This window comes from Triticum urartu, chromosome 3A (genome assembly GCF_056163025.1).
Source record: "Triticum urartu cultivar PI428250 chromosome 3A, HENAU_Tu73, whole genome shotgun sequence".
In the NCBI taxonomy this organism is placed as follows: domain Eukaryota; kingdom Viridiplantae; phylum Streptophyta; class Magnoliopsida; order Poales; family Poaceae; genus Triticum; species Triticum urartu.
The window spans coordinates 40,458,157-40,519,104 of NC_141875.1; the positions used below are offsets into that span (position 1 = coordinate 40,458,157).

At 45.3% G+C, this 60,948-nt stretch overlaps 2 protein-coding genes and 1 pseudogene across 2 annotated transcripts; all 3 read left to right on the top strand.

Annotated features, from left to right (window-relative positions):
- The first annotated feature begins 39,772 nt into the window (after window positions 1–39,772).
- LOC147978312 (uncharacterized) lies at window positions 39,773–43,981 on the top strand. The gene is made up of 5 exons (XM_087514705.1): window positions 39,773–40,949; window positions 42,250–42,833; window positions 42,885–42,934; window positions 43,036–43,107; window positions 43,495–43,981. Exons 1-5 carry the CDS (start codon window positions 39,773–39,775, stop codon window positions 43,979–43,981), a joined length of 2,370 nt encoding a protein of 789 aa, XP_087370831.1.
- Window positions 40,253–40,391, top strand: LOC125549699 (small nucleolar RNA Z247; annotated as a pseudogene).
- A 930-nt stretch (window positions 43,982–44,911) lies between the features above and the next one.
- On the top strand, window positions 44,912–45,825 carry LOC125542599 (uncharacterized). Its single transcript, XM_048705686.2, has 2 exons — window positions 44,912–45,219; window positions 45,288–45,825. Exons 1-2 carry the CDS (start codon window positions 45,115–45,117, stop codon window positions 45,450–45,452), a joined length of 270 nt encoding a protein of 89 aa, XP_048561643.2. The 5' UTR covers window positions 44,912–45,114; the 3' UTR covers window positions 45,453–45,825.
- Window positions 45,826–60,948: the final 15,123 nt, after the last annotated feature.

The following is a 60,948-nucleotide window of genomic DNA, read 5'->3' on the forward strand; positions in this document are numbered from 1 at the left end:
ATGTAAGAAAACAATATCCCACATCTTATTAACTTATAAAAATAACTTCTTAACAAATAAAATCCTGGATTGTTTTGGCACGAAAATCCTAGTGATTGTGTACAAAAGCTTGGTAAGATTTAAGGACGAATGTAATAATATCACTTATTATTTAAATATATTTATAACAAAATGCTCAGCCCCTTTTTATTTTTTGATAACATTGCTGGCCTAACCCAACATTATAATTAGAATCAGCCCAGCAAAATCGTGTATTTCGAGAAAGTGCAAATGGCCTGTAATTTTTTAGGAAATAAATAAATGGGCCGCATGGACGCTACATTATTGGTTCACCCAGCCCAGCTAATGGTTGTAATTCAAAAAAAAGATCAAATTGACTGTAAATTCTACTGTGCAAAAAAAAAGACTGTAAATTCTGAAAAATGGGTTGAATACGTGCCACATTTTTGGAGGCTGAAATGTGGGCCAATAGGTCGAAGCCAACGCAAGTCGTCAATTTAGTCAACAAATGATTCTGACATGTTAGCTGTTGGATTTACATCCAACGACCGGCATCCATCTTCAATCTCTCGTCTTCTTCCTCCAGCGCCGCTGGGACCACCTCCCGCCTCTTGCTACTAGCAGCTCTGCTTAGCACGCTTCGCTATGAAGCGGTACTCCACTGTTGGCCAGGCCATCCCTCCACCCCTCCTGTTCTTCTCCACCGACTGCCGAACGACACCGCACTAGAACCAGTTAACCCTCGTACACCTCTCCGTCTACGACTCTACTCCCGCGTCTTCCCATCTCCGGCTCGTTGCCGTCCGGGGCCTCGCCATCGTCCACCACCTTGGATGCGCTCGGCGCGGTGTGGTCAACGTGGTCAATGAACGACACCATCGGAAGTAGACTGTGCGTGGAGAGGCTGACAGCTAGGTCCACGGCCGTGATACGTCTCCAACGTATCTATAATTTTTTATTGCTCCATGCTATATTATCTACTATTTTGGATGTTTATGGGCTTCATCTCTTTTATATCATTTTTGGGACTAACCTATGAACCCAGAGCCCAGTGCCAGTTTCTGTTTTACCTTGTTTTAGAATAACGCAGAAAAGGAAAACCAAACGGAGTTCAATTGACCTGAAACTTCATGGAACTTATTTTTGGATCAGAAGAAGCCCAAAAGACTTGGAGTGCATGTCAGGGGATCTACAAGGAGGCCACAAGGGAGGGGAGCGCGCCCACCCCGCAGGGCGCGCCCTCCACCCTCGTGCCCCCCTAGCGTACTTCTTCCACCTATATATCTCCATATACCCTAAAACAATCGGGGAGCACAATAGATCGGGAGTTCCGCCGCCAGAAGCCTCTGTAGCCAACAAAAACCAATCTAGACCCATTCCGGCACCCTGGCGGAGGGGGGAATCCCTCTCCGGTGGCCATCTTCATCATCCCGGTGCTCTCCATGACGAGGAGGGAGTAGTTCTCCCTCGGGGCTGAGGGTATGTACCAGTAGCTATGCGTTTGATCTCTCTCTCTCTCTCGTGTTCTTCAGGTGTTACGATCTTGATGTATCACGAGATTTGCTATTACATTTGGATCCTATGATGTTTCTCCCCCTCTACTCTCTTGTAAAGAATTGAGTTTTCCCTTTGAAGTTGTCTTATCGGATTGAGTCTTTAAAGATTTGAGAACACTTGATGTATGTCTTGTCGTGCGTATCTGCGGTGACAATGGGATATCACATGATTCACTTGATGTATGTTTTGGTGACCAACTTGCGGGTTCCGCCCATGAACCTACGCATAGGAGTTGGCACACGTTTTCGTCATGATTCTCCGGTAGAAACTTTGGGGCACTCTTTGAGGTTCTATGTGTTGGTTGAATATATGAATCTGAGATTGTGTGCTGCATATCGTATAATCATACCCACGGATACTTGAGGTGACATTGGAGTATCTAGGTGACATTAGGGTTTTGGTTGATTTGTGTCTTAAGGTGTTATTCTAGTACGAACTCTAGGGCTGTTTGTGACACTTATAGGAATAGCCCAACGGATTGATTGGAAAGAATAACTTTGAGGTGGTTTCGTACCCTACCATAATCTCTTCATTTTCTCTCCGCTATTAGTGACTTTGGAGTGACTCTTTGTAGCATGTTGAGGGATAGTTATGTGATCCAATTATGTTATTATTGTTGAGAGGACTTGCACTAGTGAAAGTATGAACCCTAGGCCTTGTTTCAATGCATTGCAATACCGTTTGTGCTCACTTTTACCATTAGTTGCCTTGTTGTTTTTATACTTTCATATTACAAAACCTTTATATACCATCCATATACCACTTGTATCACCATCTGTTCGCCGAACTAGTGCACCTACAATTTAACATTGTATTGGGTGTGTTGGGGACACAAGAGACTCTTTGTTATTTGGTTGGAGGGTTGCTTGAGAGATACCATCTTCATCCTACGCCTCCTACGGATTGATAAACCTTAGGTCATCCACTTGAGGGAAATTTGCTACTGTCCTACAAACCTCTGCACTTGGAGGCCCAACAACGTCTACAAGAAGAAGGTTGTGTAGTAGACACCAAACTCTTTTCTGGCGCCGTTGCGGGGGAGGTTAGCGCTTGAAGGTATATCTTTATATCTTGCAATCGAGTCTTTTAGTTTCTTGTTTTAGCACTAGTTTAGTTTATAAAAGAAAACTACAAAAAAACTGGAATTAAGTTTGCCTCATACGCTTCATCTTTTTAATATCTTTCGTGAGTATGATGGAAAGGAAAATTGTGCCAAAGTGTTAGAAGAAGAATACATTAGAATGTTTGGCACTAAATATTTGTATGATGAGCATGATTGCAATGTTGTTAGTATGAATTCCTTGAATATCTATGATGCTAATGATATGCAAAGCCACAAGCTTGGGGAAGCTATGTTTGATAAAGATGATATTTTTTGTCCCCCAAGTTTTGATGAGCAAATTTATTATGATGAAAGCATGCCTCCTATTTATGATGATTATATTGATGAAAGTGGATTTGGAGAGGTCATGACTTTATTTTGTGATGAATCCACTATTCCGGAAGAGGTTCCAATTGATTATGAGAACAAAGTTGCTATCTATGATGATTATTGTGATGACTTGTATGCTATAAAGAATAATGATATCCATGAAACTTGTCATCATGATTTTAGTTTTCAATTGGATTATGCCTCACATGATAATTATTTTGTTGAGTTTGCTCCCACTATTATTCATCAGAATTTTGCTTATGTGGAGAGTAATAAAATTTATATGCTTGTAGATCATGAAAAGAATGCTTTAGGTGCTGGTATATTGTTGAATGCATTCATGATTCTACTGAAATTTCTTATGAGGGAGGAATATATGCTTGTAGGAATTGCAATAATACCAAGTTTCCTCTGTATGTGCTTAAAGTTTTGAAGTTATGCTTGTTTTACCTTCCTATGCTAGTTGATTGTTGTTCCCACAAGTTGTTTGCTCACAAAATCCCTATGCATAGGAAGTGTGTTAGACTTAAATGTGCTAGTCATATTCTTCATGATGCTCTCTTTATGTTACAATTCTTATCTTTTATGTGAGCATCATTAATCATCATGCCTAGCTAGGGGCGTCAAACGATAGCGCTTGTTGGGAGGCAACCCAATTTTATTTTTGTTCCTTGATTTTTGCTCCTGTTTAGTAATAAAATATTCATATATCCTCTTTTTAGATGTGGTTTTATGCTTTTAATTAGTGTTTGTGCCAAGTAGAACCATTGGGAAGACTTTGGGAAAGTCTTGTTGATCATCCTGTAAAAACAGAAACTTTAGCGCTCACGAGAATTGCTGCCATTTTTTATTGGAGAGTGATATTTAGTTTATTCCTTTTGAAGATGATTAATAGATAAATTCCTAAGGCCCAGCAAATTATTTTAGAATTTTATGAGTTCCATAAGTATACGTTTGATCCAGATTACTACAGACTGTTCTGTTTTTGACAGATTCTGTTTTTCATGTGTTGTTTACTTATTTTGATGAATCTATGGCTAGTAAAAGAGTTTATAAACCATAGAGAAGTTGGAATACAGTAGGTTTAACACCAATATAAATAAATAATGAGTTCATTACAGTACCTTGAAGTGGTGATTTACTTTCTTATACTAACGGAGCTTACGAGTTTTCTGTTAAGTTTTGTGTTGTGAAGTTTTCTAGTTTTGGGTAAGGATTCGATGGACTATGGAATAAGGAGTGGCAAGAGCCTAAGATTGGGGATGCCCAATGCAACCCAAGTTAATATTCAAGGATAGACAAGAGCCTAATCTTGGGGATGCCCCGGAAGGCATCCCCTCTTTCGTCTTCGTTCATCGGTAACTTTACTTGGAGCTATATTTTTATTCACCACATGATATGTGTTTTGCTTGGAGTGTCAATTTATTTTTTTAAGATTTTCTTGCTTTTATTTAGAAAAATGTTTTGCATCTTTTATTTCAATAAAAGTGGCATTGATAGCCTTTACTATGCCTATTTTAGAAGTCCACATGTTGCTGTTTGAAAACAGAAAGCTTACCGCTGTTGCAATAATTCCCTAGAAAAGTCAGAGTGTGATAAAATGTTGAAACCTTTTGCATATTAAGCTCTGATAAATTTACTACACTGGGAATTTTCTTTAATAATTTTTGCAGCTAGGTAAGTATGGATGTTGCTGCATTCTTTACAGACTGTCCTGTTTAGGCAGATTGCTGTTATGTTTGCATTGTTTGCATATGTTTGCTTCTTTAATGATTCTATTTGAGGATAGGACTATTAAATATGCAGAGGCATTTAGTATGCAATGTTGAATAATAATTTTAGTGATTTGCTACAGTAGAGTATGAAAAGGTTTTGGCAATGGTTTATACTAACTTATCTCATGAGTCCTTGTTGAGTTTTGTGTGGATGAAGCTTTTGAGATTTAGGGAGACCTTGATATGAGAGGAATTAAGGAGACACAAAAGCTCAAGCTTGGGGATGCCCAAGGCACGCCAAGATAATATTTCAAGAAGTCTCAAGCATCTAAGCTTGGGGATGCCCCGGTTGGCATCCCACCTTTCTTCTTCAACAATTATCGGTTAGTTTCGGTTGATCCTAAGTTTTTGCTTCTTCACATGATGTTTGCCATTCTTAGAATGTCATTTTATTTTTCTTTGCTTGCTGTTTGAATAGAATACCAAGATCTGAAATTATTAAATGTTAGAGAGTCTTCACATAGTTGCATAATTATTCGACTACTCATTGATCTTCACTTATATCTTTTGGAGTAGTTTGTCATTTGCTCTAGTGCTTCACTTATATCTTTTAGATCATGGTGGTAGTTTTATTTTGAAGAAATAGATGAACTCTCATGCTTCACATAGATTATTTTGAGAGTCTTAAATAGCATGGTAATTTGCTTAAAATCCTAATATGCTAGGTATACAAGATTAGTAAAAACTTTCTTATGAGTGTGTTGAATACGAAGAGAAGTTTGAAGCTTGATGATTGTTTTGAGATATGGAAGTAATAATATCAAAGCCGTGATAGTTGAGTAGTTGTGAAACTGAGAAATGCTTGTGTTGAAGTTTGCAAGTCCCGTAGAATGCACGTATGGTAAATGTTATGTAACAAATTTGAAACATGAGGTGTTATTTGATTGTCCTCCTTATGAGTGGCGGTCAGGGACGAGCGATGGTCTTTTCCTACCAATCTATCCCCCTAGGAGCATGCGCGTAGTACCGAGGTTTTTGATGACTTGTAGATTTTTGCAATAAGTATGTGAGTTCTTTATGACTAATGTTGAGTCCATGGATTATACGCACTCTCACCCTTCCATCATTGCTAGCCTCTTCGGTACCGTGCATTGCCCTTTCTCACATTGAGAGTTGGTGCAAACTTCGCCGGTGCATCCAAACCCTGTGATATGATACGCTATATCACACATAAACCTCCTTATATCTTCCTCAAAACAGCCACCATACCTACCTATTATGGCATTTCCATAGCCATTCCGAGATATATTGCCATGCAACTTTCCACCATTCCTTTTATCATGACACATTCATCATTGTCATATTGCTTTGCATGATCATGTAGTTGACATCGTATTTGTGGCAAAGCCACCGTTCATAATATTTCATACATGTCACTCTTGGTTCATTGCATATCCCGGTACACCGCCGGAGGCATTCATATAGTCATCTTTGTTCTAGTATTGAGTTGTAAATAAATAGAAGTGTGATGATCATCATTTTCTAGAGCATTGTCCCAAGTGAGGAATAAAAAAATAAAAAAAAAGAGAGAGAAAGGCCATAAAAAAGAGAAGCCCCAAAAAAGGAGAGAAAGGCCATAAAAAGAGAAGGCCAAAAAAACAAAAAATGAGAGAAAAAGAGTGAAGGGACAATGCTACTATCCTTTGCCACACTTGTGGTTCAAAGTAGCACCATGATCTTTATGATAGAGAGTCTCTTGTTTTGTCACTTCCATATACTAGTGGGAATTTTTCATTATAGAACTTGGCTTGTATATTCCAACAATGGGCCTCCTCAAGTGCCCTAGGTCTTCGTGAGCAAGCAAGTCAGATGCACATCCACTTAGTTTCTTTTGTTGATCTTTCATACATTTATAGCTCTAGTGCATCCGTTGCATGGCAATCCCTACTCCTTGCATTAACATCAATCGATGGGCATCTCCATAGCTCATTGATTAGCCTCGTTGATGTGAGACTTTCTCCTTTTTGTCTTCTCCACATAACCCCCATCATCATATTCTATTCCACCCATAGTGCTATGTCCATGGCTCGCGCTCATATATTGCGTGAAAGTTTATAGGTTTGAGATTACTAAAGTATGAAACAATTGCTTGGCTTGTCATCGGGGTTGTGCATGATGAGAGCATTCTTGTGTGACGAAAATGGAGCATGACTAAACTATATGATTTTGTAGGGATGAACTTTCTTTGGCCATGTTATTTTGAGAAGACATGATTGCTTAGTTAGTATGCTTGAAGTATTATTATTTTTATGTCAATATGAACTTTTATCTTGAATCCTTCGGATATGAATATTCATGCCACAATTAAGAAGAATTACATTGAAATTATGCCAAGTAGCACTCCGCATCAAAAATTCTGTTTTTATCATTTACCTACTCGAGGGCGAGCAGGAATTAAGCTTGGGGATGCAGATACGTCTCCAACGTATCTATAATTTGATTGCTCCATGCTATATTATCTACTGTTTTGGATGTTTATGGGCTTTATTATACACTTTTATATCATTTTTGGGACTAACCTATTAACCCAGAGCCCAGTGCCAATTTATGTTTTTACCTTGTTTTAGAATATCGCAGAAAAGGAAAACCAAACGGAGTCCAATTGACCTGAAACTTCACGGAACTTACTTTTGGATCAGAAGAAGCCCAGAAGACTTGGAGTGCACGTCAGGGGATCTACGAGGAGGCCACGAGGCAGGGGAGCGCGCCCACCCCCCCTGGGCGCGACCTCCACTCTCGTGGGCCCCTCGTGCCCCCGTGACGTACTTCTTCCGCCTATATATCTCCATATACCCTAAAACGATCGAGGAGCACAATAGATCGGAAGTTTCGCCGCCATAAGCCTCCGTAGCCAACGGAAACCAATCTAGACCCGTTCCGGCACCCTGCCGGAGGGGGGAATCCCTCTCCGGTGGCCATCTTCAACATCCCGGTGCTCTCCATGCTGAGGAGGGAGTAGTTCTCCCTCGGGGCTAAGGGTATGTACCAGTAGCTATGTGTTTGATCTCTCTCTCTCTCGTGTTCTTGAGGTGTTACGATCTTGATGTATCGCGAGCTTTGCTGTTATATTTGGGTCCTATGATGTTTCTCCCCCTCTACTCTCTTGTAATGAATTGAGTTTTCCCTTTGAAGTTGTCTTATCGGATTAAGTCTTTAAAGATTTGAGAACACTTGATGTATGTCTTGTCGTGTGTATCTGTGGTGACAATGGGATATCACGTGATTCACTTGATGTATGTTTTGGTGACCAACTTGCGGGTTCCGCCCATGAACCTATGCATAGGGGTTGGCACACGTTTTCGTCGTGATTCTCCGGTAGAAACTTTGGGGAACTCTTTGAGGTTCTATGTGTTGGTTGTATAGATGAATCTGATATTGTGTGATGCATATCGTATAATCATACCCACGGATACTTGAGGTGACATTGGAGTATCTAGGTGACATTAGGGTTTTGGTTGATTTGAGTCTTAAGGTGTTATTCTAGTACGAACTCTAGGGTTGTTTGTGACACTTATAGGAATAGCCCAATGGAATGATTGGAAAGAATAACTTTGAGGTGGTTTCGTACCCTACCATAATCTCTTCGTTTGCTCTCCGCTATTAGTGACTTTGGAGTGACTCTTTGTTGCATGTTGAGGGATAGTTATGTGATCCAATTATGTTATTATTGTTGAGAGGACTTGCACTAGTGAAATTATGAACCCTAGGCCTTGTTTCAATGCATTGCAATATCGTTTGTGCTCACTTTTACCATTAGTTACCTTGCTGTTTTTATATTTTCATATTACAAAAACCTTTATATACCATCCATATACCACTTGTATCACCATCTCTTCACCGAACTAGTGCACCTATACAATTTAACATTGTATTGGGTGTGTTGGGGACACAAGAGAATCTTTGTTATTTGGTTGCAAGGTTGCTTGAGAGAGACCATCTTCAACCTACGCCTCCTACGGATTGATAAACCTTAGGTCATCCACTTGAGGGAAATTTGTTACTGTCCTACAAACCTCTGCACTTGGAGGCCCAACAACGTCTACAAGATGAAGGTTGTGTAGTAGACACCAGGCCGCCCACAAGGAAATGCCTCCTTATTACGCGCAAAATAATGATTCCTCCACCTAACATCTGGGACCCACCGGAAGGGCCTCTGTATTTCGCGAAAATAACGTGCCCCCCGCTGACATGTCGGACCCACCAGCTATCTTCACACGCAAGGAAGTGCCTCCTTATTACGCACAAAAAAAATGAATATTCCCCTGCCAGCTGGAACCCAGCATAGTGGGAGGCTGGCTTGTGGGCCTACCAAGTTGACGGGGACGGAGGGCTTTGTCAACTTAGTCAATATGAACGATTCTACCTCCTGTTGCCGTACGATGTTCATCCAACGGTCGTAGTGCTTCTTCAACCTCTGGTCTTCTTGCTCCAGCGGCCCAAACCAGCGCCGGTCGTGTCGCGTGCTCCTGCCTCCCGTGGCCGGCTGTGATGCCGCGGAGGCCTCACCGCCCCCTACTACTCCCACCACTGGCCAGGCCATCCCTCTACTCACCCACACCCCCTATTATTCTGCGGTGACAGCAGCCTCACACCGCAGCTGAACCAGTGAACCCTCGTACTCCTCTTCGCGTGGGCATCCACTGTTGCGTCTTCCCCGGCTCCGAGTCATCCCCTTCCTAGTCCTCGCCGTCGTCCACTGCCGTGGTGCTCTCGGTGCGGCGTGGTCAACGTGGTCAAGGAATGACTTCCATCAGACGTGGACCTTACGTGGAGAGGCTGACAGCTAGGACCACGGCCGCAGCAAGGAAGTGCCTCCTTATTACACGCAAAATAATGATTCCTCCACCTGACAGTGGGACCCACCGGATGGGCCACCGTATTTCATGAAAAAACGTTTCCCCCTGACTGCTGGGACCCACCAGCTACATCTTCGCATGCAAGGAAGTGCGTCCGGGCAAAAAAATGATTCGCCCCCTGACTGCTAGGACCCACCAGCTACATCTTCGCACGCAAGGAAGTGCGTCTGGGCAAAAAAAACGATTTGCCCCCTGACTGCTGGGACCCACCAGCTACATCTTCGCACGCAAGGAAGTGCCTACAGTCGCGACCTACCTGGTCGAAGCGTACGTAGCGTTGTCATTCTGGTCGCGAACGTGTACGTACATATATACTGGTGGATGTAGAGGCGCGCACGTGTCATAGTAGAGGCGTGTACGTGTCGTAGTAGAGGCGCGCACGTAGCATGTACATGTACGTACAGCGGCTAGGGTGCAAGAAAGAAAATAGGGCCACATATGTGTACATACGGGCAAGGTCTCGAACGCCTACTCGCGCATACGTATGGCCAGGGCTCGTGTACATGGCTGGGTCGGAACGGAGAAACAGCGTCGTCGTCGTGTTCATGGGGAGGCAACAGAATGCGTCATTTTCATGGGGAGGCAACGGAATGTGTCGTGTTCATCGGGAGGCAACGGAATGCGTCGTGTTCATCGGGAGGCAACGGAACGCGTGGGAGCCAACCGGCTAGGTCGGAATGGAATGCGTGGTCATGTTCATCGGGAGGGCTTGGACGGAACAGGCGATGGAAACGAGGCCTAGTGTACCGCAAAACGGAGGAAACGGACCTCCTAAGTTCGGAACGGGGTCATGTTGATCGGGAGGGGTGTGGCGTACCGCAAAACGGAGGAAACAGACCTCCTACGGTCGAAACAGGGGTCCTGTTTATCGGGAGGGGTGTGGCGTACCGCAAAACGGAGGAAACGGACCTCCTACAGTCGAAACGGGGGTCATGTTGATCGGGAGGGGTGTGGCATACCGCAAAATGGACGAAACGGACCTCCTACGGTTGAAACGGGGGTCCTGTTCATCGGGAGGGGTGTGGCGTACCGCAAAACGGGACTCCACGGGATACTGTTCATCTCCACCGTCGACCTCCTCCAGCCTCCACGAGCTACCGTCGACCTCCTCCAGCCTCCACGGGCTCCTGTTCATCCAGCCTCCACCACGCGCTACTCGACCGGCTACTGTTCAACCACCCCTCCATGGGCACCCCTCCACCGTCTACTGTTCATCCAGCCCTCCACACCACGGGGTCCTGTTCAACCACCCCTCCACGGGCACCCCTCCACCGTCTACTGTTCATCCAGCCCTCCACACCACGGGGTCCAGTTCATCCAGAGGCAACGCCACCGCTCACTGTTCATCCAACGCCCCCCCCCCTGCAACGCTCACTGATCATCCAATCGATCGGCTTCAGTTAGCAGCAGTAGGGAAGGAATCGCTCGATCGGGTTCTGTTAACGGCCATCGATCGATCGCTCGGGTTCATTAACGCGGAACCTGCAGTGCAATCGCTCGGGTTTAGTTAGAGCCCAATGCCTCACTCGGGTTCAGTTAGAGCCAACGCCTCACACACACGCGTGTACGTGTACGAGAGAAACGCGCATCGCTCGGTCCCCGACCTCCCACCATACCCGGGAACTCTCCAAAATTTTCCTCCCCCTCGCTTCTACCACGGTTTTTTCCGTCATGGACGGCCCAAAAAATGTCATTCAGCTGCGTCTCCGGCCCGCCCAGGATGAAAAGCCCATTTTCTGTCATGATTTTTTGTCACAGAAGTAGGAGCCCACCACATCTATGATGATACCGGGTTTTGTCACAATTATCGTCATAGAAGTGTCATATGTATGACAGGAAAAAAATTCGTTCAGCCCAAAATGTCACGGATGTGTCTTTTTTTTGTAGTGAGATCACTGAATATGATGTGTTTGATTCCTTGCAATAGTTTTGCGATATAAAGATGGTGATATTAGAGTCATGCTAGTGGGTAGTTGTGGATTGTAGAAATACTTGTGTTGAGGTTTGTGATTCCCGTAGCATGCATGTATGGTGAACCGTTATGTAACGAAGTTGGAGCATGATTTATTTATTGATTGTCTTCCTTATGAGTGGCGGTCGGGGACGAGCGATGGTCTTTTCCTACCAATCTATCCCCCTAGGAGCATGCGCGTAGTACATTGTTTCGATGACTAATAGATTTTTGCAATAAGTATGTGATTTCTTTATGACTAATGTTGAGTAAATGGATTATACGCACTCTCACCCTTCCATCATTGCTAGCCTCTTCGGTACCGTGCATTGCCCTTTCTCACCTCGAGAGTTGGTGCAAACTTCGCCGGTGCATCCAAACCCCGTGATATGATACGCTCTGTCACACATAAACCTCGTTATATCTTGCTCAAAACAGCCACCATACCTACCTATCATGGCATTTCCATAGCCATTCCGAGATATATTGCCATGCAACTTCCATCATCATCATATGCATGACTTGAGCATTTATTGTCATATTGCTTTGCATGATCGTAAGATAGCTAGCATGATGTTTTCATGGCTTGTCCGTTTTTTGATGGCATTGCTACGCTAGATCACTGCACATCCCGGTACACAGCCGGAGGCATTCATATAGAGTCATATCTTTGTTCTAGTATCGATTTGTAATATTGAGTTGTAAGTAAATAAAAGTGTGATGATCATCATTATTAGAGCATTGCCCCATTGAGGAAAGGATGATGGAGACTATGATTCCCCCACAAGTCGGGATAAGACTCCGGGCGAAAAAAAATAACAAAAAAAGAGAAAGGCCAAAAAAAGAGAAGGCTCAAAAAAATAAAATAAAAAAATGAGAGAAAAAGAGAGAAGGGGCAATGTTACTATCCTTTTACCACACTTGTGCTTCAAAGTAGCACCATGTTCTTCATATAGAGAGACTCTTGAGTTATCACTTTCCTATACTAGTGGGAATTTTCATTATAGAACTTGACTTGTATATTCCGATGATGGGCTTCCTCAAATGCCCGAGGTCTTCATGAGCAAGCAAGTTGGATGCACACCCACTTAGTTTCAGTTTGAGCTTTCATATACTTATAGCTCTAGTGCATCCGTTGCATGGCAATCCCTACTCCTCACATTGATATCTATTGATGGGCATCTCCACAGCCCGTTGATACGCCTAGTTGATGTGAGACTATCTTCTCCATTTTGTCTTCTCCACAACCACCATTCTATTCCACCTATAGTGCTATGTCCATGGCTCACGCTCATGTATTGCGTGAAAGTTGAAAAGGTTTGAGAACGTCAAAAGTATGAAACAATTGCTTGGCTTGTCATCGGGGTTGTGCATGATGTGAATATTTTGTGGTGAAGATGGAGCATAGCCAAACTATGATTTTGTAGGTATAACTTTCTTTGGCCTTGTTATTATGAAAAGACATGATTGCTTTATTAGTAGGCTTGAATTATTATTGTTTTTATGTCAAATGATAGACTATTGCTTTGAATCACTCGTATCTTAATATTAATGCCATGATTAGATATGTGATCAAGATTATGCTAGGTAGCATTCCGCATCAAAAATTATCTTTTTATCATTTACCTACTCGAGGACGAGCAGGAATTAAGCTTGGGGATGCTGATACGTCTCCGTCGTATCTATAATTTTTGATTGTTCCATGCCAATATTCTACAACTTTCATATACTTTTGGCAACTTTTTATACTATTTTTGGGACTAACATATTGATACAGTGCCTAGTGCCAGTTCCTGTTTGTTGCATGTTTTTTGTTTCACAGAATATCCATATCAAACGGAGTCCAAACGGGATAAAAACTAACGGAGATTTTTTGGAATATATATGATTTTTGGGAAGAAAAATCCACGTGAGACGATGCCCGAGGGGGCCACGAGGCAGGGGGCGCACCCCTGACCCTCGTGGCAACCCCGTAAGGCAGTTGATGCCCTTGTTTTGCCGCAAGAAAGCTAATATCCGGATAGAGATCGTGTTAAAATTTCAGCCCAATCGGAGTTACGGATCTCCGGGAATATAAGAAACAGTGAATGGGTATAATCTGAGAACGCAGAAACAGAGAGAGACAGAGAGACAGATCCAATTTCGGAGGGGCTCTCGCCCCTCCCGTCCCATGGAGGCCATGGACCAGAGGGGAAACCCTTCTCCCATCTAGGGAGGAGGTCAAGGTAGAAGAAGAAGGAGGGGGGCTCTCTCCCCCTCGCTTCCGGTGGCACCGGAGTGCCACCGGAGGCCATCATCATCACCGCAATCTTCACCAACAACTTCACCGCCATCATCACCAACTCTTCCCCCCTCTATGCAGCAGCGTAACCTCTCTCTTACCCGCTGTAATCTCTTCTTAAACATGGTGCTCAACGCTATATATTATTTCCCAATGATGTATGGCTATCCTATGATGTTTGAGTAGATCCGTTTTGTCCTATGGGCTATTTGATGATCAAGATTGGTTTGAGTTGCATGCTTTATTATTGGTGATGTCCTATGGTGCTCTCCGTGTCGCGCAAGCGTGAGGGATCCCCACTGTAGGGTGTTGCAATACGTTCATGATTCGCTTATAGTGGGTTGCGTGAGTGACTGAAACACAAACCCGAGTAAGGGGGTTGTTGCGTATGGGATAAAGAGGACTTGATGCTTTAATGTTATGGTTGGGTTTTACCCTAATGATCTTTAGTAGTTGTGGATGCTTGCTAGAGTTCCAATCATAAGTGCATATGATCCAAGTAGAGAAATTATGTTAGCTTATGCCTCTCCCTCATATAAAATTGCAATAATGATTACCGGTATAGTTATCGATTGCCTAGGGACAAATAACTTTCTCGTAACAAAAAGCTCTTCACTAAAACTAACTTTATTGCTTCTCTATCTAAACAGCCCCTACTTTTTATTCACATGCTATTTATTACCTTGCAAACCTATCCAACAACACCTACAAAGTACTTCTAGTTTCATACTTGTTCTAGGTAAAGCGAACATCAAGCGTGCGTAGAGTTGTATCGGTGGTCGATATAACTTGAGGGAATATTTGTTCTGCCTTTAGCTTCTCGTTCGGTTCGACACTCTTACTTATCGAAAACTGTTGCGATCCCCTATACTTGTGGGTTATCAAGAGTGTGCCTTGCTATTAGTTTAGTAGGGAGGTACCAAAGTAATCCATGAGTGGATCACTGGACATCGGTCAAGAACATCCTGAAATACCTGAAAAGGACGAAGGATATATTTCTCTTTTATGGAGGTGACAAAGAGCTCGTCGTAAATGGTTACGTTTATGCAAGCTTTGACACTGATCCAGACAATTCTAAATCACAAACCGGATACGTGTTTTTATTGAACGGAGGAGTTGTCAGTTGGTGCAGTTCTAAACAAAGCATCGTAGCAGGATCTACATGTGAAGCGGAGTACATAGCTGCTTCGGAAGCAGCAAATGAAGGAGTCTAGATGAAGGAGTTCATATCCGATCTAGGTGTCATACCTAGTGCATCGGTCCAATGAAAATCTTTTGTGACAATACTGGTGCAATTGCTTTGGCAAAGGAATCCAGATTTTACAAGAGAACCAAGCACATCAAGAGACGCTTCAACTACATCCGGGATCAAGTCCAGGTGGGAGACATAGAGATTTGCAAAATACATACGGATCTGAATGTTGCAAACCCATTGACTAAGCCTCTTCCATGAGCAAAACATGATCAACACCAAGGCTCCATGGGTGTTAGAATCATTACTGTGTAATCTAGATTATTGACTCTAGTGCAAGTGGGAGACTGAAGGAAATATGCCCTAGAGGCAATAATAAAGTTATTATTTATTTCCCTATATCATGATAAAAGTTTATTATTCATGCTATAATTGTATTAACCGGAAACATGATACATGTGTGAATACATAGACAAACAAAGTGTCACTAGTATGCCTCTACTTGACTAGCTCGTTGATCAAAGATGGTTATGTTTCCTAGCCATAGACAAAGAGTTGTCATTTGATTAACGGGATCACATCATTAGGAGAATGATGTGATTGACTTGACCCATTCCGTTAGCTTAGCACTTTATCGTTTAGTATGTTGCTATTGCTTTCTTCATGACTTATACATGTTCCTATGACTATGAGATTATGCAACTCCCGTTTACCGGAGGAACACTTTGTGTGCTACCAAACGTCACAATGTAACTGGGTGATTATAAAGGTGCTCTACAGGTGTCTCCGAATGTACTTGTTGGGTTGGCGTATTTCAAGATTAGGATTTGTCACTCCGATTGTCGGAGAGGTATCTCTGGGCCCACTCGGTAATACACATCACTTAAGCCTTGCAAGCATTGCAACTAATGAGTTAGTTGCGGGATGATGTATTACAGAACAAGTAAAGAGACTTTCCAGTAACGATTTTTAACTAGGTATTAAGATACCGACGATCAAATCTCGGGCAAGTAACATACCGATGACAAAGGGAACAATGTATGTTGTTATGCGGTTTGGTCGATAAAGATCTTCGTAGAATATGTAGGTGCCAATATGAGCATCTAGGTTCCGCTATTGGTTATTGACTGGAGACGTTTCTCGGTCATGTCTACATAGTTCTCGAACCCGTAGGGTCCGCACGCTTAAAGTTCGATGACGATTATATTATGAGTTTATGTGTTTTGATGTATCAAAGGTAGTTCGGAGTCCCGGATGTGATCACGGACATGACGAGGAGTCTCGAAATGGTCGATACGTAAAGATCGATATATTGGACGACTATATTTGGATACCGGAATGGTTCCGGGTGAGATCGGGATAATACCGGAGCACCGGGAGGTTATCGGAACCCCCCGGGGAGGTATATGGGCCTTAATGGGCTTTAGTGGAAAGGAGGGGAAAGGAGCAAGGGAGGGCCCCCCAAGCCCAATCCGAATTGGGAGGGCCCCCCACCTTTCCTACCTCCCTCCTTCCTGTTCCTTCCCTCTCCCTCTCCAAATAGGAAAAGGAGGAGTCCTACTCCCGGTGGTAGTAGGACTCCCCCCTTGGGAGCGCCTCCTTCCCTTGGCTGGCCCTCTCCCCCCCCCCCCTTATATACGTAGGAGAGGGGCACCCAATATACACAACAATTGATCTCTTGGCTCTTTTAGCCGTGTGCGGTGCCCCTCTCCACCATAGTCCACCTCAATAATATCGTAGTGGTGCTTAGGCGAAGCCCTGCGATGGTAGAACATCAACATCGTCACCACGCCGTCGTGCTGATGGAACTCTCCTTCAAAGCTCGGCTGGATCGGAGTTCGAGGGACGTCATCGAGTTGAACGTGTGCAGAACTCGGAGGTTCCTGCGTTCGGTACTTGATCGGTCGGATCGTGAAGACGTACGACTACCTAAACCGCGTTGTGCTAACGCTTCCGCTTTCGGTCTATGAGGGTACGTGGACACACTCTCCCCTCTCGTTGCTTTGCATCACCATGATCTTGCGTGTGCATAGGAATTTTTTTGAAATTACTACGTTCCCCAACAGTAGCCCCACCATAAAACTACCATGGTTAAGTGAAAGTGTTAATTCCTTATAGTCCGATTGCCTGGTTCGCCGCATTATCACCTCCTTCATGGACCCAAGACGTTGGATAAACAGTGATTAAATGCTTTTCCGAACACCCCCGTACTTCCTACGAGGGGGCTGAAGCCGACGACTGGAAAACTTTCAGATTATATTAAAACGACCGCACAGGAGGAATTCAAGCTTTTTGAGCAAAACATAAATAGATTAACTATAAAGTTGTCTTTTAAAATCATCATACACTTCACTCAAACATTATGTTCTTCGAGCATTGGCCCTCAATCAAGTGGGCGGCCTCAAGGACATCTTCAAAATAATGCTCTGGTTGCAGACGGTCCTCGCCTTTGGGCGGACCCTTCGTCGCGACATCAATGGCCTTCATCTTCCCCCAGAATGTCTTGACTCAGGCAAGGGCGATTCGTGCACCTTCAATGCACGCCGATCGCTTCACAGCATCGATGCGCGGCACTACATCGACAAGCTTCTACACCAAACCAAAATAGCTATTCGGCGCAGGCTCAGTCGGCCATAGCCGGACTATAACATCCTTCATGGCAGCGCCAGATACCCTATGAAGTTCGGCCCATTGGGACATCTGTTCATTGAGCAGCAGTGGGCGCTTTGACACACCAAACTGTGACCAAAAAAGCTTCTCCGTTGCATATCCAGCTTGCACTTGGTAATACCATGCTGCATCGGAAGAACTCTTCGGCAAGTCCAAATACTCGTCTGATGAACTCCACACTTGGTTCAGCTGAGCATAGTCCGGGTCACCGAACTTAGTCTACAGCAGAAAAGGCTTTCCAGCCAATATCTCGTTCGCCTGCCGAACCTCCTCACGGAGTGCTCTGGACACTGATCACCGTTAATGCTTTATTCTCCTTCTCAAGAAATTCGAAGCGGCTAGTAGCATTCTCCAAAGCGAGTGTCATCGTGGATATCTTATCCTCGCCCTAGCATCGCGCAACTTGTTCGGCCTTCAGTTCAACTGATGCTCCTTCAGCAGCAGCATCACTAAACTGGGCCCGCTCCTTGGCCCGGATTAGCTCCGCCCGAAGAGCCTCCATGGCGGCAGCACCATCTGCATTTCATGCACATTTCATATGAAGCTCTTTCCCGCGTCAAGCACACCGGTGTAAAGATTGCTCAAAATACATACCTTGCGAGTCATCAAGACGCCTGTTGATCAATGCAACGTCACCCTCCGCAATATCCAGCATTCGCTGCAGTTCGGCCACTTCCATATTCCGGACAGCCACAGGAGGGGAAGCAGCCTGTATTTCAAATCAAACCAAGGTTAATACCTGACCATATCTCTTTGATCCTCCGATCGCTCCCTTCGGAAGACAATCCGAGTCTCGGGGGCTACTGCATATACAACAGGTGCATTCTGTCAATGAAAGTCAATCGTCAAAGCTACATCACAAATCTCAAAACCTCTTAGAAGGCTCGTCAAGGCCTCGTTCAATCCACTCTTCATGGATAGAACCCTTTCGACCACCGTAACCATCATGGAACGGTGCTCTTCTGAAATGGACGCTCCTCGTAGCATGTCCGTCAGCATTTCCGACGCTCCTGGGTCTTTGGAAACCACTACCGGAGTATGGCATTCCAGTGAAGGAACCCGCTTGCTTGCTCCAGAACCGTTTCCGGTTGTAAACCGGACGGTTCAGGGACGCCAGTCTCGATCCCGGAACCTCGAGTGATGGAGGCACCGCCTTCGGGCGCCCTTCGGGACGATACCTTGGTATCATCTCCTCTGTTGGGCGATGAGGACGGAGGAGGCGTGTCACTCTCCATCATCTCCGGAAGAAGATCTCCCGAGGAGGAGGACGATTGAGAAACACCAGGCGTTAACCTACGTGGATGAACATACGATCACTTCACTAGTGGGAAAAGAACGAGGTACATTCAAAGTGCCCCAGCGTCACTTACGGTTTGCCTCGAGGGTCGTCCTCATCATCAAGCTCTACGGCAACCTCACTCGTCCGGCCCAAGCCACTCGACGATGGCTTTTTTCCTCTCTTGGAAGGCTTCCCCTCCTGATCTTCTGAAGCAGCCCTTTTCTTGCCTTGGAGGACTCCCTCTGCACCCTTTCCCTTGGACAAAAGGATTTCGGTTTCCCCAGATGCAGCCACTTGGTACGGTGCCAGAATCAGCATTCTCGTTAGTAGGGCAGTCGTAGGGTCTTCGGTAAGAGGTGCCAGACACCAGATTAGCACCGCTTTCTTTATCCAGTCCTGAACAGGGACGGGTTGTTCAATATCTCATTAAAAGATGCTCGAATGAAAGGTGCTCGAGTACTTACAAAAGTAGCTGGACGATTGTAGTCAAGGCCAACATCTTCGGTAGTGTCCGGCCATTGCCCTCGTTCCCCAAAATACAATTTCTACATTCCTTCGTGCGTAGTGCCGAAGAAGTGTTGTAGGGTCCGCCGCCCTTCTGGGTTAAACTCCCACATACGAAGAGGCCGCTGCTGACATGGCAGGATCAGGCGGACCAGCATTACTTGGACAACGTTCACAGGATCGATGCCCTTCTCGGTAAGGCTTTGGATGCGACTTTGCAGAGTCTGCACTTCACCAACGGATCCCCAGTCCAATCCCTTATTGACCCATGCAGCGAGCTGAGTTGGAGGGCCGGGCCGGAACGCAGGTGCGGCCGCCCACTTGGGGCCCGCGGCACGTTGATATAAAACAACCCCTGCTTCCATAAGTCGGAAGATTCAGCGAAAGATCCTTCGGGCCAAACTGCGCCGGCCAGCTTGCCTATTATGACGCTGCCGCACTCTATCTGCTCCTTCTCTGCCACCTGCGGCCTCACATCAAAGGTCTTGAGCCACAAACGAAGTGCGGAGGAGTCCGGAATAAGGCCTCACATATGATGATAAATGTCGACATGAGGAGAACAGAGTCCGGGGCCAGATCGTGAAAATCTAACCCATAGTAGAACATGAGCCCTCGGACAAAGGGGTTAAGCGCGAACCCTAGCCCCTAAAGGAAGTGGGATACAAATACTACCCTCTCACCAGATCTGGGGGTCGGTATGACTTGCCCTTGTGCCGGAAGCCGATGAAAGGTTTCCGAAGTCAGATACCTCGCTATGCGGAGCTTCGCAATATCCTCCTCCGTGACAGAAGAAGCCACCCACTGGCCCTGATGGCTGGATCCGGACATGACCAGGGCTGGTGGCGATTGGAACCCGAGGGTTGGAACTTGGGGTGGCTGGGGTTGAGGAAGAAGCAAGCACAAGAGAAGAAAACGAGACTGGGCCTCTATATAAAGGCCCCGAGTATTGGGTGTCTCCCCTAGGGTCTCTAAGCTTACCTATTACCAAGGAGTTGTACCCAGGGGACGGTTGGGTAACCCACGCCTGCGTTAATGAAAATCCCGTAAATAAAGGGACACGATCTCTGTCTTGACAAGACGTGCCAGTAAAACCACACCCCGAGACGTGGGGCGGCTCGCTAACCGATGGTTGGAAATAGCAACCGGGCAGGCATGATATGATGTCATTGTTGGGGAACGTAGTAATTTCAAAAATTTCCTACGCACACGCAAGATCATGGTGATGCATAGCAATGAGAGGGGAGAGTGTTGTCTACGTACCCTCGTAGACCGAAAGCGGAAGCGTTAGCACAACGCGGTTGATGTAGTCGTACGTCTTCACGATCCGACCGATCAAGTACCGAACGCACGGCACCTCTGAGTTCTGCACACGTTCAACTCGATGACGTCCCTCGAACTCCGATCCAGCCGAGTGTTGAGGGAGAGTTTCATCAGCACGATGGCATGGTGACGACGATGATGTTCCACCGACGCAGGGCTTCGCCTAAGCACCCTACGATATGATCGAGGTGGATTATGGTGGAGGGGGGCACCGCACACGGCTAAGAGATCAAGAGATCAATTCTTGTGTCTTTGGGGTGCCCCCTGCCCCCGTATATAAAGGAGTGGAGGAGGGGGAGGGCCGGCCCTCTCTTTGGTGCACCCTAGAGGAGTCCTACTCCCACCGGGAGTAGGATTCCCCCTTTCCTAGTAGAACTAGGAGCCCTTCCAAGTAGTAGGAGTGGGAGGGAAGGAAAGGGAAGGGAAAAGGAGAAGGAAGGAAGGGGTGCCCCCCCTCTCTAGTCCAATTCGGACCAGCCCATGGGGATGGGTGCGGCCACCCTTTGAGGCCTTTGTCTCCTTTCCCGTATGGCCCATTAAGGCCCAATACGAATTCCCGTAACTCCCCGGTACTCCCGAAAATACCTGAATCACTCGGAACCTTTCCGATGTCCGAATATAGTCGTACAATATATCGATCTTTACGTCTCGACCATTTCGAGACTCCTCGTCATGTCCCCGATCTCATCCGGGACTCCGAACTCCTTCGGTACATCAAAACACATAAACTCATAATATAAGCATCATCGAACTTTAAGCGTGCGGACCCTACGGGTTCGAGAACTATGTAGACGTGACCGAGACACGTCTCCGGTCAATAACCAATAGCGGAACCTAGGTGCTCATATTGGCTCCTACATATTCTACGAAGATCTTTGTCGGTCAAACTGCATAACAACATACGTTGTTCCCTTTGTCATCGGTATGTTACTTGCCCGAGATTCGATCGTCGGTATCTCAATACCTAGTTCAATCTCGTTACCGGCAAGTCTCTTTACTCGTTCTGTAACACATCATCCCGCAACTAACTCATTAGTTGCAATGCTTGCAAGGCTTATAGTGATGTGCATTACCGAGTGGGCCCAGAGATACCTCTCCGACAATCGGAGTGACAAATCCTAATCTCGAAATATGCCAACCCAACAAGTACCTTCAGAGACACCTGTAGAGCACCTTTATAATCACCCAGTTACGTTGTGACATTTGGTAGCACACAAAGTGTTCCTCCGGTAAACGGGAGTTGCATAATCTCATAGTCATAGGAACATGTATAAGTCATGAATAAAGCAATAGCAACAAACTAAATGATCAAGTGCTATGCTAACGGAATGGGTCAAGTCAATCACATCATTCTCTAATGATGTGACCCCGTTAATAAATGACAACTCATGTCTATGGCTAGGAAACTTAACCATCTTTGATTCAACGAGCTAGTCAATTAGAGGCATACTAGTGACATATTGTTTGTCTATGTATTCACACATGTATTATGTTTCTGGTTAATACAATTCTAGCATGAATAATAAACATTTACCATGATATAAGGAAATAAATAATAACTTTATTATTGCCTCTAGGGCATATTTCCTTCAGTCATGAACAGTTATCAACAAGTTGGGCTCTAATATCTCTCCAACATATCTATAATTTTTTATGATTCTATGCTGTATTATATTCTGTTTTGGACATCATTGGGATTTATTATACACTTTTATATAATTTTTGGGACTAACCTACTAACCGGAGGCCCAGCCCAGAATTGTTGTTTTTTGCCTATTTCAGAGTTTCACAGAAAAATAATATCAAACGGAGTCCAAACGGAATGAAACCTTCGGGAATGTGATTTTCGGAACGAACATGATACCCACGTGGGGCCCATGTTGCTCGACCGACGTACTACTTCCTCCTATATATACCTACGTACCCTCAAACTACCAGATATAGAGCCAAAAACCTAATTCCACCGCCGCAACCTTCTGTACCCGTGAGATCCCATCTTGGGGCCTTTTCCGGAGCTCCGCCGGAGGGGGCATCGATCATGGAGGGCTTCTACATCAACACCATAGCCTCTCCGATGATGTGTGAGTAGTTTACTTCAGACCTTTGGGTCCATAGTTATTAGCTAGATGGCTTCTTCTCTCTTTTTGGATCTCAATACAATGTTCTCCCCCTCTCTTGTGGAGATCTATTCGATGTAATCATCTTTTGCGGTATGTTTGTTGAGACCGATGAATTGTGGGTTTATGATCAAGTTATCTATGAACAATATTCGAATCTTCTCTGAATTCTTTTATGTATGATTGGTTATCTTTGCAAGTCTCTTCGAATTATCAGTTTGGTTTGGACTACTAGATTGATCTTTCTTACAATGGGAGAAGTGCTTAGCTTTGGGTTCAATCTTGCGGTGTCGTTTCCCAGTGACAGTAGGGGCAGCAAGGCACGTATTGTATTGTTGCCATCGAGGATAACAAGATGGGGTTTATATCATATTTCATGAGTTTATCCCTCTACATAATGTCATCTTACTTAAGGTGTTACTCTGTTCTTTTGAACTTAATACTCTAGATGCATCTTGGATAACGGTCGATGTGTGGAGTAATAGTAGTAGATGCAGGCAGGAGTCGGTCTACTTGTCTCGAACGTGATGCCTATATACATGAGCATACCTGGATATTCTCATAACTATGCTCAGTTCTGTCAATTGCTCAACAGTAATTTGTTTACCCACCGTAATACTTATGCTCTCGAGAGAAGCCACTGGTGAAACCTATGGCCCTCGAGTCTATTTTCCATCATATTAATCTTCTGTCAACAAGCTATTTCTTTTTTTGTTTTTATTTTTTTTATTTACTTTGCATCTTTATCATAAAAAACCAAAAATATTATCTTATCATATCTATCAGATCTCACTTTCGTAAGTGACCATGAAGGGATTGACAACCCCTTTATTGTGTTGGTTGCGAGGATTTTATTTGTTTGTGTAGGTGCGAGGGACTCATGTGTGGCCTGCTACTGGATTGATACATTGGTTCTCAAAAACTGAGGGAAATACTTACGCTACTTTGCTGCATCACCCTTTCCTCTTCAAGGGAAAACCAACGCAGTGCTCAAGAGGTAGCAGGCTCGTGGGGTATTATATTCTCTGCCATTATATACACAGGTCCGGTTATACTTACTTCGTCTGAAGACTATTCTGGAATTAGAAAGGAGGGAACCCGCCTTGCAATGCCGAAGACAAAATCTGCGTGCCGGGCTCCTCGTCATTGAAGCCAGGTTCAGGGGCTACTGAGGGAGTCCTGGACTAAGGTGTCCTCGGGCATCCGGCATGTTATCTATGGGCCAGGCTGATGGGCTATGAAGACATGAAGGCCGAAGACTGCACCGTGTCCGGATTCGACTCTACTTGGCGTGGAAGGCAAGCTTGGCGACCGAAGATTCCTTCTCATGTAACCGACTCCATGTAAACCCTAGACCCCCTCGGTGTCTATATAAACCGAAGGGGATAGTCCGGCAAGGAGACCACATATACTCATTACCATACCCACATAGGCTAGACTTCTAGGGTTTAGCCATTACGATCTCGTGGTAGATCCACTCTTGTAACGCTCATATTCATCAATATCAATCAAGCAGGACGTAGGGTTTTACCTCCATAGAGAGGGCCCGAACCTGGGTAAACATTGTGTCCCCCGTCTCCTATTACCATCTATCCTAGACGCATAGTTCGGGACCCCCTACCCGAGATCCGCCGGTTTTGACACCGACAGGGGGCGCGGCTAGGGGGGTAGGGCGCGCCTCCCTGCCTCGTGGCTTCCTCGAAGCTTCCCTGACGTCTACTCCAAGTCTCCTGGATTGCTTCCGTTCCAAAAATAACTCTCCCGAATGATTCATTCCGTTTGGACTCCGTTTGATATTCCTTTTCTTCGAAACACTGAAATAGGAAAGAAAACAGCAATTTGGGCCGGGCCTCGGGTTAATGGGTTAGTCCCAAAAATAATATAAAAGTGTTTAGTAAAGCCCATAAACATCCAAAACAGATAATATAATAGCATGAATACTTCATAAATTATAGATACGTTGGAGACGTATCAAGCCACCCCCGGGAGGCAAGCGTTGGTGGTCGACCCTGTCGTTGGGGGCACCCGTTTGACCAAAGTCTTGATGGATGGCGGCAGTGGTTTGAACATTTTGTATGCTGAGACCCTCCGAGGGATGGGCATTCCGATGTCCAAGCTCAGCGAGAGCAACATGCAGTTCCACGGAGTTATACCTGGAAACAAAGACGATTCACTCGGCCAGATCACTCTTGACGTGGTTTTCGGTGATTCAAAGAATTACCGTAAGGAAAAGTTGACATTTGAAGTTGTGGATTTTCACAGTGCCTATCATGTTATCCTGGGCAGAACTGCGTATGCTCATTTTATGGCTCGACCATGTTATGTGTCCCTCAAACTCAAGATGCCTGGCCCTATGGGCATGATTACAATCACTGGTAATCGGCAGCGAGCAGAAGAGTGCTTCCAAAAGGGCTCGAAGATTGCCGATGAACAGATGGCAGTAGTAGAAATGGAAGAATACAAGAAGACTGCAGATCCGAGTGATTTGTTGAGAGCTAAGAAGCCTGCTTAGGAATCTGCATTTAAGTCGTCTGGTGAAACAAAGTCAGTTCATATTAACCCGACTGATCCCAATGCTGCTCCGACTCATATTTCAACAACACTCGACATCAAATAGGAAGAAGCGCTTTTCCAGTTCCTCCGTGAGAACTGGGACATCTTCGCATGGAAACCTTCTGACATGCCAGGTGTACCCAGGGGACTGACTGAGCACCGTTTGCGAGTCGATCCGAAAGCAAAACATGTCAAAGAGCATCTCCGATGGTCCACCGTGGAGAAAAGAAAGGCAATTGGCGAGGAAGTGGCTCAGCTTCTGGCAGCTGATTTACGACTCCGAGTGGCTTGCCAATGTCGTCATGGTCCCCAAGAAAGATGATTCACTCCATATGTGTATTGACTTCAAGCATATCAATCGGGCCTGTCCGAAAGATCACTTCCCTCTCCCCGGCATCGATCAAATAGTCGACTCGACTGCGGGATGTGAGCGATTGTCCTTTCTGGACGCATACTACGAGTACCATCAAATCCGACTATATGGACCCAACGATATAAAAACAGCTTTTATCACGCCATTCAGGTGCTTTTGCTATGTTACTATGCCTTTTGGTCTCAAGAATGCCGGTGCCACATTCATGCGCATGATAAAGAAGTGCCTGCTCACTCAAATCAGTCGAAATGTGGAAGCATACATGGATGACATCGTGGTTAAGTCACATAAAGGTTCCAACCTGCTGACTGACCTCGCTGAAACCTTTGCCAATCTGAGAAGATATGATATCAAGCTTAACCCGTCGAAGTGTACATTCGGAGTTCCAGGTGGAAAGTTACTCGGTTTCCTCATTTTCAAACGTGTGATCGATGCAAACCCAGAGAAAGTTGGTGCAATACTCTAAATGAAATGCCCTGTGCGCATACACGACGTTCAGAAGCTTACTGGTTGTTTGGCTGCCTTGAGTCAATTCATCTCTCGTCTCGGTGAAAAGGCATTGCCTATTTACGAATAGATGAAGAAATCCGATAAGTTTGAGTGGACTCCTGAAGCTGATGCAGTGTTTGTAGAGCTCAAAACCCTCTTTCCACCCAGTCGGTGCTCGCTGCTCCAATCAGCAAAGAGCCTTTACTGATTTATATTGCAGCCACTGGACAAGTTGACAGTACAGTACTCACGGTCGAGTGGAAGAAGAAGGTAAAGCCTATAAGGTTCAGCGCCCAGTGTACTATATTTCTGAAGTCTTAACTCCGTCCAAGCAGAGATATCCGCATTATCAGAAGCTTGTCTATGGAATTTACTTGACCACGAAGAAGGTTGCACATTATTTCTCACATCACTCAATCACATTCGCCAGCGATGCTCCATTGTCAGAAATTCTGAACAACGGAGATGCAACTGGTCGAGTGGCAAAGTGGGCGATTGAACTCCTTCCATTGGATATCAAGTTTGAGACAAAGAAAGCAATCAAGTCCCAAGCAATAGCAGATTTCCTCGTCGAGTGGATCGAATAGCAGCAACCGACTCAAGTTCACTCGGAACATTGGACTATGTTCTTTGATGGATCCAAGATGTTGAATGGTTCTGGCGCTGGAGTAGTTATGGTATCCCCGCGAGGTGACAAACTCAGTTATGTCCTTCAGATTCACTTTGATTCCTCCAACAATGAAGCTGAATACGAAGCACTTCTGTATGGGTTGCGAATGGCCATTTCACTCGGCGTTTGTCGCCTAATGGTCTAGGGCGACTTAGATTTGGTGGTCAATCAAGTGATGAAGGAGTGGGACGTTAGAAGCCCAGCTATGACTGGTTATTGCAATGAAGTGAGAAAGTTAGAAAAGAAGTTTGAAGGGCTTGAGCTCCACCACATTTCCCGACTAAAGAACCAGGCAGCAGATGACCTGGCAAAGATAGGTTCCAAGCGGGATCCCATTCCCAGCGATGTTTTCTTGGAGCATCTTCACACACCATCAGTTTCAAGAGGATCCCATCATAGAAGAGCCCCCGCAACCTAAGAGTTCTACTGATCTGACTGAAGTTGAGATCCCAGCCATGGTTGACTTAATCATGGAAGTTTTGGTTGTCATTCCTGACTGGACAGTGCCGTATATCGCATATATTCTCAGGAAAGAACTTCGAGAAGACGAAGATGAAGCACAATAGATTGTCTGTCGATCCAAAGCATTCACTGTGATAAGTGGTCGACTGTATAGGGAGAGTGTGACTGGAGTTGCTCAATGATGCATTACCCCATAGGAATGTCGAATGATTCTCAATGATATCCACTCGGGGACCTGTGGTCACCATGCGTCCTCTCGGACAATCGTGGCCAAAGCATACTGAGCAGGTTTTTACTGGCCACGAGCGAATGAAATGGCAAAAGAAATAGTCGACAAGTGTGAGGGCTGCCAGTTCTACGCCATCATGTCTCACAAGCCCGCTTCAGCTTTGAAGACCATTCCACTCGTCTGGCCATTAGCTATTTGGGGGTTGGATATGGTAGGACCCTTGAGGACTGGCAGAAGTGGTCTCACCCACCTGCTTGTTGCAGTCGACAAGTTCACTAAATGGATTGAAGCCAAACCAATCAAGAACCTCGATTCGGGTTCCGTTGTCAGCTTCATCAGGGAGTTAACATTCAGATATGGAGTCCCACGCAGCATCATCACAGACAATGGTTCAAACTTTGATTCAAATGAGTTCAGAGCTTTCTGTGCTTCCCAAGGCCCCCGGGTCGACTATGCTTCAGTCGCTCACCCACAGTCGAATGGACAAGCAGAAAGAGCAAACGGTTTGATCCTCCAAGGGTTGAAGCCCAGATTAATGCGCAGCCTCAAGCATGCGGCTGGTGCCTGGATAGATGAGTTACCATCAGTACTGTGGGGTCTGACAACAACGCCAAATCGGTCGACCGGCCGAACTCCCTTCTTCACGGTCTATAGAGCCGAAGCCGTGCTGCCGACTGATTTACTCCACAATGCCCCGCGAGTAGAGCTTTTCTTAGAGGCAGAAGCAGAACAAGCCCGGCAAGACGTTGTTGATCTTCTGGAAGAGGAAAGGGAAATGGCCCTGATCAGGTCGACCATCTATCAACAAGACCTTCATCGGTTCCATGCTAGAAACGTAAGAGGTCAAGCATTTCAGGAAGGGGACCTGGTTGTCCAAGTGGATCAGCAACGACCACACAAGCTTGCTCCCGCCTGGGAAGGCCCCTTCATCATCACCAAAGTGCTCCACAACGCAGCATACCACCTATATGATGTGGAACACAAGAAAGACGAGCCACGCGCTTGGAATGCGGAGCTGCTCCGCCATTTTTATACTTAAACATTTAGACTGTTGAGATGTAATAAGAAGTACCTTTCAGTTTGTTTATCAAAGACATGGTTTCACGGTCTCCTAAATGATTGTTATTACTTATACATTTGTTCAAAATCCCCTAGTGGGTGGCTTAGCCGCGAATCCGATTCGCCTAAATTTCAAAAACAAAATCCAACCGAGTGAAGAGCAAGCCTCTCACTCGGGGGCTTAGCTGCGAATCCGATTCGCCTAAGTTTAAAAAATCCTACCGAGTGAAGAGCAAGCCTCTCACTCAAGGGCTTAGCTTCGAATCCGATTCGCCTAAGTTTAAAAAATCCTACCGAGTGGAGAGCAACCCTCCCACTCGGGGGGCTTAGCTGCAGTCTCGTACTCGCCTAAGTTTAAAAAATCCTACCGAGCGGAGAGCAATCCTCCCACTCGGGGGCTTAGCTACAGTCTCGTACTCGCCTAAGTTTAAAAAAATCTTACCGAGTGGAGAGCAACCCTCCCACTCGGGGGGCTTAGCTGCAGTCTCGTACTCACCTAAGTTCAAAAAATCCTACTGAGTGGAGAACAATCCTCCCACTCGGGGGGCTTAGCTGCAGTCCCGAACTCGCCTAAGTTTAAAAAATCCTATCGAGTGGAGAACAATCCTCCCACTCGGGGTCTTAGCTGCAGTCCCGAACTCGCATAAGTTTTAAAAATCCTACCGAGTGGAGAGCAACTCTCTCACTCGGGGGCTTAGCTGCAGTCTCGTACTCGCCTAAGGTTAAAAAATCCTACCGAGTGGAGAGCAATCCTCCCACTCGGAGGCTTAGCTACAGTCCCGTGCTCGCGTAAGTTTAAAAAATCCTACCGAGTGAAGAGCAACCCTCTCACTCGGGGGCTTAGGTGCAGTCTCGTACTCGCCTAAGGTTAAAGTTCCTATCGAGCGGAGAACAATCCTCCCACTCGGGAGCTTAGCTGTAGTTCCGTACTCGCCTAAGTTTAAAACGTGCGCTCCATCCTGATCCGCAAGGACATGGAGGTGTAGATCGACTGCGACCTTATCCTCAGAGCTACGGCATGTGCGCTCCATCCTGATCCGCAAGGACGACGACGTACAGGTCGACTGCGACCTTATCCTCAGAACTGTGACACAAGTACAATGTGTGCTCCATCCTGATCCGCAAGGATGATGAGGTGCAGGTCATGGACGGCACCAAGTGCCCTTGTTCATGGTCCACTCGACTGAGCTGCATCACAGAGTCAGTAACAATTCAGACTGAAGAATCAAGTTCCACCCAGAGTCAAGAGATTCAAAAACAACAAAGTTCATATAAACCCTATGAGGTTCTGGACCGCAGATTAAAGTACTCGGGCATCAGGCCCGAAGGAGTTTAACGGTTACACAACCACACGGCATACCGAGGCAAATTTAATCGGATCATAAAATGTTTGTTCACTCGGCAGGAGGAGGACTGGCAGGCTCGATGAACTCATCCAGGTCGATTCCATCTGCAATTTGAGTAGCAGCGGCAATGAAGGTCTCCATAAAAGACTAGAAGTCAACTCTCTTGGTGTTGGCAACCTTGATCGCTGCTAACTTCTCTTCTCTGGCCTCCTTGCAATGGACGCGAACAAGAGACAGAGCTACATCAGCACCACATCGAGCAGACGATTTCTTCCATTCCTGCACTTGACCAGGGATCTCATTGAGTCGAGTCATCAAAGACTCGAGGTCATTTTGGAGCGTCTCCTTTGGCCAAAGTGCCTGTCGATCTGCAACACCGCAACCTTCAGTCGAGCGAGGTAGTCTATAACACTGGCAAGGCAGGATTACAGTCGAAGCACGTTCATGGCAGCTTCATCCTTGACAGGGGAATTTATGGGGTCCAAGCTTGTCCCGATTCGCCCAGTTTCTTCCTCAAAGTTTTGACAAAATTCTACAACCATAAAGAACTAATGAGTCGATGGCTTTATGGTGAATCGACGACAGCAAAACAGTCAGACAAGGAAAGGTACCTTCAAGCATAAGGAATGACTTCTTGGCGAGTGCCCAAGATAAGCCTCCAGGTCATTTCTCTTACGAGAAATGTCCTCAATCTTGTTGTTCAAAGCTACTTTGTCCTTCTTCAGACGGGTCACTTCTCTATTAGCTTCGGTAAGAGCAGTCTTCAGCTTGGCGTTGTCTTCCTCTACCGCCCCGACTGAAGCCAGCTTCTTATCAACGAGTGTTGTTTTCTCCTGAGCCTCCTTCTGCGCTGCGACAAGATCAAGGTCCTTCTGTGCCAAAGCCTGCCTCATTTTCTCTAAAATATATATATATACAAAAAACAAGCACTCGGTTCAGAGAGAAGAATGAGGAGATGACTTGAGAGACAGCCCAATCCCACAGTCGACAAGTTTTTACCTTCCATACCAGTTGTTTCGTCTTTGGCCTTCTGCAAGTTCTGCTTGGCCAACTCCAAGTCAAGGTTGAGCTGTATCTGCTTCTTCTCGAATTCAGCAAATTTGGAGATGAGCTCACAAGATTTCTGAAGTCAGTAAAAAAGATATATCAGTGGATAGAATCAAAGATTATTCGCTTCCGGGTGAAAAGAATTATAAGACTACTGCAGAATCAAACATTCAACAGTAGTCTCAGGGACTACACCTAGTGGGTGCACTTAGCGTGCCCCCACTGGTCCAGGTTCCACTCGACACGGTCCATCCAAACCGAGTGGAAGAAAAAAAAGAGGCAGCAGTTATTCTCAGACCCCAACCGACTGCCCGCAGTCGACCACGGTCTCGGGGACTACACCTAGTGGGTGCACTTAGCGTGCCCCCACTGGTTCAGGTTCCACTCGACATGGTCCACCCAGACCGAGTGGAAGAACTGAAGAACAACATATTTTTATCAAGACCCCGGCAGAATCACACATTCGACGGCGGCCTCGGGGACTACACCCAGTGGGTGCACTCTGCGTGCCCCCACTAGCCCAAAGTTACAATCAACACAACCTAGTCGACTCAACTGGAAAAACTACTCGGCACAGATGTGAAGTACAGACTGACAAATGGATACACAATGAAAAGTTTTCAGGTAGCATATCCTAATAGAACAAGCGTCAAGCTAGGAGATCAGTCGGAAACCAACTAACCTGGACATTGGCTTGGAGGGCTGCACTGGCATCATAGGCAGCTTGGCTGGTCTCGTGCACTATCTTCATCTGCTCCATCATCAGGCCTGCTTGGCGTATAGCTTCCGTATCATCGCTTTCCTGGTCCTCCAGAACATGATGGGTGACGAATAGTGGAGACGGTGGTTCAGTCACGGCATCTTGAGGATCCGAGGCGTGGTGTTGGACAGATGAAACAGGGACTTGTGCAGTCGATGATAAAGGGCGTTCACTCGACACTGGAACAGCAAAAGTAACAGAATCCCGGTTCGGGTCTCCGGACTGCTGAATCACTGGTTCCATCGCCGGCGTCGACTGGGACGTCTTACTAGCTGGTGCCTTCCTGCTCGAAGTCCTGCCCCTCCTTCCCATGGGTCTCTGTGGCACATCTTCGTCGTCATCGGGAAGCTCAATAACATTGGGTGGAGCTGCAAAGCAATCAATTGCAAGAGTGCAGTCAACTATCAAAATGGCTGATAAAGTAAAGACAATATGACAATAGTTATACCCGCGTTGGAGGTGACCGCGTCTTCCATCTCCTCGTCATCATCATCTTGGTAAATAGAAGTCCCAGAGGCAGCACTGCAAATTTCAGAATTCACTCGGTTAAAACAGGAAAGTGAATCGACCAAAGATCGAGTCATGCAAAAACTAAGATGTCGAGCACAATAATTACCCAGAAGCGATGGGGACAACCACTTTAATCTTGGGCAGGGCCATCCGGGGCTTTAATGGCGCAACTTTGGGCTGCTTCAGAGATTTCTCAGTCGGCACAGGAGAAGATGTCCGAGTGCGCTTTGAGGTCTGTACAGTCGGTGGAGTCGCTTTGCCACGAACACTTGCTGGGTCCTGCCTCTGCTTGGAGCATCTTTCTGTGCGAGGTGGAGAGTTGACCTCCTCACCACTACTCGGGTCTTCACTCTCCTCGTCTCCTCCTCCGTCAGAATGCCAGTCACCCCCGCTCGCCTCTCCCTCCTGCTCCTGCTCTCCGTTGGGCATCGAATACATCTCAGTGTAGATCTGCAAGGCACAGAGTCGAGTGGATATCAGTCGGTTTTGAGAACAAATACATGTCAGAATAAAAGACACTTGGAAGAAAAGAGTCAGACCTTGTCCGATTCGTTGGTGTTGTCGAGTGGAGGAATCCTCCTAGGCCCCCTGGGGTTGTCCTTGTTGCTAGTGATGCCCTGCAGCCACTACGCAACCATCTCCTCGTCAACTTCCTTTGGGTGGATCCGAGTGTTGTCATCAATACCCGAATACATCCACATTGGATGGTCACGGGCTTGGAGTGGCTGGATGCGTCGACTAAGGAACACCTCTAGCAAGTCCATGCCAGTCACACCGTCGCGGACAAGTTGGACTACTCGCTCAACCAACATATTCACCTCCACTTTCTCAGCTGGAGTCACTCTCAAAGGAGAAGGCTTCTCAACTCGTCCTATGGAAAACGGGGGAAGGTCAGTCGATTGACCCGGGGTCTGTTGGTCCTTACAATAGAACCAGGTCGACTGCCACCCTCTGACTGAATCGGGAAGAATCATAGCAGGGAAAGTGCTTTTATTCCTCATCTGGATCCCTAGATCTCCACACATCTGGATCACGTTTATCCTCTCATCACTCGGATTGGCATTTTTTACAGACTGAGAACGACAAGTGAAAATGTGTTTGAAGAGACCCTAGTGCGATCGACAGCCCAGAAAGTTTTCACACATGGACAGGTACGCAGCAAGGTATGTGATGGTGTTGGGAGAAAAGTGATGAAGTTGGGATCCAAAGAAGTTCAGAAAACCCCGGAAAAAAGGATGGGGAGGCAAAGAGAAACCACGGTCGACGTGGGTCGCTAGAAGGACACACTCACCCTCCTGTGGCCGCGGCTCGGTCTCGCCCTCCGGAAGCCGCCAAGAATCATGGGGAATCAAACCCCCCTCAACAAGATCCTCTAGATCTTCTCACTGGATCATCGACCGGATCCAGTCACCCTAGATCCAGCGGGGTGGAAGACCAGTTCTTGACGATGACCCTCCCCGGCTCGTCTTCTTCCCCTTCGCCTTCGCCTTCGCCTTCTTCGAGCGCTCCAGAGCCGCCGTCTTGTCCTTCCCCATCACGGCGGGTTGAGCTCGGGATGGGTGGCGGCGCCGAGGGCGGAGGCGGATGCAATGGAGAAGCAGAGGAAGAAGGAAGAAAATAGGACGCACTGTGCAAAGACACCGGCCCGGACACCTTATACGGTCCTATTCCCCGAGTGACTGACTTGTCGGCCCAGGCAATCCTATCAAACCCCACAACAATCGCGCGCTCGATACGTGGCGAAAAAGGTGGCACAAGAATCGAGGCGCCCTGCCTAATCCGCCCCGCTTACTGCGGCTCTCTCCGTCTCGCGCTCTTGCCCAAATTTCGAATGCCGTGAGATCCGGGAACGACAGCACAGTCGATCGCACCGAAGATTTTATGCCTTATCAGCATTCGAAGCTTATCAGCAAAGTTCACTCGACAACCTCTGAATGGCTCAGGGCGACTGAAAATGAAGTCGGAATTTTCGCATGGTTCGCCAATCCAAGTAAAATGCTTCCTAAGCATGAAAATTGGGTTAGAACCATCTTCAACTTCATCTCCACTCAGACCCAGAACCATTCGGGGGCTAGTGACGATGACATGTACCTAGGGTAGGGCAACAAACCTGATCTAAGCACCCTTCCCAAGGACACTGTCCTACAGTTAAAGACATCCAAAGGACTGCAAAATTCTACCGATTGAAATCACCTCAAGATGCAACTCACTCGACCATGGGTTCCACTCGAACAACCCAATTCTATTCGACTAGGATATAATCATTCGACCAGATCAGAAACCACTCGGAGTACAGAAGATCTAAGGTCACTCTCGATGGCAATGGTCAGGCCTTCACTCCGTAGTCTTAATGATCATTTATATAACTTTAATACTGACGTTACCAGTAATGTCCCCTCTTTATGTACATTGAACCTTATGTAACGGGGGATGGCTGGGGATCTGGCGCACTCTATATAAGCCACCCCCTCCTCTGGCACAAGGGTTCGCACCCCTGTAACTTCATGCATAATCCAATCGAGCAGCCTCCAGGCACCGAGACGTAGGGCTGTTACTTCTTCTGAGAAGGGCCTAAACTTGTAAATCTTGCGTGCACAACTTCACCGTAGCTAGGATATTGCCTCCTCATTCCTACCACCATTCTACTGTCAAACTTAGAACCACGACATTCACTAATTAGTCGGTTAGTTATTTTTTTAGATTTTTTTGTGATAGTCAGTTAGGTTTAGCCTTAGCCTTTGAGAAATCCTGGTTCCGCCTCTGAGCTCCTTGTAGTAGGTGGTGGCCATACGTTGCCAGATCTGGCCACCTAATCCCAGGTCTAGTAGATACACGACTATATATGGGTGGGCAACAGTGCTTACATCCTTGATAGTGCCTCCTCGGTGGCAAAACGGAGATCGTGCATTTGCGTGAGGTTTGCATGTGTAGTTCTGGATGATGAAGACCGACACAAGCCCGCGGTGCCACAACAATGGTGGTGAGGCTCTCGGGTGCGTTGCATCGGTTGGGGATGGATCTGGTGTAGCGGCATGTCCATCTGGTCCAATGAAAGCCATACAAATTTAGTTTATATTTTCCTAGCAAGTTTGAATAATTAGTTTGAAAACTAAAAAGGAATCAATTTGAGATGAAATACTAAAAAGAACCATTCTAAAACAAATTCTCTCGTCGATTTTTTTTTCAGAAGTTGCATGAACATTTAATTATAAACACTTGAATATTTTATTAGGTAAGTATGTAAATTTTTGATTGATTGTGAAACATTGTCTTAATCATTTTTCGTATGAAGTATTTTCCATTTGTGTATGTATTGTATTTTATTTATTTATCTGGCAAACAATTTAATAAAGCGAGTGAATTTTTTGACACATGTGATTTCAAATCGACAAATGTGCATATTTCACCATATAGTATGAACCATGACCAGGAGTTTTAAGCTAATTTCCCATTCAATCATATTAAGTTACATGGAAATTTAATTTACACAGGAGAACATTTTTAGCAGGTATGAACATTTTTCAAATATGGTGGCACATTTTTATTTTAAAACAGTATAAAAAATAGAGACTATACTACTATGATATATACACTTATTATCAAATATGATTTATAAATTATATTTTTAGTAGAACCTTTTTATTTTCTTAGTCTATTTTTAGTAGAATTTTCTTAATCTAGTTAAATCGCAAAAACCTCAACTACGCTTACTGCCATGCTAGTTGGGCCGGGTCACTGGTGATTCCATATAGTGTGATGTTTTCTTTGGAGAGGGCAGCCCATGAGACGGGCTTAATTTTGTTTTGAGAAATGGGACAGGCCCACGTTTTTCTAGATAAAATTTCTTGTGTTTGAATCAAATGCTCGACAAAGATATATAGTCCTTCCATCTATATAGGGCCAAATGTTAGAGCAATAACATATGACATGCAACTTACACAAAGCATACAGTTAAATTCGTATGTGAAAAGAGCTTCCAATGATATAATTTTCACATTATACATCTCATGTACTATTAACTTTGTCAATAGTGAAAGGCAGTCTTGAAAAACGTATTAAGCCCTATATAGATGGAAGGAGGGAGTACTAATTAATCACAATTAATACATTCTTCCATGGGCATGCATGCAGTAGCTATGTATTTATCCTTACACAAAATATTTACTATCCACATTTTTTTGAGAAACTACTACTATCTATATACTAGTACTAATTAATCACTTATGTTTGAATCCTATACGAAACTACTAGTACTATCTATATTTACTATCATGACTGCTCGTAATGGGAGTCAGTGGAGAGCTGCTATTTGACGCTAACCGTGTCAAAATATTGATGTTTTGTATAGGATGCATCTATTTTTATGTATGTTTTACTAGCTTAACTCTAGTTTTTATTTTTGTTTTCCAAAAAATATGGATATTTATTTATTTGAGAATATTTTACAAAATTTGTAATTATTTCGAAAAATATGTATTTTCAAAAAAAACAACTAACATTGTTGTATAAAAAATGCACATTTTAAAAATTTGTAAAAAATATATTTTTGCAAACATTTTCAAAAAAAGAAAAGCAAAGTAAAATGAAAAACAATAATTGGAAACCCAAAAAACATTCAAAGAAAAAAACTAAACAGGCAAACAGAAACGAAACATTCTAAAATCTTTCAAAAATCTGTCGCTCTCTAAGCGAGTTTACTCAATTTGTCATAGAGAGTGACAAACAGGAAACACGAAGTTAGGGACCTCTTGATTGGCGTGTAGCATTACCTCAGGACTACCTCACCTGCGCACACCCTCACCTGCGCACTACCTCAGGACTCGTGTCGTCCGGGTCATATGGTTGACTTACTGTACATCAGTGTACCAATGACGCTAAAAAAAGTAGTATGCTGACACATGTTGGTTTTCCCCTAAAAAACTGGATACTGCAGGAATTTTAAAAATATAAATTTTTAAAAATATTTCAAGACATTAAAAAATGATTGTGAAGAAATTTTCCAAAATATTAAAAAATGATGAATTTAAATAAAGATTCACAAATTTAATAATATTCATATCTATAATACCTAAATAGGTCATCCCCACTAACTAATTCTCTTGACATGAAACCTATCCACGTCACCTCATCGCTCTTAGTGATGTCATCTTTTTATTTACCCTGGTACACAATTGAGGGAAGATCATTCGTTGTCATTTGTTCTGTTTCAAGCGCCCTTTCGGCTGCCCTAGCCTTAACGTATTAAAATTGATTGAGCCTCCTCCATAGGACAAAAAAGACCAGACTTTTCCCCTAGCTCTGTTCTGGCTGCTAAAGTATTCCCCAAATTTAGAAAAATGACTTTAAATTTGAAAAATGTTATGAAAATCTAAAAATATTACAAAATTCAAAAGTTCATACATTTTAAAAGACATTCTTGAACTTATATTTTTATATTTTATATTTTTTGTAAATTTTAAAAATGTTCTGAATTTTAAAATATTCATGAATATTTAAATGTACGCAATGTAAAAAATGTTTACAATTTTTTTAAAAAAATGTTCTCAAATTCGCCCAATAACCAAGGATTGATCACACTAAAGAAACGGAAAAAAATCATCTACAAAATGCAAACCTTAATCTCTTGGAGTACTCCCTTGGTGATTGCATAATTGAACAAGAGGGGGAGCACATCAGCCAAAAGTAGAAATAAATATGGTGAGAGATGATCAGCTTGTGTGAGCCCCCGCGTGGCAATTGTTGTCCGTTGATACGTACTCTAAAATGTCTTAGATTTGTTTACAGAAAGAGTACATAATACTTTAGCACAGGCACACACATCATATTCCAGGATGTTGACACAAAAAAGAAGCCTGTAGCTAATTAACCGGGTCATTCTTTCACGGTATTAATGGAATGCATACACTCTATCACCAGTTTATGCACTCCATTAATACACTTCGAGTTAATTAAATAGCTAAGAATAAATGCACTTCATTGCATCATGTCACCAATGTATGCATTCCATTATACCGTGAAGAGCATCACTAATCTCTTGATCACGAAAGGTCGGCAAGGAGTATCATTCATCTCTGGGGCACCAAGTGATGCACAAGTGACATGATGTAAGAAGGATCTACACTAGAGCCACAAGAGGACAAAGTTTTACAGTACGGATTAGTTAGAAGTATAGGTCCTCCAGATTATCAGTAAGGATAGTTTCCAAAACTGTAATGTTATTTTTCTTAGCTCTCAGAGACACTTTCCTGTGAAAATAGTTTTTTTTGTGATGATAAGAGAGTTTTATTCCATATAAATAGGGTTACAATCGAGAGGCACCAACTCCTCAATACATCTTGGACCTCTACCAAGTCATACATCAGTAGTGCTCTTCGTACGGCTATACCATGCCAAACGATGTGCTACCCTATTTTGGTCATGTTTAATTTTTGATGGAATAAACTCCCGCTCCATCATGTGATGCCGAATCTCTGCTACCAGATGGCCATATGCCGATCTGGTTAGACTTTCCCCCTTCATGCCGCCAGTGCCTCCACGAAATCAGACTGAACGATGATAGGTAGGGTACAATGCTGAATAGTTAGTGTCATACCCTACATTATTGCATGTAGTTCCGCCTCTAGAACATCGTTGCAGTTGAAGATGCAACGGTAGACAGCGAATATCACGCTCCCATCCTGCCTGCGCAGTATCATCCCCGCTGCCGCCGATCCATCAGAAGGTGAGAACGCTTCGTCCACAGACAGCGCAGCCCAGTCCGCAGGTTGTTTCGGCCATGGCAATGAAGAGGCCGTAACACACTGCTCGACGGGCGTATCCCGAGCCATTGGCAACTTTCCCTTGATAATAGTTATATATACTACTAAGTAATCGCAACTAATAAGTTCTTTCATGAGCATGCTTTCAGTAGCCAACCACTTTTTTTAACACCACCAGTAGCCAACTACTTAACTATATATATATATATATATATATATATATATATATATATATATATATATATATATATCGACTGTATTTTGTTAAACATGTAATTGTGTCATGCCTAGGCTGTCTTGTGCGTCAAGGTGGTTGTTATAGGAGTAGGATTCTTGTTATTCTCTTTTATCCCTCCTGTAAAACCTCCTGTAATATCTCTTCGGTTGTAACCTATGAGAGATGGGTCTCTTCCAATCAATATAAACACCACGCGGCCCTCTGTATGAGGGTAGAGACGCTTACACAAACTAACATGGTAATCAGAGCCTCCCTCTTCCTCATCTAGCGATCATCATCTCCATCCTATCGCCCACACCAAATTTTTTCGCCCGCACCCTTCCCATCCTCCCATCTCCGGCGCCATGGCCTCCTCTAGCCAACTCCTCTCCACCGGCCTGAACAACACCATCTCCGAGCCTCTCACACGTACCAACTACATCCTCTGGCGAGCCCAAGCTCGCTCCCAGATCATGGGAGCAGGGCTATATGGGTACCTTGATGAAACCCTACCTGAGCCACCTAAAACCATCACCACCAAATCATTAGACGGGAAGGATCAGATTGGTCCGAACCCCGCCCATACCCCATGGCTCATTCAAGATCAACAAAGCGTGGCCTACTTGCTCCGTAACCTTTCCAAAGAAGTCCTGGTGCAAGTTGCTTCCCTCGAGACTTCTCACGCCATCTGGTCTGCCCTGGCAAACATGTTCTCAGCCCAATCCAAGTCTCGCATCAACAACTACCGTATTGCCCTCTCCAATGCCCAGACGGGTTCCCTCAGTGTCGCCGCCTATTTTGGGCAGATGCGGGCGCTGCCTGATGAACTCGCGGCAGTAGGAAACCCCATTGGCGAAGATGAACTCATCTCCTTCTTAATCGCCGATCTCGACATGGAATACCAGCCCATCATCTCTGCTATCGATGTGCAAACTGATCTTGTCTCCACTGATGAGCTCTTTGGCATGATCTCCAACTTCGATCAGCGCGTCGAGCTGTTCCAAGGAACTGGTCCCGGCGCCTTCAAATCTTCTGCCAACGCCGCATGTCGAGGTCGCGGGCATCCCAAACCCTCCCAAAAACCTTCCAAGGGTGGTGGTGATGGGGGCTATCGTGGCCGTCCAGGTGGCAGCGGCGGCGCCCACTTCCAAAACGGCGGCGGCGGCGCTCCCTATCCGCATGGTGGTGGCTATGGTGGTGGCCACTTCCAGCACGGCGGCGGCGGTGGCGGCGGCCACTACTCCCAGCGCCGCAACAACAACAACAACCATCGTCGCCCTTTCCAAGGTTATGATGAATACTTTAACAAGTGCCAAATTTGCAAGAAAGATAATCATATTGCGAAGGATTGTGACTGGCGTTATGCCGAGAACAATTCCCAGCGCAAGAAGGTTGCAGCCGCCGCGGACACGTCCTATGGTGTGGACACCAACTGGTACGCTGACTCCGGCACCTCCAACCACATCACTCATGAGCTGGACAAGCTGACCATGCACGACAAGTACCCCAGGCAAGATCAAGTTCACAATGCAAATGGAGAAGGTATGGAGATAGCTCATATTGGTCATTCAGTTATTGCAACCCCTCATCGTGATATTCACCTTAAAAACATCTTGCATGTTCCCCAATCTGCCAAAAATCTTCTTTCAGTACATCGCATTGCTCTTGACAACAAAGTTCCTTCTTGAATTTCATCCCTATTTCTTTTTGATCAAGGATCAGGTCACACGGAGAATTCTCTATCATAGTAGATGCGTGCATGGACTCTACCCCCTTTTTCCCGAGTTCAGGAGCTTCAATAAACAAGTTTTCGGTGTCATCAAAATCTCCCCGGACAGGTGGCATGCTAGACTGGGACATCCATCTTTTTATGTCGTGCAACAAGTGCTTAGACATAATAAGCTCCCATGTGTTGGTGAGCGTAGTATCGAAACTATTTGTGATTCTTGTCAAAAGGCAAAGTCTCATCAATTGCCATATCATATTTCTACTAGTCTTTCTACCAAGCCGCTCCAGCTTTTCTTTTTCTGATGTATGGGGTCCTGCCCCCTCCTCGGTTGGTACACATACTTACTATGTTAGCTTCATCGATGATTTCAGCAAATTCACTTGGATCTATCTTCTCAAACGTCATTCTGATGTTTTCCAAGTATTTAAGAATTTTCAAGCACTTGTTGAACGCAGGTTTGATCGCAAAATAATTGTCGTCTGGTCTGACTGGGGTGGCGAGTACGAGAAACTAAACTCGTTTTTTTCAGACACTTGGCATTTCCCACCATGTTTCTTGCCCCATGCGCACCAACAGAATGGCTCCGCTGAACGCAAGCGTAGGCATATTGTGGACGTAGGCCTCGCTCTTCTTGCGGATGCATCTATGCCCTTAAAGTTTTGGGACGAAGCGTTCCTCACCGCTGTCCATCTCATTAATATGCTTCCTAGTCGTGTCATTAATAATGATACTCCCATGCAACGACTTCTCCAAGTTAGACCAGATTACAAGTCTCTCCATGTTTTTGGGTGTGCAGTTGGCCCAATCTCCATCCCTACAATAATCAAAAATTTATGTTCCGTTCCACACAATGTGTGTTTCTTGGCTATAGTGCCCAGCACAAGGGCGTCAAGTGTCTTGACGTACCCACGGGACGTGTCTATATCTCCAGGGATGTCGTTTTTGATGAGACGTTTTTTCCTTTGGCCACACTTCATCCTAATGCCAGTGCCCTCCTTCGAAAGGAAATCCTACTTCTTCCTCCTCATTTGCCCTCTTTGCATCACGGGGACGATAATTGTGATCACATGACTAACCCTCCTAACCTTGAACTTGAGTCTTCTGGTACTACAGGGTCAGATGCTGAAGCAATAGAAAAAAAATTGGTGCAAAATTGTGAAGAAAACAGGTCAAACGAGCAGTATTTTATGTGTCCCCCATGGTGCAACAACCCTGCCACCGAATCCCCCTCTAGATCGCCCTCGCCGGAATCTGCCTCGGGATCGCCCTCGTCAGATTTGTCGCTGCGCCAGGTTCTCGGTGGCAGCGCCTCCCCAGACTCTGCGCCCGCGGGCCAGCCATCTACGCCACGCGCGCCTCGCCAACCTGGAGATGACACGTGGCGGGCTGCGGGCCAGCTCTCCCCCGCGCGCGCGTCGGCTTTTGCGGACCACCTGACCGAGCGGTTCGGTGTGGAACCGCGGGTCTACACCAGGCGCCTACACCAACTAGAGGCGAGCGCGGGATCCAATCCCGATCCGATGGCGGCCCCGCCTGGATCTTCTGCACCACCCTCGCCCGCGTCTTCACCAGCGCCTGCCACAGAAGATCTGGCGGGGGAATCTGCTTCGGATCCGCTGCAGCAGATCACAGGATCCTCTGCGCCAGCGTCAGCTGCATCCATTCCTGATGCACCACGCACACGCCTTCGATCAGGGGTAATTCAACACACAATTACAAAGTTAAATTTGGTTTGACATGTTCCACAGGTGAACCTCGTACGTTACAAGAAGCATGCAGAGATTCACGTTGGAAAAAGGCAATGGAAGAAGAATTTCAAGCCTTGCAGAAAAACAAAACATGGCATCTAGTTCCTGCGCACTGAGGTAAAAATTTGATTGATTGCAAATGCGTATTCAGGATAAAGAAGAAATCAGATGGCACAATAGATTGTTATAAAGCTAGACTTGTTGTAAAAGGCTTCAAGCAGAGGTACGGTATTGATTATGAGGACACATTTAGTCATGTCGTTGAAGCTGCAACTATCCGTCTTGTTTTGTCTATCGCTGTGTCCAGAGGATGGAGCCTCAGATAGCTAGATGTACAGAACGCGTTCCGTCATGGTGTTCTGGAAGAGGAAGTGTACATGCGTTAGCCTCCTGGTTTTGAAGACAAGAACAAACCCTCATATGTGTGCAAGCTTGACAGGTCTCTTTATGGATTGAAACAAGCCCCTCGAGCTTGGTACTCACGACTAAGTGCAAAACTTCAGTCACTTGGTTTCGTGCCTTCAAAGTCTGATACATCTCTATTTATCTATAATAAGTCACATATATCCATATTTGTGCTTATTTATGTTGATGATATTATTGTTACAAGTTCATTCAGTGCAGCAGTAACAGCCTTGTTAAAAGACTTGAATGCAGACTTTGCTCTCAAGGATTCGGGAGACTTGCACTTCTTTCTTGGTATTGAGGTCAAGAAAAACAGGGAAGGTGGTCTTCATCTCGCTCAGGAGAAATATGCAGCTGATCTCCTGAGCAAGGTTGGCATGCAAGGGTGCAAATCGTCACCCACACCATTGTCTAGTACATCAAAGTTATCTCTTGAAGGAGGTGAACCCTTGAGCCAAGATGACAGCACCAAGTACAGAAGCACGGTAGGAGCACTTCAGTACTTAACCCTTACAAGGCCTGATATTTCCTTTGCTGTTAACAAAGTTTGTCAATTCCTTCATGCGCCTATCACTGCACATTGGACTGCTACAAAACGCATATTGAGATATGTGAAGGACACTTTGAGTATTGGTCTGACATTCAACAAGTCACCATCCACTCTTGTTAGTGCTTTCTCTAATTCTGATTAGGCAGGGTGCCTAAATGACAGACGCTCAACAGATGGTTTTACTGTTTTCTTTGGAACTAACCTCATCTCATGGTGTGCAAGAAAACAGGCCACGGTCTCACGGTCAAATACTGAGGCAGAATATAAGGCTTTAGCAAATGCAACATCAGAAATCATTTGGGTCAAATCCATGCTCAGAGAACTTGGCATAGGTCATACACAACCCTCTTGTCTCTGGTGTGATAATCTTGATGCCACATATTTATCTGCTAATTATGTTTTTCATGCAAGAACAAAACATATTGAAATTGACTATCATTTTGTTCGAGAAAGAGTTGCAAACAAAGAATTAGAAATTCGCTTTGTTCACTCCAAGGATCAAGTTGCAGATGGGTTCACAAAAGCTTTGCCTACAAGACAGTTTCAAGGGTTCAAGCGTAATCTTAACTTAGCTAAGTTATGATTAAGGGAAGGTGTGCGACAAGGTGGTCGTTATAGGAGTAGGATTCTTTTCTTGTTATTCTCTTTTATCCCTCATGTAATATCTCTTCGGTTGTAACCTGTGAGAGATGGGTCTCTCCCAATCAATATAAATACCACGCGGCCCTCTGTATGAGGGTAGAGACGCTTACACAAACTAACATATTTGAGAAGTGAAATAAATAAATGATTAATCAATCAATCTATACTTCTAATGTAGAAATATCTCTTGGCCAATGATTGGATCCAGAACGCGAGATAGAAACAAGGTTGGGAGAACAACTCTTTAAAGGTATGGGGGAAGGCCGAAAGCAGGGAATGCATTCTTTGTTCATTCACTGGTTCATGCTTTTCGGAATAAATTCTTTCTGGTTGTAGCCCACTCACGCCTACCGCACTACTTCACGCACGCACACAACTCTGGCGCCACGCTACTTATTCTCTGGACAATCAACCTGGCGGCGCCACGCTTGCTTATGGTATCTGCGGTGGACACATCCGGCGATGCCGTTACATATAACTGGCTAGCCAAGCACATGATCGAGCGAAAGTAGGCCTATATAAACACACAACTGAGTCACTACAATAATAACAACACAAAGAAAGGAAGACGAACTGCACGTACGCAAGCGTAGCTGACTAGCGTCTTTGCTCTACTCTACTGTACTGTACGCCATGGCGATGAAGAAGACGAGCACCCTGTGCTGCAGCTTCGTGGCCGCCCTCGTGGTGGTCATGGCTGCCACCCTCCTCCTCTCCTCATGCGATGCCCACAAAGAGGTTAGTAATACGTATTTGATTTGCACGGTCTCTGAGATCAGAAGATTTAGTACACAGTTGCTTTGCAGATGGATGATCTTGCTGCTTCTTTTGTGCCGGCGTCGTGCTACTCCAACTACTTCCCGCACTGCACCGATCACCGGTGCAAGAAGTTCTGCGGCGGCATGCGGGCGCCGCCGGTGCCCGGAGCCTTCTGTAACGACAGAAGCAACTGCTGCTGCCCCGTTAGTTGAGCTCCGTAGAAACGACTCAAGATGCCTATAAGCATAAATAATTTTGATGCTAAGAAATATATTTGGGGATGCTTTCATGGAACGTTGGACAGGCTCAGCAAGACGTTTTCTAATCTTCTGGAAACCGGCTTAGAGTAAATTGTTTGTCTTCGGCAAAAAATGTGATTTATCTCTACTCCTAATCTCAACTTTTAATGAAGCAGTTGGTAGGATTGCGTCCAGCTTTTTTTTCGTCCCACCACTTCTGTCCAGTTTTTTGATTGGTTTTTTCGTCCCCTCCCCCTATCCCTTTTCCATCGGTTTATTTTCCTCTTCGCTCTTTCCTTGTAAATCAATACTTTTCTAAGGTATAAAAGATCACAGGTCTAACTTTCTTAATCTCTACTAGTATATATTAAAGTAAAAAAGGATATAGGTATATTAATTAAACATGGATCATCCAAATAAATCTTTTTTATACTTATTCCATATATTCAGAATATCACACAAAAGACACAATTTTGAGTGAAGAAACAAAGTATACTTGGTTTATGTTGGAGAAGGGCGACGCTGAAAAGGGCCAAAAATCCACCGAGTTTTTCACAACATAATGATGTGGAGGCAATGATATCTCATAAAAACCAAAAAAAGTATGCCAATTTAAATGTTATCGCACAAGGTATTCTTTTCAATGTTATTATCGATCTTTCTTTCATCATATTGCCTTTTGTATTCAACCAATTTGTCTCATTTTAATACAAATTTGGCTCATTTTTGTATCATGACGATAGACTATGTTTGTATCCCTAGAGCTATTACAGTCATCGAATCAATCATGTCTGCCTTAAGAAAACCAAGTTCGTGGACATTGAAGATACCTTGTTATCAAACGACGATTTGGAATGCTTTATGAAGGATGGTATGTTCTTACAGGATGGTGTAAGACCAATTGCATAAACTTTGTAATTAATAATATAAACAATATATAATATCGTAAAACATATATATTATGGTCATTGTGGAATTACAGCTGGCTCACGATCATCTATGAGATAGGGCGGGTGAAAAGGTACATATTACTAGCACGTTTATTTCTGCCAGATGAAAGAAGACGGAGAAAGAGACATAGAAGCATCAAAATTTGTTAAGTGCATCAAGTATATCTCAGTAATTTTTAATAGATTTTTAGTTGGATCATCCCTTATATGTATACATTGTTAATGTGCTATTTTGTTATCACTTTACATTACAAAGTTAAGTGGACTTAAATTATTATGTAATTGGGACCGTGTTATAGTGTCTCTATCTTTGACGATTTCAGAAGCCCGTGGCAACGCACGGCCATTCTACTAGTCTCTACTCCTAATGGAGCAGTTGGTAGGATTGCGTCTAGGTTTTTTTCGTCCCACCACTTCCGTCCGGTTTTTTTGATTGGTTTTTTTCGTCCCCTCCCCATACCCCTTTTCCATCGGTTTATTTTCCTTTTCACTCTTTCCTTGTAAACCAATACTTTTCTAAGGTATAAAAGATCACAGGCCTAACTTTCTTAACTTACCTAAATCACACGATCCCTCCCATCAATGCAATTTGCTTTAAGAAATAAAATAACAAATTTTAAGGAAACAAATAACGGAATTTAAGAAAAAAAATCAATCAACTGTTATGAAGAGAATCATGACTTACCTTTTCTTCTCCAATCCTTCCCAACTAATCTCCGAATCTTTATTGTCTTCTCTTCTACTTCCTGCCTTCCCCCACGTCTTCTTTCGCATAGCGACCGCCGCCGCTGCGCCCTCTTCTGCCGGATCGCACATGCTCCTGTTGTAGCCGTCTTCCACCATACTGAAGCGGTCGTCGCCAACAGAACGCCTCAACAAGGTACATCGCCTGCCTACCCTGCCGCCGGTGGGGCTTGCGCGCTCACCGGCGGCACATCAACAGCATGCCGCCACTGCAGGGACCCAACGCTGTGCAACCCAACCCGGCTTGCTTCGCCACCCCTTCCCCTCCGTCTTCCTCTCCTCCGGTCAGTGCAGTGCTACTGCCGCCACGGACGGGATCGTGCAACTCGATCAATTCCCAGCAGGATCCATTCCTCGCACTGACGCGCACGTCGGAGCCGCTCGAATGCGGATGCGGACGGCCTCGCCCTCTCGCTAACCGAACCGAGCTCCATCCCATCGCGTCCCCTTTCTCTCCGGCTAGCTATACTTCTCCGGCGACTAAAGACGTCTTTTTTCCCACCGAGACGAGACGAGACGACCTCGTCTCCTTCCTCTCCTCCGCTCAATCACTGCCGACGCCACGATGGACGAGATTGTCCAGCGATTCGATTCCAGCGACTCAGTTTTTCGATCGCGCGTCTCCTCACGAATCCTTCCCCTTTTTCTTCTCCCGGCCAATTACAATTTATATAGAGAGTGGCAATTCGGTGCTCGAGCTCAGCTGCACCTCATATCTTGTTCGTTGGCTGATGCGTTGGGATTGGGAAAAGAGGGATAGATGTGTCAGAGCTAGTTCGACTGAAAAGCGGAATACGGCTGGGCAGTGCTCCACTGGTAGAAAAAGGGCCTATAGTCCCGGTTCGTAAGGGCCTTTAGTCCCGGTTCCGGAACCGGGACTAAAGTGTCGGTACTAATACCTCCCCCCTTTAGTCTCGGTTCAATCCAGAACCGGGACTAAAGGCCCTCCACGTGGGCAGTGCGCAGAGCCCAGTCAGGAGACCCTTTGGTCCCGGTTGGTGGCACCAACCGGGACCAATAGGCATCCACGCGTCAGCATTTCTGTGGCTGGAGTTTTGTTTTTTTTAAAGGGGGGGGGGGGGGGTTGGGGGTTTTGGGGGGTTAATTTAGGTGTTTCATATATTGTGTTAGCTAGCTATAATTAATAGAGAGAAGTGTCCTCTCTTATGTCCGTGCTTGGTCGACGCTACGTACTATACATACGTATAGAGAGGACTAGACACGCTGGCTAGCTAGTAAGCAAACGAAGGAAACAGAAGATCGTCATGAACATATATGCATACAGAGAGAAGTGATATCGACCACCTCTCCTTCTCCGAGAGATTGGTCGAACAACAAGTTCTCGTATATCTATATGACACTACCGGCTACATATATACAATAATTATCTCTTACAAATATAATCATACGGACTCAGGGTCCACATAGAATTCTCCGTCTTCAGGGATCACGTGGTCAAGAAAGAATGCCGCCAATTCCTCTTGAATTGCTCGCATGCGAGCTGGTGCTAGGAGTTCATCCCGCTTCCGAAACATCTAATTTGAAGAAGGGGGTCAATACATATATATATATATATGAATGAATAAAACTCAACACAAATGATGGTAATAAAATAAAATTGTGAATGTTGTTATTTACGTACTTCATATTGTTCGTTAGAGTACCCGCCCCGCTCACAGGTCGTGTGGCGGATGGACTCGCAGATGTAGTATCCACAGAAATCATTCCCTTGTTCCTGCCACAACCACTTTACAAGAAATAGAGGTCAATCAAACTGATAAGTAAGAATGCTAAATGGTATTGATGAAACTAGCGCTTGAATCACTAGGAGATGCGCGGAACATGCTACTATAGTACTTACTTTCGGGTGTCTAAATTCCAGCTCCTTCGGCAGTCCCAGAACTGTTTTGGTGAATTTTCTCCAAACCCTGCCGGACAAAGAAAACAATTACTTGATATCAGGAAATGAACAAAGTTGCTGATATGGTGGATAATGATCGATTTAACTTACTTCTGGAGTATTTGAGTCATGTTTGCATAGTCCTGGGGATCTTTTCGTTTAGAGTCTAAGACGGTTACTACTCCCTGCTCAAGCTTAATCTCTAGGAGAATATAGTGGAAACTGCACACACATGCATAACTCATCAATTACATTACTATAACCTTGACTAATATATAAGGGAAACCGAATACGCACAAGACAGTAACACTCACCTGAAGTTGTAAGGAAAGAGTATTATATCTTTGTTTTGATTTATTACGAACGATCGTAGCAAGTTGGCCTCGGTAGCTGCGGCATGAAGTTTAACCTCAGTTGCATCTATGAGATATGTGTTAATGAACCCAATATCACCGACTTGTCTTTTCTTCAATTCGGCGATCTTCAATCTGCATAATATAGTGAGGATGATTATAAATACATGCAATGAAAGAGCTAAGCTATATAGAGAAACTTAATGACAGAAGTAGTACTACTTACAGACAGTAGCAGGCGACCGTTGTTTTATCGAGGGCCAATTGATTGAAAAACTGATAGAACTCCTCAAATGGAACAGGCAACAGATCAATTCCAACGAGGTCATGCTCCTTTTTAACTTTCACATACAAAGTACTCCTCCCCCCAGAGTCTCTGCAGATTTTCAAGTACCAATCATGCAATCTTCGCATCATCGTTGATAGAGATCTTTCATCTTTGACGAGAGGCTTCCCGTACTCGTATCTTTGTATCTGCACGTCCATGGGTTCATAATGTACTTCGTCGGGCAGGTAATCTGCAAGATTGCTATAACCGGGCACCATCCTCGGATCATTAGCGACGTTGTGGCTAGGCACCTTGAGCGGGGGGCACGATTGCTTCGCTTGTTCGCCGAGCTGGGCAATTTGTTTCCCAGCTCGTCATTCTTTCAGCCTTTGATCACTGACAGTACTTCCCGACCGCTCCGCTTCGGAAAATTCCTTTCCAATAATGCGGTCATAGTTTCCTTTCGGCGGATCAGACTTCGGTGGTTTTGTCAGGGCAGCCAGAGTGCGCTTCACTTTCACCCGATCTACCTTCTCCTCCGGAGTGGATGTTTCTTTGCTTTCACCCCTTCAAAGAAGTTCCTCACTTCTTCTCGCGCGATCTCGGCGTTCTCCTCCAGGGTCCTCTCATATGGTAACTTCTCTGAAGTCTTCAGAGAAGGACCGAATCTGTATGTCCTCCCGCCTCTGGTTGTACTGCTAGACGCCGACCGAGCAGACGTAGCGGTTGTCTTCTTTACTTTCTTAAGAGGCGGAGGAGAAGGACTACGACGCGCCGGAGCAGCTGGAGCGGCGGCAGGTCTCTTCCGCCCTTGCTGACGAGGCGGAGAAGGAGGAGGCTGGCTGCTCGGGCGCGTCGGCGCAGGTGGAGAAGGAGGCGGAGTGCCGCCACGCGCCGGAGAAGGAGCCGGCCGAGGGCCCTGATCGTCACTCGCCGGAGGAGGAGGCGGTGGAGGCGGAGTGCCCTGACTCGCCGGAGGAGGAGGAGGAGGCGGTGGCGTCCAGTTCGGAAGGTTGATGAGCTCCTTCCGCCATAGGCATGGAGTCTTCAGAGCAGACCCCAGCCGAGTCTCCCCTTCACCGGTAGGGTGGTCAAGCTGGAGGTCCTCAAATCCCTCCATTATCTCATCCACCATCACCCTAGCATATCCTTCTGGAATCGGCCGGCAGTGAAAAGTTGCGTCGGGTTCAGTAGGATAAACAGAGCCAACAGCCGCCCTGACCTTCAAATTCATCCATTGCGTCATAAGGTGGCAATTTTGAGACTCCATTATAGCATCCACGGGATAGCTGGCAGGAGCCGTCAAGGCATGCTCCGGCTGAAGCAGCTCGGTGGAAGCCACGCTGCTTCTGCGCTGAGATGGCGGGGTAGCTACGGGGGAGGCTTCGGCAGTACGTTTGCTGCGATTTGCTTCTCGTTCCTCTATCGCGTCTACCCTTGCTTGCAGCGCCTGCATTTGGGTCTGCTGCACTTTTTTCCTCCTCTCATGGGATTTGTAACCGCCTGCGTCCGGAAACCCAACCTTCCACGGAATGGAGCCTGGCGTGCCTCGTGTCCGTCCAGGGTGCTCAGGATTCCCGAGGGCCATTGTGAGCTCGTCGTTCTCTCTGTCTGGAAAGAACGTCCCTTCCTGCGCTGCTTCGATATACTGCTTAAGCTTACTGACTGGTATGTCCATTTGATCGTTCGTCCAAATGCACTTCCCTGTTACAAGGTCCAGGGTTCCGCCAGCCCCGAAGAACCAAGTCCGGCAACGGTCTGGCCAGTTAATTGTCTCTGGTTCGATCCCTTTATGAACCAGATCATTCTCAGTCTTGGACCACTTAGGCCGGGCTACGAGGTAGCCACCTGACCCCGTGCGATGGTGAAGCTTCTTCTTCGCAGCATTTTGCTTGTTTGTCGCCGACATCTTCTGACTCTTTTCCGATGTCTTGTGGGCCACAAATGTGGGCCGGTGATCTCTGATCTTCTCATATCTGCCCTTAAATTCTGGTGTCTCATTATTTTCGACAAACTTATTCAGCTCTTTCTTCCACCTCCTGAATAGTTCTGCCATCCTCTTCAGAGCAAAAGACTTGATTAATTTCTCTTTAACTGGGTTCTCTGGATTATCCTCAGGAGGTAGGGTGAAATTTGACTTCAGCTCAGTCCAAAGATCATTTTTCTGCATATCATTGACATAAGAGACCTCAGGGTCTTCTGTAGCCGGCTTAAACCATTGCTAGATGCTTATCGGGATCTTGTCCCTAACCAGAGCCCCGCACTGAGCAACAAATGCGCTCTTAGTCCAGAGGGGTTCAATAGGTTGGCCGTCGGGCGCGATTGCTATGATCTCAAACTTTTCATCCGAGCTCAACTTTTTCTTCGGGCCTCGTCTCTTTACCGAAGTTGTGCTCGATCCGGAGGGCTAGAAAAAAGAACAAAGACTTAATTAATATGTGTACATACCAAAACAATGAATGCATCAATCAGCTAGTCAGCATAGGCTTAACTAATATATATACCTGGCCGGACTCGGTTCGGTCACCGGAGTCATCATCACGGTCTCCTTCTTGCACCGGCATTGGGTCACCGGAGCCGTCCTCATGTTCTTCTTCTTGCACCGGCATTAGGTCACCGTAGCCAGCTTGTTCACCCTCTCCTTCCAGACCATCGGTTTCGTTGAGAAATAACGAGATGGCATCACTTCCTTCTGCGATTATGTCCCTCAACAACGCTTCTTTTGTTGCTTCGTCTAGGGCGGTGTCCATAGTTTCTACAAATATTTACAACATGGCAATTATTATTCAAACATGACAGATGGATATATTAGTGCCAAACGTAGAACTAGCTACCTAATCATAGTAAGTTATCGGGAGGGGGTATATATCGACAACGATGACACTACATCTATGTCCCTCGACGACCCTCGTTCCCGATAAAAAAAGAGGAAGAAGAAGAAAAAAAAAGAGGAGAAGAAAGAATAGAGGAGAAGAACCCTCGAACCCTCGACCCCTAGACGACCCTCTTCTTCCTCTCATGTTCGAGAGGATCGCCGAGGGGTCGGGAGGTTGCCTAGTGTCAAAGGATTCAACAAAACCATGTCTTCATCATTAGGCGAAAGTAACATGTGCATGATGGTACGAAGCTCTTCAAAGTTGTTCTGGAACGGAGTCCCAGATAGGATAATTCGCTTTTTGATACAAAGTTCAGCAAGAGCCTTCCGAATATCGCTATTTGGAAGGCCTTTGCTGAATTCGTACCAAAAGGCGGATTATTCTATCCGGGACTCCATTCCAGAACAACTTTGCAGAACTTCGTACCAACATGCCCTGGTTACTTCCGCCTAATGATGAAGGCATGGATTTCTTCAATACTTTGACACTAGGAAACCTCTCTCGACCCCTCGGCGATCCTCGACCCCTCGAACCCTCGACGACCCTGGAACCCTCGACCCCTAGACGACCCTCTTCTTCCTCTCATGTTCGAGAGGATCGCCGAGGGGTCGGGAGGTTGCCTAGTGTCAAAGGATTCAACAAAACCATGTCTTCATCATTAGGCGAAAGTAACATGTGCATGACGGTACGAAGCTCTTCAAAGCTGTTCTGGAACGGAGTCCCGGATAGGATAATTCGCTTTTTGGTACAAAGTTCAGCAAGAGCCTTCCGAATATCGCTATTTGGAAGGCCTTTGCTGAATTCGTACCAAAAGGCGGATTATTCTATCCGGGACTCCATTCCAGAACAACTTTGCAGAACTTCGTACCAACATGCCCTGGTTACTTCCGGCTAATGATGAAGGCATGGATTTCTTCAATACTTTGACACTAGGAAACCTCTCTCGACCCCTCAGCGACCCTCGACCCCTCGAACCCTCGACGACCCTGGAACCCTCGACCCCTAGACGACCCTGCTGGAACCCTCGACCCTCGAACCCTCGACCCTGAAACCCTCGACCCTTGACCCCTTAACGACCCTCTTCTTTTCCTCTCCTCTTCTTCTTTCTTTCCTCTTCTTATTTTCTTCTTTCCTATCCTTCTTTTTCTAAAATTGTAATTTTTGCATATATAAAACTTTTCTAAAATTGTAACTTTCTATATAAAACTTTCCTATCGGGAGGGGGAGAAGATCGAAGAAAAAAAAGAAGAAAAAAAAGAGGAGAAGAAGAAAGGAATAGAGGAGAAGAAGAAAAAATAGAATTTTCCTTTTCTTCCTCTCCTCGTCTTCTCCTTCTTCTTCTCCTTCTTTCTCTACTTATTTTCCTTTTCCTTATTTTACTTTTTCCTCTCCACTAACATAAAATGCACTAACCTAAAATGCAACAAACATAAAATGCACTAAAGAGGCTCAACTAACCTAAAATCAGTGATAAAATGCACTAACCTAAAATCGATATCTACCAACAACTTAAAAAATTAATACATATATGAAAAAATGCATATATGAAAAAAAAAACATCATCATATCATCAACAGAAAAAAAAACATCATCATATCATCAACAGAAAAAAAACATCATCATATCATCATATCATCAACATCATCAACCTAAAGGGCCGGCGCCGGCGCGGGGCGACGACGGGGCGGGGCGGCGACGGGATCGGGGCGGCGACGGGGCGGGGCGACGGCGGCGGGCTCGGGGCGGCGACGGGGCAGGGCGACGGCGGCGGGCGCGGGGCGACGACCGGCTCGGGGCGACGGCGCGGGGCAGGGCGACGGCGGGCCGGGGCGGGGCGACGGCGGGCGGGGCTACGGCGGGCTCGGGGCGGGGCGACGGCGGGGCGGGGCGACGGCGGCGGGCGCGGGGCGACGGCGCGGGGCGACGGCGGGCTCGGGGCGGCGACGACGACGACGAACGGCCTGGGGGCGTCGGGGCGAATGGGAGGCGGTTGGCCAAAATTTCACAAGTGTTGGCTTATATAGCCAGAGCAATGGTCCTGGTTAGTGCTACGACCCGGGACTAATGCTCCCTTTAGTCCCGGTTGGTGCGACGAATCGGGACCAAAGGCCAATTTTCAGCAGCCGAAAGGGCGGGAAGCGAAGGCCATTGGTCCCGGTTGGTGGCACCAACCGGAGTAAAGGGGGGCAATGGTCATGGTTGGTGCCACGAACCGTGACCAATGCCCCCTTTAGTCCCGGTTGGTGCCACCAACCGGGACCAATGGCCTTGTGCTGCCCCGCGCCCAAAAGTTTAGTCCCACATCGCTAGCTGAAGGGCGCCGGCACTGGTTTATAAGCGCTGGTGTGCCTCCCCATTCGAGCTCCTCTCTAATGCAGTCTTTCGGGCCTAAACTTGCTACTGCCTGTGGGCCTATTGGGCCTTTTGCGGGCCTGAATCCTGGCCCATGTAGGGTTTCTAGTCGTATTCAGGCCGTGGAGGCCCAGTAGGAGGCATTTTTTTTTCTTTTTTCTTTTTTATTTCTACATTTTTTTGGTTTTTTATTTTTTTATTTCTACTTACAACTAAATACTTACAGTTTTTTCGTGATTTCTTTTTGCTTTTAGGTCACAAAAATTATAAACTTTCTGTTAGTGCCATTAGTTTTAAATTTTGAATAGTTTAAATTTGAATTTTTAAAAATAGAATTTTTACTATAAAAATAGAATTTTTTTTTCTATTTATTTTTTATTTCTATAAAAATAGAATTTTTTTTCTATTTATATTTTATTTCTACTTACAACTAAATACTTACAGTTTTTTAGTGATTTCTTTTTGCTTTTAGGTCACAAAAATTATGAACTTTCTGTTAGTGCCATTAGTTTTAAATTTTGAATAGTTTAAATTTGAATTTTTAAAAATTGTGTGAATCACTAGTTTATGAATAACTTTACTATAAAAATAGAATTTATTTTTATTTATTTTTTATTTATACTTACAACTAAATACTTATAGTTTTTTAGTGATTTCTTTTTGATTTTAGGTCACAAAAATTATAAACTTTCTGTTAGTGCCATTAGTTTTAAATTTTGAATAGTTTAAATTTGAATTTTTAAAAATTTGTGTGAATCACTAGTTTATGAATAACTTTACTATAAAATAGAATTTTTTTTTCTTCTTTGCTATTTATTTTTTATTTATACTTACAATTAAATACTTATAGTTTGATTTTAGGTCACAAAAATTATATTCTTTTTGCTATTGAAGAATATTATAGTTTTATTTTAGTTGATCATAACATAATATTTTAATTGATTGTTTTTATTTTCATAAAAGTTTTGTAGTTCATTCTGTTTGCTATTAATTCATTCTTTGAGCTAAATGACTCTAAAATTGGAAAGCATTTCAAAATGAACTCTGAAAAGGTTGAAAGTTGGCATGGTATCATCATTTCACCCACATAGCATGTTCCAAAAAGTAGAGAGGGTTACGACAAAAACTTGATGCACTTCGTGTACAAAATGGACAATCACTTTCGAAGTATCAAAGTTTCGAACCATAAGACATGAAAGCATTTCAAATGAACTCTGAAAAAGTTGAAAGTTGGGATGGTATCATAATTTCACCCACATAGCATGTGCATGTACAAAACGGACAATGGTAGCATGTTCGTCTGTTACAAATTTGGCATGGTATCATCATAATAGTTGCGGGAGAAAGTCTTCACTTTTTCTTCGCTTGTGTCATTTGCTTATTGCGCCGTAACCATGGATAATCTTCATTGTTTATCAGGATGCTTGGGTCAGCCTTGACATTGAAGGGAGGAATTTCATGAAACTTTTCATAATCTTCAGACATGTCTGTCTTGCCGTCCACTCCCAGGATGTCCCTTTTTCCTGAAAGAACTATGTGGCACTTTGGCTCATCGTATGATGTATTCGCTTCCTTATCTTTTCTTTTTCTCGGTTTGGTAGACATGTCCTTCACATAGATAACCTGTGCCACATCATTGGCTAGGACGAACGGTTCGTCAGTGTACCCAAGATTTTTCAAATCCACTGTTGTCATTCCGTACTGTGGGTCTACCTGTACCCCGCCGCCTAACAGATTGACCCATTTGCACTTAAACAAAGGGACCTTAAAATCAGGTCCGTAGTCAAGTTCCCATATGTCCACTATGTAACCATAATATGTGTCCTTTCCGCTCTCGGTTGCTGCATCAAAGCGGACACCGCTATTTTGGTTGGTGCTCTTTTGATCTTGGGCGATCGTGTAAAATGTATTCCCATTTATCTCGTATCCTTTGTAAGTCAATACAGTCAAAGATGGTCCCCTTGACAACAAGTACAACTCATCACAAACAGTGTTGTCACCTCTTAGACGTGTTCCCAACCAACTGCTGAAAGTCCTGATGTGTTCACATGTAATCCAGTCGTCGCACTGCTCCGGGTGTTTGGAGCGCAGACTGTTCTTGTGTTCATCGACATACGGGGTCACCAAGGTAGAGTTCTGTAGAACTGTGTAGTGTGCTTGAGACCAAGAATATCCGTCCCTGCATATTATTGAGTCTCTTCCAAGAGTGCCTTTTCCAGTCAGTCTCCCCTCATACCGCGATTTAGGGAGACCTATCTTGTTAAGGCCAGGAATGAAGTCAACACAAAACCCGATAACATCCTCTGTTTGATGGCCCATGGAGATGCTTCCTTCTGGCCTAGCGCGGTTATGGACATATTTCTTTAGGACTCCCATGAACCTCTCAAAGGGGAACATATTGTGTAGAAATACGGGCCCCAGGATGACAATCTCGTCGACTAGATGAACTAGGACGTGCGTCATGATATTGAAGAAGGATGGTGGGAACACCAGCTCGAAACTGACAAGACATTGCGCCACATCACTCCTTAGCCTTGGTATGATTTCTGGATCGATCACCTTCTGAGAGATTGCATTGAGGAATGCACATAGCTTCACAATGGCTAATCGGACGTTTTCCGGTAGAAGCCCCCTTAATGCAACCGGAAGCAGTTGCGTCATAATCACGTGGCAGTCATGAGACTTTAGGTTCTGAAACTTTTTCTCTGGCATATTTATTATTCCCTTTATATTCAACGAGAAGCCAGTCGTGACCTTCATACTGAGCAGGCATTCAAAGAAGATTTCTTTCTCTTCTTTCGTAAGAGCGTAGCTGGCAGGACCTTTATACTGCTTCGGAGGCATGCCGTCTTTTTCGTGCAAACGTTGCAGGTCCTCTCGTGCCTCAGGTGTATCTTTTGTCTTCCCATACACGCCCAAGAAGCCTAGCAGGTTCACGCAAAGGTTCTTCGTCACGTGCATCACGTCGATTGAGGAGCGGACCTCTAGGTCTTTCCAGTAGGGTAGGTCCCAAAATATAGATTTCTTCTTCCACATGGGTGCGTGTCCCTCAGCGTCATTCGGAATAGCTAGTCCACCGGGACCCTTTCCAAAGATTACGTAGTGTAAATCATTGACCATAGCAAGCACGTGATCACTGGTGCGCATGGCGGGCTTCTTCCGGTGATCTGCCTCGCCTTTGAAATGCTTGCCTTTCTTTCGACATTGATGGTTGGTCGGAAGAAATCGACGATGGCCCAGGTACACATTCTTCCTGCATTTGTCCAGGTATATACTTTCAATGTCATCTAAACAGTGCGTGCATGCGTGGTATCCTTTGTTTGTCTGTCCTAAAAGGTTACTGAGAGCGGGTCAATCGTTGATGGTCACGAACAGCAACGCCTTAAGGTTAAATTCCTCCTGTCTGTGCTCATCCCACGTACGTACACCGTTTCCATTCCACAGCTGTAAAAGTTCTTCAACTAATGGCCTTAGGTACACATCAATTTCGTTGCCGGGTTGCTTAGGGCCTTGGATGAGAACTGGCATCATAATGAACTTCCGCTTCATGCACATCCAAGGAGGAAGGTTATACATACATAGAGTCACAGGCCAGGTGCTGTGATTGCTGCTCTGCTCCCCGAAAGGATTAATGCCATCCGCGCTTAAAGCAAACCATACATTCCTTGGGTCCTTTGCAAACTCATCCCAGTACTTTCTCTCGATTTTTCTCCACTGCGACCCATCAGCGGGTGCTCTCAACTTCCCATCTTTCTTTCGGTTCTCACTGTGCCATCGCATCAACTTGGCATGCTCTTCGTTTCTGAACAGACGTTTCAACCGTGGTATTATAGGAGCATACCACATCACCTTCGCAGGAACCCTCTTCCTGAGGGGCTCGCCGTCAACATCACCAGGGTCATCTCGTCTGATCTTATACCGCAACGCACCGCATACCGGGCATGCGTTCAGATCCTTGTATGCACCGCGGTAGAGGATGCAGTCATTAGGGCATGCATGTATCTTCTCCACCTCCAATCCTAGAGGGCATACGACCTTCTTTGCTGCGTATGTACTGTCGGGCAATTCGTTATCCTTTGGAAGCTTCTTCTTCAATATTTTCAGTAGCTTCTCAAATCCTTTGTCAGCCACAGCATACTCTGCCTTCCACTGCAGCAATTCCAGTATGGTACCGAGCTTTGTGTTGCCATCTTCGCAATTGGGGTATAACCCTTTTTTGTGATCCTCTAACATGCGATCGAACTTCAGCTTCTCCTTTTGACTAATGCATTGCGTCCTTGCATCGACAATGACCCGGCGGAGATCATCATCATCGGGCACATCGTCTGGTTCCTCTTGATCTTCAGCAGCTTCACCCGTGGCAGCATCATTGGGCACATCGTCTGGTTCCTCTTTATCTTCACCAGCTCCCTGAAGGAAATATGCCCTAGAGGCAATAATAAAGTTATTATTTATTTCCTTCTATCATGATAAATGTTTATTATTCATGCTAGAATTGTATTAACCGGAAACATAATACATGTGTGAATACATAGACAAACAGAGTGTCACTAGTATGCCTCTACTTGACTAGCTCGTTAATCAAAGATGGTTATGTTTCCTAACCATGAACAAAGAGTTGTTATTTGATTAACGGGATCACATCATTAGGTGAATGATCTGATTGACATGACCCATTCCATTAGCTTAGCACCCGATCGTTTAGTATGTTGCTATTGCTTTCTTCATGACTTATACATGTTCCTATGACTATGAGATTATGCAGCTCCCGTTTGCCGGAGGAACACTTTGTGTGCTACCAAACGTCACAACGTAAATGGGTGATTATAAAGGTGCTCTACAGGTGTCTCCAAAGGTACATGTTGGGTTGGCGTATTTCGAGATTAGGATTTGTCACTCCGATTGTCGGAGAGGTATCTCTGGGCCCTCTCGGTAATACACATCACATAAGCCTTGCAAGCATTGCAACTAATGAGTTAGTTGTGAGATGATGTATAACGGAACGAGTAAAGAGACTTGCCGGTAATGAGATTGAACTAGGTATTGAGATACCGACGATCGAATCTCGGGCAAGTAACATACCGATGACAAAGGGAACAACGTATGTTGTTATGCGGTCTGACCAATAAAGATCTTCGTAGAATATGTAGGAGCCAATATGGGCATCCAGGTCCCGCTATTGGTTATTGACCGGAGACGTGTCTCGGTCATGTCTACATTGTTCTCGAACCCGTAGGGTCCGCACGCTTAAGGTTTCGATGACAGTTATATTATGAGTTTATGAGTTTTGATGTACCGAAGGAGTTCGGAGTCCCGGATGAGATCGGGGACATGACGAGGAGTCTCGAAATGGTCGAGACGTAAAGATCGATATATTGGACGACTATATTCGGACATCGGAAAGGTTCCGAGTGATTCGGGTATTTTTCGGAGTACCGGGTAGTTACGGGAGAAGCAATGGGCCTTGATGGGCTTTAGTGGGAAAAGGAGAAAGGGCCAAGGGACTGCTGCGCCCCCCCTCCCCTCTGGTCCGAATTGGACTAGGGAAAAGGGGGCCGGCCACCTTTCCTTCTCCTCTACTTCCTTCTCCCTTCCTCCCCTCTTGGTGGACTCCTACTAGGACTTGGAGTCCTAGTAGGACTCCACATCCTGGCCGCACCAATTGCCTTGGCCGGCCTCCTCCTCCTCCATCCTTTATATACTGAGGCAAGGGGCACCCCATGAACACAAGTTGATCCACGTGATCATATTCTTAGCCGTGTGCGGTGCCCCCTTCCACCATAGTCCTCGATAATATTGTAGCGGTGCTTAGGCGAAGCCCTGCGACAGTAGTACATCAAGATCGTCACCACGCCGTCGTGCTGGCGGAACTCTTCCCCGACACTTTGCTGGATCGGAGTCCGGGGATCGTCATCGAGCTGAACGTGTGCTAGAACTCGGAGGTGCCGTAATTTCGGTGCTTGATCGGTCGGGCCGTGAAAACGTACGACTACATCAACCAAGTTAACGCTTCCGTTGTCGATCTA

Bases quoted from the DNA above. Each gene is read 5' to 3' on its own strand.
- LOC147978312 (XM_087514705.1), top strand. From the start codon at position 39,773: ATGGCCTCCTCTAGCCAACTCCTCTCCACCGGCCTGAACAACACCATC. The intron at 40,950-42,249 runs GTATGGAGATAG...CTGGTACTACAG, and splicing joins TCACAATGCAAATGGAGAAG to GGTCAGATGCTGAAGCAATA. The intron at 42,935-43,035 runs GCAATGGAAGAA...ATGCGTATTCAG, and splicing joins GAGATTCACGTTGGAAAAAG to GATAAAGAAGAAATCAGATG.
- LOC125542599 (XM_048705686.2), top strand. From the start codon at position 45,115: ATGGCGATGAAGAAGACGAGCACCCTGTGCTGCAGCTTCGTGGCCGCC. The intron at 45,220-45,287 runs GTTAGTAATACG...GTTGCTTTGCAG, and splicing joins CATGCGATGCCCACAAAGAG to ATGGATGATCTTGCTGCTTC.